The sequence below is a fragment of the Sus scrofa genome, chromosome 14 (genome assembly GCF_000003025.6).
Source record: "Sus scrofa isolate TJ Tabasco breed Duroc chromosome 14, Sscrofa11.1, whole genome shotgun sequence".
Classification (NCBI taxonomy): domain Eukaryota; kingdom Metazoa; phylum Chordata; class Mammalia; order Artiodactyla; family Suidae; genus Sus; species Sus scrofa.
In genome coordinates, this window is record NC_010456.5 from 44,228,685 (window position 1) to 44,300,427 (window position 71,743).

Here is a 71,743-nt window from a genome sequence, read left to right on the forward strand (position 1 = left end):
CTAGAGACAGTTGGAGAAAGACAGATGCCTGTTAATGTGGTTTTGAGCCTGGATGCAGCTGTTCCTGAAACCATGATAGCCTGGACTTGTTTCTGCCACTTGAGACTTAAAGGTCCTAAAGAAGAATGATCAATAGAATTATACTTCTTGTGATTTTCAATCCTCAGGACCTGGGACAGTGTGTCTGGCACTCAGCAGGGCTTTCCTTGACCTCAGAGATGAGTTGGGTCACTAGTATACATTCCCATCAGCTCCCTGTACTTCCTCCCTGATGGCCCTGCTCACAGTGACTTCTGCTGTCTCCCTGACTAGGCTGTGAGCTCCAAGGACATAGGGGGCTTGTGTTGTTCACCCTCATATGCTAGACTGGCATGTAGCTTCTCAAACTGGGGAGACCTTGGATATGTTGAACACAGGGCGGGCACTGCTGGTTGGGATTGGGCAGTGGTGGGTGAGGAGACTATGTCTGATCCACTGTCCCCACGGGTGTCCCCTTGACACTCACCATGCCCACACACCAGCAACTTCTTGCCGCAGCCCCTGTGCCTCCCTGCTGACGGCCAAGGGCATGTGTTTGGTCTGTGCCCAAGGTGGCCTGGAGGTGGCTGGGGTTGATGCACGGGGAGCATCCTTCAACTGTGACACGCAAAAGTTGGTGGGTTAAGTACCCTGGCTTCTTGGACCTTAGGTGGGACTCCGGTGAGTCCTGGTTGGTCTCCCAAAGGACCTCAGCAGGACTGGGTCCTGGTTTCTGCAACAACGTGCTTCCTGTCATAGACTGCATGATGTCTCTTCAAAGTCATAGGGTGAATTGAACATGACCCCGATGTGACTGTATATTGGTGATAGGACATTTACAGAGGTCTTAAAGATTAAATGAGGTCAGTGAGTGGGGCCCTAGTCCGACAGCATTGGGGTTTTTATGAGATGAAAAGAGACACCCGGGGTGTCCACCTGGGAGAAGATGACTGTCTGCAGGCCCAGGAAAGAGGCTGCAGGAGAAACCAGCCCTGCTGGCACCTTGATCTTGGACTTTCAGCCTCCAGGACTGTGGGGAAGTAAATTCCTATTGCTGAAGCCCCCTGATTTGTGGCACTCGGTTACGGCAGCCTGAGCAGAGCTGTGCATTCATCAACCCACATGATCTGGCTTTTTTCTCTTCCTAGTCTCGCTTCTTTACTCCACTATCAGTGCTTCCTAGGATCAGCTCCCAAGTAGACCAAGTGCATTTGAATCCTTGTCTCAGAGTCTCTATCTCAGATAACCTAGGCTCTTAGGGTCCACACCTCATCCAGCGGGACTGCTGGCCTTTGCACATGAAAGCAGCCGCCACTAGTTGAGGGATAGCACTAAGACTGGAAAACACTGAAATCTGCTCCTCTGCGGGAGTGGTTCTGATCCAGCGATGTCCTTCCTGAATTGAGGCAGAGATTAACCACTGCCATGCCCATCCGGGGCAGGGGGGTGAATGGACCCCAAAGTGCCCCCAGCAAGGTGGTGGGGTCCAGCTGGCTGTGGGCCGGTGCATCCTTTTTCAGGGAAGGGTTGAGTGAACCTGAAGGCAGATGGCTTTTTCAGACATTCTGAGTGCAGCTTTCTGAAACAGCACGGGGTCTGAATCTCAGCTTCAGCATTTTCTAAGCTGGCTGACCTTGGGTAAGTCACTCCCCCTCTCTGAGCCTCACTCTCCTTATCAGATGGAGATGATATTGATATGTCCTCAGAGGGTGCTGGGAGTGGGGAATGTGGGTACAGCGTTGAGTAAGTGGGCCAGGGGTTCCGTTGTGATGACGGGGGGTTGGGGGGGTAGGGGGGATGGGATGGTGCTCTGGGAGGTTGCAGGGAAATGTTGAAAGGCCACACCAAATACAGCTCTCCTCTGCTCTACAAGCCCCTTCCTCTGAATTTAGGGAAACACCCCAGAGAGGATAGCTGCTCTAATGAATCAAAGTGAAGTTTCTATCTGAGTGAGACTGGGAGCTGCTCAGGGAACAGCTGTCAGAGGGAAGCTCCCTTGAGGCTCTGATAGATGCACGCAGGCTCCGTTAATAGCATGACTGGAGGACAGGTGAAGCCTAGCTTCTCCCGGAGCCCTTCCTTGGAGGGCCTGGCAGGTGTGGCCAGAGCAGGGAAGGGGGCGGGGTCTGTGTGACTAGTTTAGGAAACAAGGTGAAGAAGCCCTCCTTGCCACCTCTCCATGATGCCCTGACCTGGCACGCAGTGGGTGGGTATAAGGGAAAAGGGGCACAGAGAGGCATGTACCCCAAAGGCCTGGAAAATGGGACTCAGACAAATCCCTGTTCACGGCAGTGTGATCCACAGACACCAGAAGGTGGCAACAACCCACACGTCCATCAGAGGATGGATGGACACACAGATCATGCTGTATCCATATGGTGGAATACAATTCAGCCAGAACAAGGAACACAGTGCTGGGATGTGTGACAATAAACCTCCAAAACATTATGTTGGGTGAGAAAAGCCAGAACTACAAGAACACTTGTATGCTTCCATTATATGAAAGTATGCTTCCAGTATATGAAATAACCAGAATAGTCCAACCCATAAGAGACAGTAGATTCATGGCTGCCAGGGGCTGGGGGAGGGGAGAATGGGGAATAAGTCCTTAAGGGATGTGGGGTATTATCTGTAGGCAATGAACATGTTTTGGTTCTAGATAGGTGGGGGCTGCCCAACACTGGGCATGTGCTAAATGCCACTGAATCACTCGCTGTAAAGTTGTTGGTTTATATGATGTGGAACCCATCTAAAATTTTTTTAAAAGGAGGCATGGTGGGGTGAGTCATCAGAGTTGTAATTGGACCTCTGGCCATGGCATTTCTCCAGGAGCTGCTCTAGGGATAAAGAGAAACCAGAGTCCCCCCTCCTGGACATGTTACCAGTGTCAGAATTCCCTTGGACATCTTGGGCTGTGGTACCATGAGCCAAAGACTACTTAGCTTGCTGCGCCTCAGGGGAAGTAGGTGAGGTAATTACCTCGTCCAGCTTACAGGAGGAAACTAAATTCAGAAGGGGATGTCCAGGATGATGGCACCTCCTCCTGTTGCCGGGGCAACTGGCACTCCATTGTAAGCAGCTCAAGCCACTTTCAAGAGAAGCAGAAGAGAGGATGTTGATGCTTCTCTTTGGGCTTCCATCTGGTGCTCTTATCTGCTTGTGGGCTCCCTGCGGCCCCGGCTAGCCCTGTAAATGTCACCTGGAAGATGGGGTTTTTGGCAAGTTGTGGCGAGGATGAGATTTACCATCTTGGGGGTGTGCCCTGCCATGTCCTGGGTTTACCTGGGGGATAGGGTGAGGGTTAGAGACAAGAATGCCAGCCCTCACTGTCAGACCAGACCTGGATCCCAGAGGAGGTGGCGGTAATGCCTGGAGCATAAAGGAGATGAAAGAGGACACTGTGGTTCTTGGTTCCCTATGCTTCCCAAGAAGAAGGAGGATTAGAGGGAAGATTTTTTCTTTTTTAGGGCCGCGCCCGCAGCATATGGAGGTTCCCAGGCTAGGGGTCGAATCAGAGCTACAGCTGCTGGCCTAAGCCAGAGCCACAGCAATGCCAGATCCAAGCTGCATCTTCAACCTACACCACAGCTCATGGCAATGCTGGATCCTCAACCCACTGTGCGAGGCCAGGTATTAAACCCGCAACCTCATGGTTCCTAGTTGGATTAGTTTCCACTGCACCACAACAGGAACTCCAAGATTTTTTTTTTTTTTTAAATGGCTATACCCAGGGCATGTGGAATTTCCTGGGCCAGGGACTGAATCCAAGCTGAAGCTGCTGCAACTCCAGATACTTTAACCCACTGCTCTGGGCTGGGGATTGAACCTGAATCTCTGCAGTGACCTGAGCCACTGCAGTTAGATTCATTTTTTTTTTTTTTTACCCTTTGGTCTTTATTTTATAGATGGAGAACATGAGACCCAGAGTTATCACTTTCTGAGGGTCACAGTGCTAGTAAGAGTAGTGTGGAGATCTGCTCCCAGGCCAAGGTGACTGGCTGGGAAAATAAAAATTGTTTATTTATTTAGGCTCCACCTGTGGCATTTATAAGTTCCTAGGCCAGGGATTGAATCGAGCCCAAGCTACAGCAATGCTGGATCCTTTAATCTACTGCACTGGTCTGGGGATTGAACCCATGCCTCTGAAGTGATCCAAGCCACTGCAGACAGATTTTTAACCCCTGCACCATAGTGGGAACTCTGGGGGAAGGTTGTGTTCACCACAAAAGCATGCAGCAGATGGACAGAGAAAATGCAAGGGGCCAACAGACTCCCTCAGGAGAGCTGGTCTGAGCTACTGTGATAAAGAAATTAGAGAACCAGGGACAGTGGGAAGCAGGCAGGATCACACCTTGCTGGCTTTGGTATCTGCTGGACATGGGGTCTGCCTTCGACCTGCATCACCCTCACGCTGAATCCATTTGAGTTAGACTTGGTGTCTTCCCAGCAAGCCCACACTAGTTTCTGACAATGATTTCTTTTGGTCCCTTCTTCCTTCTGCTGCTCTCCTTGAAGATATATCCCTAGAACCAAAGATGCTTGGAGACAGGATCATGGGCTCATTATTGTTCATTGTTTGAGAAACCCTAGCAAACAGGAGAAGCATTGAAAATTTGGGAGTGGCAAGTGCCTTGATTTTTTTCCCAAACAGGTATTGGAAATGATGGGCTGATCTTCAGGAGAATTTGGGAACAGATTCTGAAAGAGGTGGCTTGGCAATACGTAAAAAAGACAGGAGTGCCACTCCTGCTGTGGTGCAACGGGATTGGCAGTATCTCTGGAACGCTGGGCTGCAGGTTTGATTCCCAGCTGGGCTTAGTGGGTTAAAGATCCAGCATTGCTGCAGCTTTGGTGTAGATTGCAACTGTGGCTCAGATCTCATCCCTGGCCTGGGAATGCCATATACTGCTGGGTGGTCAAAGAAGAAGAAGAAGAAAAAACAGGAGTGATCCCTCTGCATCCCCTGTGTTCATTTAGGACGTGTCAGGCTGAACCCCATTTCCTCTTTTGCTTGTGGTCTGATGGTGCAAGGGGAAAGCATAGATCTGTAATGCCAACAGTTTGGCTGTGGACTCTGGACAGTGCTGTGACTGGACCCTATCTTGCCTTTTCTCTAACTGTTCCATGTGGGTCTTACTTCTCTGGCAGGACTGCCAGCTATGCTGGGGTGGAGGTAATCTCTGGGACCTCCTTGTGACCCACTGTTCCTGCCACAGCCTTGGGCTATGCATACTGGAGATGTGCTATAGGTTTGTTGAATTGGGTGTGGATTTTCTGAAGATCAAGGCCAGGGGTCCTAGCAAGAGCTGTGTAGTATAAAGAAGGGTTAGTGCACTTGGAACCTGAAATGGTGGGTTCAGATCCCACCTGGTTCCCTTACCAGGCACCTGGGCAGCTCTTGTTGCCTCTCTGAGCTTTACTGTCCTTTTCTGACTAATAGAGATGTTAAATGATATACACAGGGGTGTGAAAATGAAAGGAGGTGGGTCATAGGAATAAAAATGTGTTTTGAGCCCTTCTCTACCCAGTATTCTGTGATAATCTGTGTGGGAAAAGATTCTGAGAGAGAATGGATATATGTATATGTATGACTGGGTCACTTTGTTGTACAGCAGAAATTATCACCACCTTGTAAATTAACTATACTTCAGTAAAACTTTAAAAAATATATTTGAGCCCTTAACAGTGCCAGGCACTGTGCTAAGCACCCCTCCTCCCATTCCTGCACTTAACCAGCACAACCCTATGAGACAGAGTCTGTTGTTATTTCTACTTTACAGACTAGAAAACTGGATCTCAGAAAGGGAGTGAAGCTTGCATCATCGCTAAGAGCTATGGACAGAGCTGAGATTTAAATCCAGAAGAGCCTGCTTGTAGAGGCGACTGGAATGGTCTAGCACAGTGGTTCTCAAGCACTGGAATCCCCTGGAGGGCTTGTTAAAACACAGATCTCAGCAGGGCCCCTACACCAGAGTTTTCAACCCACTAGCTCTGGGAGAGGCCTGAATATCTGCATTCCTAACAAGTTTCCAAGTGATGTAATGCCACTTGCAGGACTTGGTCTAGAATGACTGCTGTAGGACCATTTTCTAACCTTACTGTTCTAGAAAAAATAGTAGGTACAGAGGAGAGGGCGGTTAAAAAAAAAAAAAAAAGACCACACCTTGAGTTGGTAGGCCAAGTAGTGTAGTCGCATGAACGTGCCCACGATGTCTCAGGTTTGCGTTCTGATCTTGACTTCACGTGCGTGCGGAGTTAATTGAGAAGCATAGACCCAAGGGGAACTGCTTAAGCACCTGGTACTCTTCACTCTCCGATGCCCGGGTCCAGACTTCTGCTCCCTGGGTCCGCCCTCGTGCTGCCAGGGCATGCCTCTCCATCCCTGCTCTCTCGAGGTCCAGTCCAGCCCGGCAAGCGTTGCCATGGCAGCGCCACCGCCAGGGATGTGGGAGGCAGAGCGCGCTCGCCCCTTTGTGCCTCTGGGGTGGAGGTGCACTCCCCCCACACCCGGCCGCGCTCCACCTCCCAGGCCCCGACCTCGGGGTAGGGTGGGGGATTGCAGGGACGTGGGGAGGTGAGGGGAGGGCAGAGGGTAGGGCCGGGGGTGGGGCGCCTTCGCCTGCCAGCCGCTCCCGCATTAAAATTTCATGGGCGCTGCAGCAGCTACAAAGACGACGACGCGCTCGGGGGACCAGAGGGAGGGAGGCTGCGGACGAGTGCGGGGAGGAGTTTGCGATGGGAGGCGCTTGCAGGGGCTCCCCCAGTTCTGCACTGTGAGCCCGGGCACAAAGAGCCCTCTGCACTGGCGCCGCAGGACCGAGGACCAGGACCCGAGGTAAGCCGCCGCCCTATCCTAACAGCCCACCCTCCCTGAGCATCCTGGTCTGCACGCTGGTAAGAGCCTAATTCTCCGAAGCTGGTGTCGAAGGTAGGTCCCAGGGTCCCAGGCAGGGTTCAGGGGTGGCACACGCTGCCTGAAGTGCCCCTCATTTGTTGGGTGAAGAGCCTCTGGAGCCCGCAGTTGTCAAAGGCAGCCAAGACTCCCGCCTGGGTGGGGCGTGGGGAAGAAATAGGGGAGTTTGCAATGGGTCTAGTGCCATGGGGGTCTTGCAGTCATGATCTGAGGGGGAACAAAGACCTTCCCCACCTCCGCTACCAGACGGTCAGGTGGGGCCTCGCACCTTTTCCATCTACCAGAAGTGGCCAAGCCTTGGAGGGACACTCAGTGGTCTCAGAACTGGAGGTGGGGGATGGGATGGTGGAGCAGGGCTCTTGAGCCCCCCCCCGTTGTTTCTTACTAAGCCCCCCCCCCCCAACCAGCACCTGCCAGTGTTCCACTTCTGGGACTCAAATTCTAGATGTCCAGCATCCAAAGGGATGGAAGGGATCAGAAAACCTCTTCGCTGAGAATAATAGTATCGCTAATGATAATAATACATCGGTTTATGGAGAGCTTACTCTGTGCCAGCAACGTGCTTAGTGCTTCACATGCATTATCACAGCAATCCCAGGAGGTGGTAAGAACCCCATTTTATAGATGAAGAGATTGTGCTCCGAGTGGGTCAGGTACACGGCCAAGGTCACATAGCCAGTGATTCTGAGTCCAGATATGTCTACCTCTAAAGTCCATGTAACACCCTTAAATGGGTCTGGGGAGATCCCAGAACCCCTTTCCACCTAGTGCTCTCCCATACACTCTCTAGAGAGGCAGGGAATTTGGGAGGGAGGGAACCAGATTTCTCCTCTCCCTCAGCGGAGGATGCTTGGCTGGAGAAATTGCTCCTTGGACTCTGCAGGGGAAGGTCTGGAGACCTGGATTCTTCACCTCCTCCCAAGCTCTAGATCAGTGGCTGCCCTGCGCCGGTTCGCTGGTGCGCACACACCCCACTGCAGTGCTGGGCGGGGAAACCGCCCCCACCTGCTGCTGGGGGAAGTGGGGTGGGAGGTGGCAGTGCGGTGAAGGATGGGTGAGATGACGTGCGGGAAGCGGTTTTGTTTTTCTAGGTACCAGCCTCCAAGTGGGTGAAGCCCAGAGCTCATTCTGGTTCCGGTGCTTTACCTCTGAAGGGCAGTCCCATTTGGGAGCGCCTGGGAGCCTGACGATTGTCTGGGCTGGTGGGGGAGGGGAGGGATGAGTAACTCCACTTGACAGACTGGGAAACCTGAGGACAGCGGTTCTCAGACTTGAGGGGCGCGGCTTCACATACGCAGATGTCCTGGCCACGTGGCCAGGGGATGAGTCAGCAGGACTGGGTGGGGCCGGGCTTCTGAGTGTTTCTTCAGACCCCCTCCAACCCTTCATCATGCAGATGGTCAGACCCTGTGTTGAGGGAATGGTGCCCAGACCTCTCCCCTCACCCCAGCCCAGAATCATGTAGCTCTCTGGGCCAAAATGTTTCCTCTGGGACACTTTTGGAGCAGTCAGCTTTGGGTGGCATTGAACTTAATCTCATACGGAGTTTGATTAATTTCATGCTGAAAGACTATTATGGGTAACATCCCGCAGGTGCCTCCTGCCCATCTGTTTTATTAGTTAATGACCCTTGGCATTGAGAAAGTTTCTGAAATCCACTCTACATCCGCCTTGCTGCAGTCTTAGCCTGTCTCTCCATTCCTTCAGGGAGAAGGAAGGTGACATCTTCAGAGGTCCCTAAAGGAACCATAACTTCTTACCATGAGTTTTAGAAGCACCATTCTCTATGTCAGATTCAAAACAAATTCAAATGACATTAAAAAATGTAATTTGGGTGCTTTTTAAACATGTAATAGAATGCATGATAATTGCAAATTTGGAAAAGATTGGGGACAAAAAAGGTGAAAACTCCATAGTCTCATCACCCCAGAACAACTGTTGTATTTACCATTTTCACATATTTCCCTGGGGTATATTTTCTATTCTTGAAAATACTAATTGAAATTGAGCTTTACATTTAGTGCTTTAGAAAAGTTACTGCAGCAGTAACTTTTCTCCATGTTTTTATGCCCTTGGCAGAAATCATCGTAAGAGAGTTGGTGTTTCATGGCGTAGATGGACACACTCTGCTCAGTTCCTTATCAATTGGTCCTGCATTGTTTTTAACATCTTTATTTTTAAGCTCCTTTCTCTGGACCTGCTTCTGCTCAAGGCAGGATTCTGCTCTTTGAATTTACCCCTCTTCGATGCAGTGTGGTGTGGTAGAAAGAGGGGGCGCCGAGTTGCAGGATCTGTGTGCTCATCCTCCTCCCCATCTACGCTCCATGTCACCTTCAGGAAGGAAGGCATTTCCTTTCTCTGAGCCTCAGTCTCCTCATCTGTAAAGTGGGAATCATAATCCCTGCTTTAAAAGGCCATTGTGAGGCTCTGACCCGGAATGTGTAAAGGGCTCGGCACCCAGTAGCGGTTTAGTAAAGACACTTGCTGCTTTAGTAGACCCACTGTGTGCTGGCTGCGGTCATTCTCACGGCCCCTGAATCCTGTACAGACACTCAGTTGTTTGTGTTGGGCCATTGGCTCCTCTCCTGGGCGAACCTCTGGCAATCTGAGCAGCGGTGTTTCTGGGGCATTGAGGCCATTGTGCAGGTTCAATGGGCTGGTGAATAACTTAAAAGCCAGCCCTTTGTTTGGAAAGGATCCTTCCTCTTGTCTCTGAGGCTCATCTGTCAGCTGCAGTCCACGGAACAACAGGCAGACAGACTCAGGGGCAGAGGCAAAGGCCAGCTGAGCGTGACATCTGTCTCCTCCTCCCTCTCCAGACTGATGGGATCAGATGAAGCAGGTGTCCCTTGCTCCCCTGTGGTGCCTGGTGGGCCCCTCTGGGGTCTGCTGGGCCAGGGATGGAGGGGAAGGAGGGACCAAACTAACTATCCTGTCCTCAGGGCCTCGGAGCAGCTGATTAACGGTAATTGGGAGTTCCCGTCGTGGCGCAGTGGTTAACGAATCCGACTAGGACCATGAGGTTGCAGGTTCGGTCCCTGCCCTTGCTCAGTGGGTTAACGATCCGGCGTTGCCGTGAGCTGTGGTGTAGGTTGCAGACGCGGCTCGGATCCTGCCTTGCTGTGGCTCTGGCGTAGGCCAGTGGCTCCAGCTCTGATTCGACCCCTAGCCTGGGAACCTCCATATGCCGCGGGAGCGGCCCAAAGAAATAGCAAAAAAAGACAAAAAAAGACAAAAAAAAAAAAAAAAAAAACCAAAAAAATTGACTCTGGCTACCATTTATTAACTCTTTACCAAGGTTCTTGCCGGGTGTTGCATATTCTCATGATAAGGCTGGGAATTGGGCATTACAGATGGGAAACTGAGGCTCAGAGGAGGGAAGTGACTAGCTTAGAGTCACATAGCATGTAGGTTGTAGAATCGGGATTGCACCTAGAACTAGTCTGGCTCTGAAATGTGTCTTGGTAACTACTACACTACACCACTTCCTCTCCTAAAAGTTAACTTAATCAGTTGCCTCAAGACCATGGAAGCAACTGGAATAAACCGACCCAGATGGTCTAGCAATCACCTCCAGTTGCCTCGCAGTAACAGTAAGGCTGAGGACCTCAGTGTTTGCATTTTCTACATCCCTTTTCTCCTTTATCCCCATCTCTATATTTGAGCATAAGCCTTCTGTCCCTTGGGGGTTCAACAGGACTGTTTATTATTATAATTATTATTTTTTGCTTCTTTTAGGGCCACACCCGTGGCCTATGGAGGTTCCCAGGCTAGGGGTCGAATCAGAGCTGTAGCTGCCAGCCTACACCACAGCCACAGCAATGTGGGATCCGAGCCGTGTCTGCGACCTACACCACAGCTCACAGCAATGCAGGATCCTTAACTCACTGAGCGAGGCCAGGGATCAAACCTTCAGCCTCATGGTTCCTGGTCAGATTCGTTTAGCTGCGCCACCACGGGAACTCTGTTTAGACTGTTTAGAATCCAGTTGCACCATTTTATAGCTGGGTCATCTGGGATAAGGCACCCTACTTGGAACCTGTTTCCTTATCTGTAAAATGAGAATAAAAAGCCCAATGCATTGTTTTTTCAGGTAAAGGTGTTTCTCCCCACCCCCACCCCCCCACAGCTCAGGGGTTCCATCGTTTGAGGGAGATTTGAGTATAGAAGCTCCTCTGTTGTGTAGGTTGTGTTTGAATTCGTCCAGAAACGGTGCTTTCTGCGCATGTGCAGAAGCCTCATTTTTTTTGCCCCCTCCGCGTGTCTCCAGCAAGGCGCCCTGCACATCCCGTTATTCCCAGGAGCTTCCGTCATCTCTCAGCACTCACTCATCCAAAGCAATTTAGGCCAACATCTCTCGTATGCCTCAGCTCTCTGTGCAGCTATTTTATTCCAGAGTCACGGGGGGGGGGGGGGGAGAGAAACCCAGAAGGATCCTAAAATGCAACCAAATGCATGTTTCCCTGGCAGCTGTTCTTTCCATTCCCAGGAACAGCACAGAGTTTAGGGGAAAAAACTGAGTATGCATGGGTGATGTTAATGAGCAGTATAGGCCATGGCAGTCATAATAATGAAAGAAAACAAGAGAATGCAAGCTGATAGCTAATAGTTATCATATCATGTAACCCTCACAACAGCCTTGTGGGGTGGGTGCCATCGTTATCCCAATTTCATGGATAAGAAGACCAGCCATTTGCTTGAAGTGGTAGAGCAGGATGAGAGGCCATATGTAAAGCCCATAAACTTTCCAAGGTGTTTGGGTGTTCTGGTTGGCACTGGCCCCGCCAAGGTACCTCCTGGTTTTCCGTTTCGCTTCTGATCTACATCCAAGGAGATCAGTTTTGGCAGACACTGTGATTTCAGAACAGGACTCTGGCATCTATTCTCCAGTGTGCTCATGGCTACATCTTTATCCTGCATCCCTTTCTTTCTCTCTCAATGACAGCTGGAGGTATGTTCCCGCCTACCCATGTCATTCCAGACATGTTCACCTGGCCGCCATGACCCTAACGGCATCAAAGGAGCAACCAAGGTGACCCTTCCTCTCCTTCTGTGTACCCCTGGGGGTGGTGGAGACCAGTCTCATGCTATGTCGTCAGATCCACAGGAAATCCCTATGTGCAGAGACCTTGTGAATTTCAGAGGTAGGAGGGAACTTGAGGATCCCCTGGGGTCCAATCCCTCAATCAAAGCTGCCCTAATGGGGTCCCTGACCTTGGCTTGAAGTAGGGGTTGGGTGAGGTCTGTGCGGGAGCTGAGATGTTGGGACCTGGGAGCCCACCTCCAGGTCTCTGTGTGGCCTCTGATCTGATCCTTCTTGGTTTTTGTCCTCTGTCATCACATCTGAGTTTTGAAAAGCAAACTTGGAGTTCCTGTTGTGGCTCAGTGGTTTATAAACCTGACTAATATCCAGAAGGATGCGGGTTTGATCCCTGGCCTTCTCAGTGAGTTAAGGATCTGGTGTTGCCGTGAACTGTGGTGTAGGTCACAGACTCGGCTTGGATTCTGCATTGCTGTGGCTGTGGCATAGGCCAGCAGGTACAGCTCCAATCCAACCCCTAGCCTGGGAATCTCCATATGCCACGGGTGTGGCCCTAAAAAGACGAAAGATGAAAAGCAAACTCTATCGAGGAATAATTTGCATGCAATAAAATGCACCCGTTTAAAACACACATTTTAATGTCTTTTGATAAATACATACACCTGTGTAACTACCACAATCAAGATCTAGAATGTTGTCATCACCCTAAAATGTTCCCCTGTCAATCCCTCCCAGCCCTAGCAAATCACTGACCAGCTTTCCATGCCTACAGATTAGATGTTTTTCCTAAAGTTCCATTACTAGGGAAAGTGTCGTACATGGCTTTTTTTGTAGCTCAGCATAATGTTTTTGAGGTTCGTCCTCATTGTGCGTGTCAGTAATTCAGCCCTTTTTTGTCTAACCTCATGGAGGCATATCATAAACTCATCGATTTCAGGTGCACAATTCAAGGGTTTTGCATCCATTTACCGTGTTCTGCATCCATCACTACAAATCAGTTTTCAAACATTTCCAGTGCCCAGTAAGATCCCTTAGCTCCACTTACCATTAATCCTCAGCCTGCTCCTAATCCCTGGCAGCCACTAATCTACCTTCTGACTGTATAGGTTTGTCTTTCCTGGACATTTCCCATAAATGGAATCATACAGCATATGGTCTCTAGTGCCTGGCTTCTTTCACCCCGTATAACATTTTTGAAGTTCATCCTTGTCATAGCATGTATCGATAGTTTGTTCCTTCTTGTTGCTGAGTAGATTTCATTATATGAGTGTCATACAGTTTACTCAGCCATTCACCAAGACAGGGGATTTAGATTTGATTGGTGCTTTCTAAGTGGGGTATACATCCCCCCCAAGAGGGGCATCTAATCCTGTGGGATAAATATGGCCCTTATTTCTGGGGCATCAGTGTTACACAAGATTTACTAAAAATTTAAATCATTAACTGGGGAAAATAATTTTTGGAACACCTGATATGTGCCAGGTGCTGGCTAAGCCTTTGAGAATAATTAATTTTGAGTCACACATTGGGTATGTGGGGTTTTGGAGGCCATAATCTCACCCATGTTTATATGACCTCAGTGTCCTTTGTACCCTCTAGACAGCTGCCAGCTTGATGCAGGAGCTAGTTTCCTTTGAAATCTCCATTGCCTTATTCCTATCAGGGATTCTGGGTTCCCAGGGCCAGGGGAAAGGGTCGTTGTGTTCAAACAATGCTTCTCTGAGCAGAGCAGGGTCTATTTACAGAGTTCAGCAAGTTCCTGGGACAGAAGAGAAAGAAGGGAGTTTCTGGCATCTTGGAGATGCTCACCATTGCACTGGAAAGGAGCCTTGCAGATAAGTATTCAAACTTACCAGCCCATAGCCTACCAGCCTGCCCTCTGCTGGTCTGTGCAGGAAAGTACAATATCCCAGAATTCTCAAGGGGAAGAGAAATCCATGCAGCAGCTCATTCACTTTCCCACCTCTACGCCACAAACAAAGCTTGTCCCTGATTTACGGGGCCCCCAGAAATAATTTTCCTACCCCTTTTGGCATCAAGGTTAGTATTCTATAAACTCCACCATCAGGAGCTTCTGAGCTGAGTTTAATGACCTTACCTTGAGCACCTGTAGATGTGGAGTCAGAAGACTCCTTGAGATGGGCTGGCCCTTTCCTCCTGAGTTCTGATCCTCTATCATCATATTGATACAGCTTGGCTAGGGCTCTTTTGCCTGGCAGTCAAGCAGGGACTTCAGCACTGTGGCCCCAGGGCACATACTTCACAGGGTGAGGGTCCAAGTACATCTCTAGCCCTGGACCCATGCCTCAAGCTGAGGTACTGGCAGCAAGCTCAGAAAACATACTGAGAGGGCCCCTGACTCTCCTGGCCCAGGTCTGCCAGTTGATGGCCATCACGAAAAGCAAAACCTGGGAGATGGTCTTTGGTTAGGATTCGTGGGCATTCTCTGGGCTTCTCCAGACTTGTGACATGGGGACTGCCTGCCATCGGGTCCCCAAGCTTTTCCTGATGCCTCAGAAGAGAAAGTGGAAGAGGAGGGCGGGTGCGGGAAGATACCTGAGGTTGGGCAGAAGGGCCCCTTCTACGTCCCATCCACTGCCTCCAGCTACAGGTTATGACTGTACGCTTTGGGTGGAAGTCTGGACTGGAAAGGCCCTGCCTCCCAGAGAGACTTCCCACGGCAGCACGGGAGGCAGAGCTGGGATTGGACTCTGGGTCCCCAGCTCTTGTCTGATGCTCTCGTTCAAGCTGTCATCCAGCTGAGTTTGCCTTGCTGTCTCTTGGGTGGGTCACGTTCTACCATCGATGGGGACAGGGAACCAAGGATGTTCTGGGGCAGGAGGAAGGGTGGTGGGGGCAGAGTGCCTGGGCCCACCCTCCCTTGCTCCCAGGCCTTCCTGTTAGTAGAAAGTTCTGGCCTGGGCTGGGTGGGGAGGGGGCCTGGGTATGGTTTTCTCCTGCGCTGTGTTTGGATCCTTTGTCTTCCAGGATGGGCCTCTGGGGTCTGCGTAGGGTAGGAGCCTGGGCTGCCAGCATTTTGGCTGGGTGCTGTCAGGTAAGCCTGGATAGGTGTGGGGGAGGGGGGTTTCACTGAACTCAGGTCCCCAGGCCTCAGCCAAATGCTGGAGCCAGGGGCTGGAAGGCTTACTGTGTGTGGTCTTGGTGGAGGTGATGGGACTGAACCAAGGCCACCGCAGGTGGGGCCATGGCGGAGACTTCAGCATGTTCCTTCATTCAGCACAAGTATGGACCACGTGACTTCTCCAGGATGATGCTGAGGAACCAGAGGTCAAGACGAGGTGTGGTCCCGCCCTCTCAGATCTTCATGTAAGAACATGCTTCATCACAGCTTCAGTGAGGGAATGAGCTCCCCATCCTGGGAGATGTAGGGGTGTGTGCGCGCGCGTGCGCGTGTGCGTGCATGCCTTGGGGGGGGGTGGTACAGAGGTATCCTTTCCAGGAATGTCATAAAGGGAAGCCAAGCTTCCCAAAGACGCTGAGGGCCCTTTCTGCCCACCTGGGCCCTTCCCCTGATGCCTGTGGGGCTGGCTCTGGGCTCCTTTTATTGCTTGTACACCCCCTGTGCAGCCCTGTCAGGGAGGGGCGTCCTCTCTGTGTATTATTAGCATGCAAACCCTCACCTCAACCTAAGTACTGGTGGCACGGGGAGGAGGCTGCAGGGGAGGGGGTGTCTTTGAAGGTCCCCCCCCTTAGATGTGGGCTTAGGCTGTAGGGAGTGGGAATGGAGGCTAGGCCCTCACCCTCATCTCCTATGCCCCCAGGCTTCTTGGCCCCGCAGCATCTCCAGGACACCCAGTCTGGTCTTCTGGAGAGCCTGGGTGACCCTGGGCACAGTGACACAGGGAGCAGCCGCCGGTGGTTTTCTGGATAAGACCTCACCTTTCCTGACTCCTGGGATGGAGAATCTCCTGGACAAAGGCCCCTCCTGGTTGGTGCCCAGCCAAAGACAGGACCCAGCTCTGGAGGACAGCTCAAGGGGTGGGAGGAGGGCTGGCAGCTGGCCGCCCCCTCTGCTTCTCTCTGGCCCCATCTGCCAGGCCCTCCTCCCCAGGCCTGGAGGCCCCTCCTGACCCCCCGTGGACTTGGTTTCTCCTTGCAGCCCTGCCAGCCATCAGGCAGAGCTCCGCCTGGGCCAGGACAGGGGCAGGAACGTGGGATGGGAGTCGGGTAGGAGCTGCAAGTGGGAGGCAGGTCGATGCAGCCCTGGGGTGCCGTTGGCTGGAGTCTGTCTTGCGCTGTGTGAGTGATTCTCATTTTTGTGGGGGATTCTTGGATGGGGCCTTTTGGTGCTTCTTTTCTACCTGACAGTCAAAGGGAGAAGGCAGGATGGGCCTGGGGGTGGGGGGTGGCTGGACCTCTTGCTGGGGTGTGGAGCTCTGGGAGGGGCAGTGATCCTGAAAGGAGAGCAGTTCTGAGAGATGAGAGACCCTGCCTGGGGGAGGGTCTTGCAGAAGGAGCCAGACACTGGGCCTTGGTCCTGCCATCCAAAGGGAATGTTCTGGAATTGGCCTCACCTCAAGGCTTGAGAGGTCACCCCAGCTCCATCTCAGACCCCTGCTCCTTGTCACAATCCTGTCCTTGGGGAGCAGAGACAGTTAGGGCGGGCTCCACACGCAGGCAGCTTCCCCTGTCACAGAGCTACACCCTCGCTTCCGTGCCCCATCCCCATTCTCGCCTCTTCCAGCCCCTCAAGGGTGGCCCGTCCCAGGACTTGCAGGACAACAGGCTTCCTCAGGCAAACTTAAGAGCCTGATGTCCTTTTCCCAGGGTGGTGAGGGACCTGTATTAGTCTGCCTGGGCTGCTGTAACAGAATACTGTGATTCAGTGGCTAGAACAGCAGAAATGTATTTTCTCAGGTTCTAGAGGCTGCAAGTCCCAGATCAGGGTGCTAGAGATGGTTTGTCCTGAGGCCTCTCTCCTTGGCTTGCAGATAGAAACTTCTTGCTCTGTTCGCACATGGCCTTTTCTCTGTGCATACACAGGGTGAGAAGGCGAGAGAGAAAGAGAGGGAGAGAGAGAGAGAAAGAGAGGGAGAAAGCAAGGGTGAAGGAGAAAGCGAGGGTAAGAGAGAAAGGGAGAGAGAGAGAAATAAGGGAGGGAGGAGGAGAAATAGATGACTGAAGTCTCTTCCATTTCCTATAAGGGCACCAGTCCTGTGGGGTTAGGGCCTCATTCTTATGACCTCATTTAGCTGTAATGACCTATGTTAAAGCCTATCTCCAAATACAGTCACCTTAGGGGTTACAGCTTCAGCCTATGAATTTGAAGCCCGGTGGGGGGACACAGTTCAGCCCATTGCAGGTGGTCAGAGCAGACATGGAAAGCTGAAAGGCTCCCCTTCAGAACTCCCGCCCCCTAATAGGGAGGGGAAGGAGGGGCAGAGGCAGGGGAAGGGCTCTGCTAGGCTGGCCCAGGAGTCTTGGGGAGACAGCAAATGAACGGGCCCTCGCCCAGAGCAGCGAGGAGGAGCCCCAGGAGAGGGATGCCTTGGGGAAGGGCATGGGCTTTGGAGCCCGAGGGTGCGCCCTCTGCTGCACAGCCTTAGGCAAGTCGCCTCACCCCTGGGAGTCCGATGTTCACTCTGAAACAGGATTGCTCCCCTGGGGGGCACAGGGAGAAGTCAGTGAAATCATGCGCCTGGCTCTTAGTAGGTTTCAGTAAACACTCCCATCTGTCGGGGAGTTCAGATGTGGGCTTACCTCTTTTTGGTACTCTGGACTGTAAACTCAGCATCTTCGGCCCAGAGGCGTTCCTAGCCTGTTTTTCCATTTGTGTGTTCTTAATATTCCTCTCTAAGCAGATCGAGCAATCAGCTGCATTGGCCTGGCCTCCACAGTAACTCCCAATGCCTCCTTTAATATCTACTCCTCTCATTGGAAGTAAGCGCCTGCTCTGAGCCCTTCCCCGAGCTGCTTACTTGAGGGGAATGTAAATGAAGACGTGCTTATGACTCCAGCCTTCAGGGTTTCACAGCCATTGGAAGATGGGGCAGAAAGCAGTCTACTGAGGCACAGGTTCCCAGCGCTTGGGTGGGTGGGAGCAAGACCTCAGGGTAGGCTGGAAGGGCTTCCCAGCAAGGCTGAATCAGTCAGGACCTTGGAGGATGAGAAGGATGTGGCTTAGTTGAGTTTCTAGGGGGACAGAGCACAGACTCCCAAAGTAGGTTCTAGGAGATGTTATTGCTCTTTTAAAAAAATAAAAGTTCAAATTCAGTAGGTTTCTATAGTGCAGGACTTATCAGAGCCTTTAAAAATGCTGCTAGGAATTGTGAATACTCCAGGACAGAGGATTAAGTGTTTTTCCCCAAACTTTGCTGGCAACAGAACCCTCTCCTTATGGAGCATCATTTAGAACTCTGGAGAGTCTAGGCTAGGGTTTCTGGGGGAAAACTGCAATTGTGATAGGAGGTGACAAAACTAGGGCATACTCAGGTGCTTTGTAGCATCGGCTGGAAAGGCACTACTTTCCCTGGGATTGGGGAATCTGAATCTGGTTCCAGGGGTCAGGCAAGCTCTGCGCTGTCTTGGGGTGAGGGGAGGCCAGTAGTTGGAGGAGTCAGAGGCCAGGCAGTCTGGGACAGAGGAGCTGTCCACTGGGCATGGTGGCTCTGGGGCATCAGATCCTTCGTGGGAAGATGCCAGTGTGTGCGTGTGCGTGTGCGTGTGTGTGTGTGTGGCTGAGTGTGACAGAATCTAGCCTTCCGGGAATGGGTTGGCCAGAACCAGGCAGGGGGGTTCCCGCCAGAACAAGCAGGGTCCATTTTCAGGGGAACTGAAGTGTCTGGGGGAGGCTCACAGCAGAGAAGTAGGGAAGCACAACTTCTTTGTAGGGTCTGCGTGGATAGTCTTGATTCTGGTGGGGCTGAGGGGCTTGGAGGCAGACCCCCTGCCCTGGTCAGGCCCAGCTCCCTGGCTGATTGGGGGGCGGGAGGCCTCTGGCGCTGCAGCCGGGCAGTGTTGCATGGTGTGATTAACCTACTAACCCAGGGCTCGGCCGGGACGCTGTGGCGTGTGATGAGGTGCCTGGCCTTCTGCCAACCGACTAACCCACTAACCAGGCCCGAGCATGCCCTACTAACCCCCCGCAGCCAGACCATACTAACCTTGCAGCTCGTGGGCCTTCTCAGGGGCTGGGATGTGGGGGCAGACGAGGCTTCGGAAGGCCCTGCCCTTGGCCTGGGATCTCTGTGCAGACCCGCATTCCAGGATGGGGCGTGCGAGTAGGACTTGCCCACTCTGCCACTTCCTGCTGGGTGACTGTGAGCAAGTCACCTCCCCTCTCTGAACCCCAGTTTCCTCAACAGTAGGATGGAAGGCCTACTCCCCACCTCACAGGTGGCAGTAAGAATTCCCAGGACTATAAAGCTCTTGACACCTGGCAGATACTTAATATAGATGCATATGTATCAGAGGGTGGGGTGGGAGGGACAGAAAACCTGACCCATCATGTGCCCTGGTGGGCCCTGGTCCCTCTGGGTGGTCTGCACACCGACCCCTCTGCCTGGGGCCAGACACTTGCTTTGAACCCCTAACCGTCTCTTCCCCACACTCTTTCTCCTCGTCTTCAGCTTTCTTCCCATAGGCAGCTCTTATGTTCACTTACTAACCTGTCTAACCCCAGGGGGCCCTCAACTGCACCCCGATCACCCCTTAACCAACTAACGGACCCGCGTGTGTTCTTCCTTTTCTCCTAGTGACTCCGTGTGTGTCTGCTGAGGTGCCCCCGTCCGCTGGTGCTGTGCTCTGACTTACTAACCCAGCCCCTACTAACCCTGTTTTCTCTTCTTACTAACCCCAGCCCTGCCGAGCTCTGGGCCTCCCTGGGGGCTGGTCCCCCCTCCTTTTGGCAAGCAGATGTCCAGGGGCTGGCCCTGTAGACAGGTACCCCACTTTGCTGCCCCCATTGGCTGTGAGTTCAGCATCCACCGGGCCAGCTCTGAGGCAGGGGATGGCCCTAGCTATCACACCAGCGGTCCAGTGGAAGAGGTGGTCCTGCCGGTGTGGGAGGGAGGCCGGTCTCCGAGCAGAGCATCTCTCTGCTGCTCAAAAGTCTGGTTGCCAGCGGGAGTGGGCGGGAGCAGGGAAGCCTCTGGGGCCTGCAGGTCTAGCTTGTGGCACACTGGGCTTTTCCCAGCCAAGGGAGCAGAGAGAAGGCGCCTGTGTGTCCTTCTTTGGAGAGAAGCGAGGGTAGAATTTTCTCCATTGGAAAGTGGCCTGTAGAGGTGCCCTGCAATCAATGGAGGTCACGTCCCACATGGGCATCAGAAAGGGGGCGTGTCCAAAGTCATTCAGGGGAGACTTCCCCATGTTGGAAGGCCCTGTAAAGGTCTTAGCCACATAGGGAATCACTGAGTGGAGCATTTAGTACAGGAGATCAGCCAGAGGGGGCATTTCCCATATATGAAGGATGGGAAGAGGGGCATTTCTTACACCAGAGGCCAGTGAGAGGAGAATTTCTGCCTTATCACAAGGCACTGAGAAGGAATGGCCAAAAGATCTTTCCCATCCCTGGAGCCAGGAGATCCGGGTTTCCCACCATCTACCAGAAGTAGATGCGGGCCATTTTTCCCACCAGAAGTCATTGAGAAGAATGGTCCACACCAGGACATTTGAGAAGGCTGGAAAGAAACCAGATCTTGAGTTCAGGGTTTGCAGGAGGAGGAAGTGGGAAGAAACAAATGAACCCCAGGGGTCCACAGGGTCCTGCGGCCCCTCAGACCAGCCAGATAGTCATCCCTGGCTCCCTGTCCTGTTCACACCCCTGTCCTTACCCCAGCCTGCCATCCCCAGAGCCCGCCAGCTGCTAAGCCAGGGCCACACCTGGGGGTGATTTTATGCCTCACCTCCAGTAGGCACCTCGGTTTCTTTGGGCTAATCTTTGGCTCCTTTGCACTAACTCTTGCTCTCACCCAGCTAATCCCTGCCTCGCCCTGGCTGCCCCTGGGGGCTGACCTCTAACAGCCAGCCCTGCCCAGGTGGGGGCTCCAGGCTCCCGGCCTGGCTCTGATCTGCTCTTAATTAACCTCTCCTTCACCCGACTAACTCCTGCCCTACTGATCTGTTCCTTTCAGCAGAAACTAACGGCTTGTGGATTTCTTTCTGACTAACAACAGGTCTAACACTCCTGGTTACTATTAACAGCTTGGATGTCGGCATGGCTGGGACGGGGCTAACACACAGAGAGCTGGAGCTAGTCGTGTTGGATGTGGTGACTGCTCTGGGAAGAGCTATCTGAGTCAGGAAAGATCTCAGTATTCAAAAGGAGGTACCAGGGCTGGGATATGGCTCAGGCCTAATGGAGGAGCGGTGTCTACTGAGGTGGGTCAGAAGTGTTGTCAGCCTTCCAAAGTTTTGGCCACTGGACATATCCTATTGACCCCATATAATCTACATTTGAGTTATGGGTCTTTGAAACAATAGCTTGAGAGTTTCAATGGTCCATACGAGTGGATGCAGCTTTTATAGTCCTAAGAGTGCCTATGTGGTATGTACAGAGGATGTGCCATTGTGTATGGAATTGTCAGTCACCAGGCCAGGACCTAGAGTCCTTGATTTGGGGACTTTGGAGTTTTGGAAGCCCTAGGGCATAAAACTTTAGATTGGAATTGTTAGGAGGGTTATAAATCCAACACCCATTGACACTTTAGTTCTAAATAGTTCAGCTTTCTCTTCTAACTTCTGTTCAATTTAGCTGCCCTGAGGTCATGAGAATTTGGCTGGAAGAAAGTTTGGTTGTCTTTGGGGCTGAGAGAGGAGAGAGAAGCCACAGGGTCAGGGTTCCTGGCGGGGGGTGGGAAACCAGGCTTCAGGTCGTCGAAGGCTTGGGAAGAGGGGCCGGTTTTGCTGGCTCAGTCTGGTGGTCAGGCAAGGACACTCACGGCAAGGACTAGAGAATTGGAAGCTCAGGGATGGGCTCAGAGGCCTGCCCCAAGGCCTTGCAGGAAGGTTGCTTGGGTCACTGAATACTACTCTGGGGGTGAGAGCCTCTCTGACAGCCAAGGACTCAGAGCTAATCTAGTGGCGCTAGCAGTGAGGCCTGAAGGGCGACCCAGAGGACTGAAATGCAGAGAGAAGAAGCGCGGGGGAGGCGGGGGGAATGCATTAGGAAGCGGCTTCTGACAGTGGCTCAGCTGCTGGCGGGGCCCCGGGAAGGGGTGGAGCCTGAGCTGGGGAGGCGCGTGTCTGCTGCCCTCTAGTGGCCGCTTTTCCCCATGTCACTGGAAGCCTTTCCCATTTCAGGGAACTCTTTATTCAACTACAAAGATGCTGCTGCTGAGGACCTACTATGTGCCCAGCACTGCTCTGGGGCTGGGACCCACACACACGGGCTTTCCCATCACAGTGCTTCTCTAGCTCAGTGGGGGAGGTGGAGAAATACAGGTGACGCAGTGGGATGGGTGCCATGACAGGGATGGTGGGGGCGGTGGAAACATACCCCCCCCCCCAGCCAGATGAGGATGATAGGCACCCTCTGCATGCAGGGCGCAGTACTAGGCACTGGGGATGAGTGGTGATTAAACATCATTATCACCTTCAGGAACTTTAATGCCAGTGTGTGGAGTGGGTGTGGGGTAGAGTGGGGTGTGGACAGGCAGGGTAGATCTTCTGAAAAGGAAGACATCTAAGCCAAGCCCTGGCTGGCTGGGCAGAGTCCAGTGGGGATGAGTTCCGGGCAGAGGGAATGGTGGGCACAAAGTTCCAGGGGTCAGAGAGAATCGAAGGAGTTCTGGGAGGATGGGGCGGGGAGGGGAGTGGAGCAGAAGACGACAGAAAATGGACAAGTACCAGATTATGTCGCCAGGGAATTTATCCTAAGGGCAGTGGCAGGCCATGGATGTGATCTGGGGGGCGGGGGGGAGATGGCAGAGGTGAGACTTAGGCTGACAGTTTGGCTATTTCAGCCCAGGTGGAGTTCTGAGGAACTTACAGTGAATTTTGGCCACATTTTAGAAAACTGGTTAGAACTTTTTTTTTTTTTTTTCCATTTTTCTTTGGTTAGAATTTCTTGAAAGGAGGACTCTCAGGTCCACCTTAAGATAAATGGGATCTATGAGCACTCGCCCCAGGTGGAGGTAGTCTTGCACTGACTGTTCCTGGAAGTGTGCAGGAGGGCCTCCTCAACTTTGGGACAGGGAGTGCATTGGCCCTGTGTGGCTGTGAGGGGGGACATGCAGGCCTGGAGTTTCCTTCTGAAAGGCTGGTCTCAGGGAGGGAGAAATGTGTCTCAGTGGGTAACAAACCTTCTGGAGGCAGAAGGAATGGGCTGGGCTACTTTTGAGATGAGACGGACGATGGTGGGGGGAGGGTTTTAGGATTCTGACTGAGTGTGCAAGTGTGTGTGTGTGTGTCTTTGACTTAATACCAGAGGAAGCCGACTCTGTTCTCCACCTCTCACCCCGGCCTGCTGGTGCTCACTCTGGCCCCACAGAACCTGAAGCTTGTTAGGAGCAGGACCTCCCGAGCTGGCTTCTCAGTCCCAAGAGGTGGCTTAATCCTTTAGTAGGTGGCGTGAAGGGAGGCAGCCACAGTGGTCCCTGCCTGGGGCTGTGCTGGTATATGGAGCTGGAGGGCTGGTTCCATTCCAACAAAAGACCCCAGGAGCCCTTTTGAGAGTCCATCTGGGGTCCCACTGTTTTCCTTCACTAGACCAGAGAAGACACTTTCCATGTCACTGCCTCCTGGGATGCTAGGTGTGGGGACAGAAGTTCCACTGATTAAAAAGAACATTTTTACATGGATCCAGCAATGGTGTGTGAACCTACCCTTTTGTTTTCAGCCATGAATGTAGCTTCTTTTGTTTAAAATTTTAAGATTAATAAACCAATTCACATCCAAAGGATGGCTGTGGCTTAGGAGGCAGAGGGATGTGCGATTTGGGGGGTGGAGACCCAGTGGCATTTTCAAGGAACAGGGGTGGGCTCTGCCAGCCTTTTCTCAAGACCATGGTGTTAATAGTCAATGCAATAGGTTATTTATTTTCATTTGCTATTGTGCGAAAACACACAGAACCAAACTGACCATCTTAACCATTTTAAAGTATATAATTCAGTGGTATGAAGTAAGTTCACATCGTTGTGCAACTATCACCACTCTTGCTAATTTTTTTTTTTTTTTTTTTTTGCTTTTTAGAGCTGCACCCATGGCATATGGAGGTTTCCAGGCTAGGGGTCCAATCAGAGCTGTAGCCACCGGCCTATACCACAGCCACCACAACACGGGATCGGAGACGTGTCTGTGACCTACATTACAGCTCACGGCAATAACAGATCCTTAACCCACTGAGCAAGGCCAGGGATCAAACCTGCATCCTTCTGGATACTAGTTGGGTTTGTTAACCACTGAGCCATGATGGGAACTCTTTTTTTTTTTTTTTTTTTCCCAATAGCACTACTTTGTGCCTAGGACACTGTGGCAGAGAAAAGCCATGTCTCTTCTCAGCTTCTCTCTCCTGCCTCCTTCCTTCTCTTCCTCCATCCACGTAGAAATGGTTTACCCAGCATTGCCCTCCTCTCTGGGACCTGCCTTTCTGTTCCCCTAATGCAGCCATCTCATTCTCTCCTAAGGACCTTTGCACTGGCTGTTCCCTTTGCCTGGAACATATGTCGCTAGGCTTTTTGCGTGGCTGACTTTTCTGTGACCCTCAGCTCTCAGCTGAATGCCACCTCCTCAGAGATGTCTCCCCTGATCACCATTAAAGTGTTTGTCGCTTTAATTCTCAAACATTTTGGTCCTGGACCCCTTTATACTCTTACCATGTAATAAACAATCATCCCTGAGTCCGCCTGGGCACTGCCCGCTTGCAAGGTTCAACTGACTCCCCATTTCATTCACCAAAATCTCCTATCCCTGTACTCTGCATGAAGCATTGTGTTGGGGGCCCAAGGCACAGCCAGAAGCTGCTTTTGTGAGGCTCACAGTCCAGGGCAGGTAGCTGTACTAAGCTAAGGACAGGGACCTCACAGGGAGAAAAACTAAGAGGGAGGAATCAGCACAGAGTGAGTCTCCCTTGTTAGACATTAGAACTGAGATGTTTTAGAAAGATGCGTTTATCAATTCATTACCATATTAGAAATGAAAACTGAAGCTTTTAAAAAGACTTGTATTATTCATTCATTGAAAAAAATGACAATATTGCATGCCAACATAAATAATTATTTATGAAAAGTAATAGTTTCCAAAACAAATTTAGTGAGAAAACTGCATATGATTTTTTTTGGGGGGGTGAATTTCTTTAATGTCTGGCTTAATAGACAACAGAGTCTGTTGGATTCCAGTATCTACTTCTGCATTCAGTCTCTTGCGATATCTCGTCTCTGTCATCTCTGAAAAACTCTGTGTGCTTGCTAGGGGATGAGCTGAAACCTACAAGTTAATTTCCCTCTAGGTCCCCAGATCTCAGGAATGTACCATGAGAACTGCTGCTCTATTCCCCAAACCAGAGTATTTTTTGATTAAAAGTTGTGCCCATCTGAAATTACTGTGCGTGCCAGTCTGCTTCCTTGTTTCCTGTCTGTCTCTGGTTTTGTTTATTGCATGTTTCTTGAAAGACCGGGTCCCTGAGCCAGTTGCCCGCACTCCGAGGCGCCCGGGGTGGGGTGGGGGGCAGAGCTGCAGTTCTCATATATGGCCAGCAGATGGCGGCATTAGACCAAGACTACTTACTTCTCTGTTCTTGGAACCAGGGTTCTTCTAGAGACATTTGGGGGAGGCTCCATGGGGATACTCTTTGGATTCCAGAGTTTTAGGGCACTGGGTGGGCCTGGGATGGTTGGGGGAAGGGAAGAAGCTGGGGAGAATGCAGTTTTGGTCGGAAGCTTTGGAAAACTCATGCTTATTTCTGCCAAGGGCTTCTGTTCTTTCTTTTTTTTTTTTCCCCACTGTACAGCAAGGGGATCAAGTTATCCTTACATGTATACATTACAATTACATTTTTTCCCCACCCTTTGTTCTGTTGCAACATGAGTATCTAGACAAAGTTCTCACTGCTACTCAGCAGGATCTGCTTGTAAATCTATTCTAAGTTGTGTCTGATAAGGGCTTCTGTTCTTAACAGAAGACAAGCCTAGTGACTTCCCCTCTTGAAGCCTCAGTGTTCTTCCTCATAAGACAGATGGGCAAGCTCTGATTTTTCTTCCACTTCACTATGATTCTCTCATCAAGGGTCACTTTATTTTGATGACACAGGTGTTTCTGGCAATCTGGGGTTGTGCCGGCAAGACCACTTCTCCTCAATCCACCTCCAAACCCCTTGCTTTAGCCCACTTGGGTTGACATAAAATGGCTGTTGTAGTAGGCTCTGGGCTACATGATTCATCCATGTTGGTTCCTGGAGCAATCCAATATTTGAGAGGTGGGCTTCCCAATCCTCATTTTACAGGAGGGGGCCACCAAGGCTCAGAGCGGTGTAGAGACTTGCCCAAAAAGGCACAGCTGGAGGGTGGGAATCTTGGGTCCAAGATGGTTACCATGGTCACAATGGGGGTGCAGCATCCCCAAAGGCTGAGTCCATTAGCAAGAATGAGCCCAGTCACTCTCTCCACACCAATGTCTCTCTCCCATCACTCCTCCCTGTGAGGTGTTCTCTGTCCTTGGAGAACAGCACACAGTGTGAGATTTCATATTCATTTCGCTCATGTGCTGCCTTCTCTGGTCTGTGAGTTCCGTAAGATGCCTGCCTGCTCCATGGCAGTACCCTGGGTGCCCAGCATCATGCCTGGCACAGAGTCAGGGTCCAGAAGATTTTGTTGAATGAATGAAACAGGGAGCCAGGGGAAGCTTGTGAGTGGGTGGTGCCCAAGCACACTCAGGATCAGCCAGATCTGCCCCTCACTAGCTGTGTGACCTACAGTGAGTGATCACCTCTTGTTGAGCCTCAGTTTCTTCATCCATAAAATGGGGATAACATGGTGTTTAAGAGGTTGCGAGGACTCAATAAGAGGGAGATGCAAAGTATCAGCACTTTCCCAATGGATTCCAATCCCTCTTTCACACCCATGGTTTCTCCTGGCCCCGGGGAAGGTAAGGCCAACAACCAAGAACAGAGGTAAAACAGCCTGAAGAGGAGACAGGGAACAACTGGACCAAGCCTCTGAGCAGGTTGACAGGCAGCCCAGCTGGGTCTCAGGCCACCTGAATTTTGGGCACCCAGGAGACACCTCTATCTCCTGAGCCCACCTGAATTTTGGGCACCCAGGAGACACAGTCCTGGCGGCCAACTCCCCATGGCCAGTTCTCACATATAAATAGGTTCTCTGTTGCAAAATGGTGACAACAGGGCCAGAGTCACACAGCCAGGAAGACAGAGACCCCTGTGGGGAGCTGTTGCTTTTCTGCCTGAAAACACAAGAGTCCTCTCCTGTGGGAAGGAGCCCTCCTCCCAGAGAAAAGCCCTGGAATGTAAGGAATGCTCCGGAGCCTTCGGCCTGGGCCCCAGGACTGGGGTGCCATGGGGGCACTTTCCCAGCGACAATCTCGGGCCCCTGGGCCACAGGGGAGCTCATACCAGACATCACCTTTTGGTGCTGGGGTCAGGTCTCAACCGCCTCGAAGCTTTCCCAGGTTCTCAGGCTGGGAGTGACAGAGTTCCTGCTGGCTTCACACAACTTTGATTTCAGCCTCTCACCCAGCACCGGCACCCCGGGGTCTGAGGCCAGGCTCTATGCGTACAGAAAAATCAGGCTGATCTCTGCCTGGGGGTGGGAAAGATTCAGTTTCAAATTTGAACTCAGATACTATGTCACCTGGGGCAAGTCACTTGTCCAGGCCTGTGTGTCCCCATGTGTAAGATGGGGTTAATCATGGGACCTTCTTCTTGGGATTATCATGGGGTAAAATGACCCCATGCAGATGAAGTTCCTGGTACAGAGTAAGTGTGCAGCAACAATTTGTTATTGTCACTGTGGTTGGTTATATTTTCCACCAATGGCTGTGACAATCTTTCCCACCCCACATGTTCTTCTTATGTGACTTTGGCCCTCCTCCCATCCCCTTGAACCTCAGTGGGTTTGTGACTATGGCAGAAGGGAGGGAATGTGACTTCTAAGGCTGAGTCATGCTGACTTGCAACCCAGCCACCATACTGTGAGGAAGCCCAAGCAGCTGTGAAGAGACATGTCAAGAACTGAGCCCCCAAACCACTTTTCTCATCCACGGTCCTGGCTGAACTCCAGGCCCCAGCTGAGATCAACTGAGCCATCACAAAGGTGGGTCCTTCAGCTCTAATTGGGCTGTCCTCACTGATGCTCCATGAAGCAGAGACAAACTGCAGGTTCTGAAGCCAAAGAAATGATGCCAGTTTTAAGCCACTAGGTCTTGGAGTGGTTTCTTAGGAAGAAACAAACAATAGATACAGTTCTTTTTTTTTCAGCTGTGCCCACAGCATGTAGAAATTGCAAGTTCTGGCACTAGGGATTGAACCCATGCCACAGCAGTGAGAATGCTGGATCCTTAATTGCTAGGCGCTGGGGAACTCCTACAGTTCCTTTTAAGAGATATCTTTGCTTCTGTTTCCCCCTCATCCTGGTCCTCTGCCAGCATCCTTCATCTCAGTGAAGAGCCCCACCATTTCAGCTCTGGTTGCCCAAAGATGACATCTGGGAGAAATCATAGATCTCTCTCGATTCTATCTGTTTTTCTCCATCCCTCTGCTATTCCCCTAGTCCAAGCCTCTAGCACTCTGTCTTAGGCAGCTGTGGCAGCTTCCTCTCCAGCCCCCAGTTTTCTTACATAGAACAAGAACCTTGATACATAAGTGATGTGCAGAACAGGTAAATCGTAGTCTTGCAATTTCATCGTCTGGAGTGCTGGGTCTTGGCTTACAACCTTCATTTGTCTCTTCCTAGTCTGTCTTCTTTGCTCCGTCCTGTGTGTGCACAGCACCCTCCGAGGCCAGTGGGGGACATGGAAGTGGTAACTGACATGATAGGGACTTCCCGCCACTGTTCGTTGCCTTGGAAGAAGTCAAGGAGAGCAATGATACAGTGCAGCCAGGGGGTGCATGAGGCCAGGTGGTGGGAGGAAGTGGCCTTGAGCTGCTGGGAAGGAGTCAGCCATGGGACATCAGGAGGAAGGGAGTGTCAGGCTGGGGGATCAGCAAGGGCAAAGGCCCTGTGGTTGGAATGAGTTTGTGTGTTGGAGGGAGAGAGACAAAATGGGGGTACAAGAGGCTGGGGATCTGGGCATGAGGGTGGAGGGGCTTGGAAGAGAGGAGGAAATTCTAAGTTATTTAGACACTTGTTTTCCCAAACAGGTTCTACCCCCTTGAAGGGCCGAGACAGATTCTGATTGTATCCCTGGTGGGGACTGCCCGCCACACCACTGGTGTCCATTAAAAGTGATTCTGCTCTTCAGGCTCAAGGCCAGGGTCACCTCCGTGAATACTCCTGTGTTCAGCTGACCTTCCTTTCCTCATGTCCCGCTGGACTCTTGACCAGCTTCCAGCCAGGCATCCAGAACTCTGACTTTATTTCCTCATGCGGATTTAAAAATTTTATTTTTTATTTTTTAGAATGGCACCACAACACATGAAAGTTCCCAGGCTAGGGGTCCAATTGGAGCTACTGCTGCCAGCCTACACCACAGCCCCAGCAACTTGGGATCCGGGCTGCACCTGCACCCTACACCACAGCTCATGGCAACGCTGGATCCCCGACCCACTGAGCGAGGCCAGGGATCGAACCCGCATCCTCATGGATACTAGTTGGATTTGTCTCTGCTGCGTTACAATGGGAACTCCTCCTCATGTGGATCTTTGTATCCGATCAAGCCACTGGCCATCTTGTCTCAGAGTGAGGTTTCCCCCACTGCCTTGGAATTTCTGAAGCTGGGTGGGCTCCTTAAACATGCAGGCCTCTCTGAATCAGCACCTCGGGAGTGGGCTCAAGAATCTGCCTTTCTAACAAGCTGCCTGCCAAACAATTCTCATGCTCCCAGATGTTTTAGAAGGAACGCATCACAGAATGAGGTCCTGAGTAGAGGGTCTGTCCCAGATATGGTGCCACGTCCCCAAGCTCCCTGCACAAAGCTCATGCCCACTAAATGTGCCTTGAGTGAAGGAATGAGGTTTTAGCAGGGTGTGGGGAGAGTAACGATTCCTCTTAAGGGCCTCCCTTCTCTCACTCATAGTTCCTAAGTAAGCAGGAGATCTCATCACATTTTTCTGCCCCGGGGAAACTTCTCCAGTAAGAACTCCTCTACCCCCCACTGTATAATCTACTCATTAATACACAGTATTGTAAAAGTGATCTATAATTAGATGCTAACCGAGTTTGCCGTAAAATTGGGTGGGCGAGGTCAGCAAGGTAAGCCGGGAGCCAGCTGATTGTTATGATCAATCAATAACCTATTTATTTCCCAACATTTCTATTAACCTCTGCCAGCCAATCACAGTTTCAATTTGAAAGGCCTGGGTCCGCTTTGCTGACTGGACAAGTCTGATTGAAAGCGGGACCCTGACATGACCCCAAGGGCAAAATCCAATTAAAATCATTTTCACTTGTAGATTAATATTTTTAGCATGTTCTACATCCTGGGATTCATCACTCCTGGCAATGACTAATGTCTTGTGACATGAGCAGGTGGATTGGCACTGCCATAAATAATAATTGTGATTAATTAGCTCATCATGTCCCAGGATGGTTTTGGGGCGGGGTCGGTGCAGCTTCTGGGAACTTCTCCCACGCTCCCTGGTTACCTGGTTCTCTGAATCCTATCACTGTGATGGCCTTTTCTAAGTAGGAATGGAGTTTGTCCCTGGTTCTCTCTCTCTCTTGAAACTGGGCTCTTTGAGGCCAGGTATCTTGTCTTGTTCATCTCTGCAAGTCACTCATCCTTTGACATATCCTTTCTCTGGAGATGGTCTCCTACTCTTTCCATCTTCATCGGTACAGCAAGAATTACCATGTTTGTGCAACATGGCCCCACCCCGGGATGCAGTCGATTGGCTCAGGAGAAGGGCCTGCCCCAAGGTGGGCCAATGAATGCCTTCCAGCTCCACCACTTGATGCTACTGACTGACTCAGAGGTAGGGCCCAACCCCATCTGTATCAGTGAGCGCCATCACACCAGGGTGCTGCTGATTGGCTCAGGGGTAGGGCCCAACCCAAACAGGGCCAATGAATGCCTCACTCATGGTTCCATCTAGGGGGGCAGATGATTGGTTCAGGGGTAAGGCTGGACCTAAGCTGGGCCAATGAGTACCTCACAGCTCTACTCCTAGGTGCTGTTGATTGGCTCAGGAGGAGTGCTTGACCCTAACTGGGCCAATGAAAACCTCCCGGCTCTTTCCCCTTGGTGCTGCTGATTTGCTGAGTGTTAAGGGCCAATACCATCTGGACCAATGAAGTCTTGGACGTTTGGAAGTAGGGTTTAAGGGAAGTGGTCCCTTGGCTCATTGTGGGTATTCAGGGGAGTGTTGACAGGATTATCTGACCTATGGGCTGGGAAGTAGTTACAAATGAAAGCAATACCGAGAGAGAAGAAAGGATGAAGTCAGAGAGATGTCTTAGATTTCTTAGCACATCCTAATCCCTACTACCAGCCCTTTCCCAAGAACTCGCTGCATTCCAGCTCAGGTTCTATGAGTCATAGCTGTATTTTTATAATAATTATTCTTTCTCCCTACATCCCCTGATTAATTGGAATGTCTCTTCCTTTCCAACAAAAGTACCCCCTCTCCAGGGTTCAAGAAATGCCCAATGTCACACACAGCTCGTGGCAAAATTATCCTTTCTCCTGACTCTAATGAAAAGCCCTTTGGGGGAAGGAAGGAGGAAGGAATAACTCACATTTATTGAGGATCTACTGTCTGCTGGTGCTTTGCAATAGTATCTATTTAATCTCTCCCATCTTCGGAGGCAGATCTTATTCTATTTTGTTTGCAGGTGAGGAGCTTGAGGGTTGGAAATGAACACCTTGTCCAAAGAAGAACTGAGGATTTATTTTGACCAATTCTGTGACTGTCCAGTATCCTATGCTGCCTTTTAAAAAAGATTTGCTGTTTTGCAGTCATTACCAGGGAAAAGTAGTTAGCCAATGGGAACCCCCAGGGGAAACTGGCCAAAAGAGTCAAGGTCAGCCCTTTGAAATCCTAGAGAAGAGCAACAGGGCCAAGATTTCAGACATGACCAAGACTTCCTAACTTTAAACACTATCTCCTAATACCCACTCACTGCTCTGATTGCTTCAGGACCCCCTCAGAGGTTGCTCAGATAGCTCCACCTCCAGCCTCGAGACATCTCATTGGTGGCCACTGAGATCACTCCAGGAACTGCATTTGTGTTTTAGGAAAAGTGCAAAACCAGGTCTTCCCAAAGAGACTCGGCCAAGGGGAAATCTCAGAGGACCAAGGTGCAGGACCGGTTCCGAGGCTCTCAGAGATTTGTCTGACACTGGGCTAGGACCAGACTCCCTTTACTGTGCACATTGGGATGGTACTGGGATTCTCACAGCAGATTTCCTAATGGGGAATGGATGGCAACAGGGAAATAAGCACAGCTAGAACCACATATACTGAAGAGGGCTTCAGCAGAAACCAACAGATGTAGTCAAGTGTTTAAGAAGATGGGGAATTCCTGCAGTTCCTGTCATAGGCAGCTTAGGCTGCTATAACAAAGTACCATGGGCTGGGTGGTGTATTAAGTGGAAATTTCTCATAGTTCTAGAGGCTGGAAATTCATATCAGGGTGTGTGGTGGGGATGCTGGCACGTTCTGGGTTGCAGACTCCTATCTTCACAAGTGAGCTAGCTTTTTCCTATAAAGGCATTAACCCTGATGACCACCCTCATGACATAATAACCTCCCAAAGCTCTCACATCCCAATACCATCCCAGTAGTATAGATTTCAACATTTGAATTTTGGGAAAGATGAATATTCAGTCCCTAAGAGTCCCAAATTCTAATCTCCAAATCATTTTGGCCAACCATAAAATGCACACACACTAAATAGAAACACAACTTGGAGGCCTTGGAACGGCATTTCCTTTGCCTCACTTCTGGGGGATTCCATAGGTCTAGTACATTTGTCCTTCTGAGATGCTTCCCAGAGGACTCTGACCATCAGCCAGGTTTGGAGAGTCTCAGGGCACGTGCTTACATTAAAGGCACTGAGAAGTCCTGCAATAAAGCCACCTGTTAACTTTACTGCACCCAGTTTACCAAAGTTACTGTACATATATCCATTCATATATTTATTGCATAACACCTGTTTGTACAAGGTCCACTACTCAGAGTCTACCAACATTTTCCCTTAATAATCCTCTATGTACATCTGAACTCCAGTGATTCTCTCATGCTTTTCCTACACTTTCAATCAAGTGTTAACAGTCAATCAATTGGACTGTTCTCTAAGGGCAAAGATTAATATCTGCAGGGCCCTCCCAGGTAAAAACTTCCTTCGCCTGTTCCTTGTTGGTAGAAAAATTATAGTGTCCCAGGCCTCCCCAAAGTCACAAAACAGCAGGTTCAAACAGCTAATCATTAGGACACTAGAGTCACACAATCTTTAGTTCCTCCCTGAAGGACATAGATAACAGTGTCTGATGCCCACTCGGGAGTTGTCTTGCAGATATTATAACCACCATCAGCTGGAAAAAGCTAACTGCATGATGACCAGACTGTAGCCATGACATAAGCTGCTCCATCTTGCGTAATTCTAAGAACTAGCCTCAAGGAAGTGGAGACCAAGCAACGTTGGTGGGAATGTATATTGGTGCAATCACTATGGAAAGCAGTATGGAGGGTCCTCAAAAAACTAAAAATAGAACTACCATATGATTCAGCAATCCCACCCCTGGGCATATATTCAGAGAAAACCATGATTTGAAAAGATACATGCACTCCAATGTTCACTGCAGCATTATTTACAATAGCAAGACATGGAAACAACCTAAATGTCCATCAACAGAGGAATGGATAAAGAAGACATGGCACACATGGCACATATACACAATGGAATATTACTCAGGCATAAAAAGAATGAAATAATGCCATTTGCAGCAACATGGACATAGAAGCTATCACACTGAAGTTAGACAGTGAAAGACAAATATACGATATCACCTATGTGGAATCTAAAAAAAAAAGATGCAAATGAACTTATTACCAGAACAGAAATAGACTCACAGACTTTGAAAAACTTATAGTTACCAGTGGGGGTGGGTGGGAAGGATATGTGTATATCTGTGACTGGGCCGCTTTGTTGTACACCAGAAATTATCACAGCCTTGCAAATTAACTACACTTCAATAAAATTTAAGATTAACGGGGCTTAAAACAATCAAGATGGCTCTGACCAGGTGACTGCATGACCAGTTTCAAGATGATTCAAGGAGCTGACCATGCTATTCTGTACAAAGCCCCCGCCCACACACCCTTGAAGGTTACATTTAAAAGCTCTCACCTCCTGATCAGCAAATGAGGAGGTAGTTTTGGGGACCCTAGTCCACCATCTCCCCAGGTTGCCGGGTGCCTAAATCAAGCATCTTTACCCACCAACCTCTGTCTCTCCAATATTGACTTGAGTGATGAGAAGCCAAACCTGAGTTCAGTTCTAGCTCCAGCTGGTAACAAAATCCCCCCAAACAGAGCCTGAGTAAATGAAAGTCTCTTAGAATCATCTCTGAACAGGAGACATGACCCCCTACCCTCTTCCCACCATGGGCAACACAGATCCTGGATAGGAGGAGACATTTACACTTTTGAGGCAGAGATTTCCCCTCTATCCTCCCAGATTCGGATCTGGGTTCATCCCACAGGTGGTCATAGCTGGAAGCCTAGAGAACTGCTTTTGGTTTTCATTGGTGGTGTTAGGTGCTGGCTGCCCACCTCCTCCTCCTCCAAGCTGTGCTCCCACTGCTCCGGTATTTGACTCTTAACTGGTTCTCAGGTGTGAGCCCCCTACCCCACCCCCAGAGAGCTGGATAAGACAAGAGGTTCCCCATTGCTCCCCTTGCTCTGGTTTCAGCCACCTGGGGATTGAAGAGAGCAGTGCTGAGGCTATTGAAACTGGCGTCTCTGCGGAGGGAGCTCTTGTGTTGGAAACTGGGTTAAATTCAGCATGCATAAACCATTCACAATGGCTCTTTACACCCCAGGAGCACCAAGATCCCACTAATCTTCAGTCAAAATAATTAGACCATGAAGGGTGGCATGTTTATCCCACAGGCACTTGGGCGTCTGGAAGTTAGGAAGAGGCTGGACCACCCACATTTGGAATGTGGACTTTTGAGGGGTGTGATGATGGGGCAGGACACCAGAGACCCCGTGGATTCTGCTGGGGGTTGTGGAAAGGGGGCCTGGTCGGATCAAGTCCACACAGTCCATCCATCTCTCCCTCAGTATAGGGAATGCCCAGCATGTGTGTGTTTGAAATGCACTGTGGGCAGCAGCCCACAGGCCTGCAAGTCTTGCTGCCCAGCTTCAAGACGGAAGAGCGAGCCCAGAGCTGGCGATGGAGGTGTCATCGGCTTGTTGGATGGGGAGCGTACATGGCAGCAGGCTTGGCTACCTGGGGAGAAGGGGCTGCCTTTTATGGGAGAATCGATATCAGGTGGGCTCATCAATTACCAGGGAAACAGCAGCCCCTCCCAGCTCCTCAGGTTCATGACCATCATAAGGGCAGATCTTTCCCTTTAATAAACTAGCAGGTGGAACCGTTCTGGCCTAAGGATTAGAACAATTACTCGCTGGGCACAAGGCAGGCCTGTTCATGTGGGGGATGTAGTTGGAATAGGGCTGGTGGAGCAGGGGCTGGATGGAGCGAGAGGACAACCACCTTGAGTGGCCTGACCGCACCCTCCAGCCCCACATCCCCTGCACAACCCTGACTGTCTGGGTCTGTCCCTCTCCCTCGATACCCCTGGAGTCAGGGAGAGGCGCCCTGCACCCAAACAGCACAGGTGCAACCCAGACACCAGCCGCTCCGGAGGATCCAGAGTGAGCCAGGCGCTTATCCAGTCAGATGGTCACGGAGGAGGAAGCCGGCCTCCGCCTTAGACCCAGCAATCAGACCCTTTTCACAGCGAGGGCGCTGCGGCCGCCTGTCCACGCACAGATTCCCTCCCCCGAGACGAGGGTTGACGTGTAAGGTGTTCACCAGGCACAACGCAGGGAAGGTCGTGACCATGACGCGAAATACAAATAGTAACAGCACAGATGACACTGCTCCTCGGCCATGTCCTGGCAGGACCATTGCCCAGCCACTGCGGTCCCCACAGCCAGGCAGAGTACCCAAGAGATGGTTCAACCACCAGCCACGGGGATCATACAAGGGGCCTTTCTCCAGGAGGGGCCTGGGTCAGACCTCAGCAGCCCCAGGTGGGGCCGGGAGCAGACAGTGGAATCCGGGTGCCCCTCCTACCCTCTTCCCCGCGAGGTGGCAAACCCAAGCCACCTGGGACCTACCTGCCGGCCTCTGGGCTGTGTTGCCATGTGTTCTCTGGGCATAGGTCCCTCTCCAGGGCAACAGCGAGGTGTCGTCCTGACCGGTGTCCACTGCTGGATTCGGAGGGTGCTGACTAGTTGCCCCTGGTTGACCCAGTGCAGGCGCTGACGACCAATCCCGGGGGTCCGGTCACAGCTCGTAGGGCCTGCGTGAGCTCCTGTCCATGTGCTGAGGGCGGTTCCGTCTCAGTTGCTTATGTTGCCCCCTCATAGCCCTGCAGCAGCGGTGCAAGGCAGGTGGAAAAGCCAGCGTACGGCTTCCACTGGCCCTCCCAGACTGCTCGATCCTTGGTCGCTACCCACATCCGCGTGGTCCTGTCCGTCACACAGGGCTGTCAGACCCCGCATAGTGGTTGTGAGGCTCAAAGCCTCCTCCTGGCCTTTTGTAACGTCCCCACATGTTGTGACATCGTAGATGGTGCAGATCTGCTCCAGTCCCGCAAGGTCACTGCGCTGCCCCTTCTCACAGCCGCCACCAGAAGCCCAAGGACACTCTGGTCATTCTGCCACTGCCCCAGGTCCCCACCAAACCCCTCTGGGTAACTGGCCACGTCCAAGTCACAAACCTGTCCCTGAGTCCATATCCCTAAAGCCGGTGTCGGTAGTGCTTCAGGGGTGGAAGTCGGGGAGGTAACACCGAGCATCGGAGAGATGGGTCCTCGCAATTCGTCCCTATTCACCAGCAGCCCCGAGCAGTCACATGAACTGCAGTCTCAGGGCTGCTTTTAAACTGGAAAGAGCCTCCTCGGTCCTCGTCTTAATAGAAGAGACAGACACTTCAGGGTGGTCGCCTGCAGCAGGGCCCCGCAGGCCAGCGGACGGCCATCTGGGGATCACCCCGCGGCTTTCTGTCCCATCACGTCCCAACTTCTCGGCACTCAAGGGAGTTTGCTTGGCCTCCTGGCTGCTGGGCTCGGGGTTGGGCTGCACCCTGCAGTCCTCTGAGTCCTGTGGTTGCCCAGCCTTTGAGCCCAGAGGCAAGAGACATCAATGGTTACTGGACAGGGGATCTTACACATGCAAAACAAAAGCTCTCGGGGTGACACCCCACCATGCGCAACCCACAAAGAGCAGGACACAGCCGCCATCTTTACTCCTGGGCGGGGAGAAGGAGGCTGCCTTTTATAGGGGAACTGACGTCACGCTGGCTCCTCAGTTACCAGGGGAACCAGCAGCCCCGCCCAGCCCCTCAGGTTAATGACCTGCACCAGGGCAGATGTTTCCCTTTAATAATCTAGCAGGTGGAGCCATTCTGGCCTGAGGATTAGAATAGTCACCAGCTGGGCATGAGGCAGGCCATTCACATGAAGGGGGCATATGTGGAATGGGGCTGGTGGAACAGGGGCTGCACAGAGCCAGAGGACAGCCACCTTGGTTGACCTGACCATCTCATTGCATCCTGGCAATAGCTATATTACTATTATCTCCCACTACAGGTGAGGAAACCAAGGCACAGAGGAGTTAAATAATGCATCCTTCGGAGCCCCTCAGCAAAGAGATGGCACACTCATATTAGCCTAGTTTCATAGAGGTACCATTCACAGAAGTGAGGGCAGAGTATTCTTTTCTACTGCTGCATAACAAAGAGCCCAAACACTGTGGCTTTAAGCAGCAACATCTCTTAGCTCACTGTTCTTTAAGTCACTAGTCCAGGCATGGTGTAGTGAGACTTTTGTTCAGGGTCTCTCAAAGTTGAAATCAAGGTGTCACTGGGGCTGTGATGTCATCTGAGGCTCAGGGTTCTCTTTCAAGTTCATTCAGGATGTCAGCAGAATTCAGTTCCTTGCAGTTGCAGGACTGAAGTCCTGATTTTTTTGCTGCTTGCTGAGGATGACTCTGGGCTCCTAGAGACCACTCTCAGATGCGTTCATGTGTTCCCCTCCATGTCTGGCTGAGAGATATGGCTCACGGTAGGGAGGTTTGCCAGCAGGAGTCACTCTCTCACACTTCCAATCTCTCTGAGTTCGTTTAAGGATCACCTGATTAGGCCAGGCCCATTCGGGATAATTTTCCTCTTGATGAGCTCTGAGTCCATGGACTAGTAATTGAGTCACTGTGTGACATCTCATCCTATTCACAAGTCCAGCCCCTACTCAAGGGGAGGGGATTATACAGAGTGCTCAGTAGGAGGCAGGAATCTGGGGGGGGGTGCATCTTTGTATTCTGCCCCTATGAGGCAGGATGTCAGAAACTACCTGGGGACAGCAGTGGAAGGACTTGGTGACTGTCCCTGGTCATGAGTAGATTAGGAAAGGGGTGGTTACAGAACTAGGGGACACAAAGGGCAGTGTAGAGAGGCCTACCTAGCAGAAGCTGGATCTCTGACTGAGGGACATGGCTCATCCATGGAGACCTAAGTATGGGCTTATGGTTTCAGAAAAATCAGGACATAAAAGGAATAAAGGACTTCAGCCAGTGGAAGGAAATCTAGACAGGAGCTCATTTCACCTCAGTGTGCATGCAATTGTGTGTTTTATGGTTTATACTATTTTAATTTTGATTTACATTTACATCTGCTCTTGCCCATAAATGGAAGGGGCTGGGGAAGGGACTCGGAGAACACCTCATCTCACTGCTCTGGGATGGATAACAGCATCCTTTTTATCAGAAGGAGGAAAATGGGAGGGAGGGTGCTCCTGACCCTTTTAGGCTGTCTGTGCGGTGCTTAAGAACATGGTTTTGGGGTCAGGAGGCCTGATTTTTTTTTTCTTTTTAGGGTCACAGTTCCCAGGATAGCGGTCAAGTCAGAGCTATAGCCACTGGCCACAGCTACAGCAAGAAGGGATCCGAGCAGTCTCTGCGACCTACAGCACAGCTCACAGAATCCTTAACCCACTGAATGAGGCCGGAGATGGAACCCATGTCCTCATGGATCCTAGTCGGCTTTGTTACCACTGAGCCACAATGGGAACTCTGTCAGGCGGCATGAATTTGAGTCTTAGTTCTGTCACTTACCACTTCTGGGATCTTGGGCATGTCATTCTGAACTTCTGTTTCCTCATCTGCAAAATGGGAATGATAATACCAGCTTGCTGAGCCATTGTGAGGACCACTAAGGCAGATGCACTTAGCAAACCCTGTAAAAAGGTGGACATTCATCCGTTCCTTATTTATTAGATGTCTGCTATGCGCCAAGTTCCATGAGAGGCCCTGGGGAGGCAGAGGTGACCAGGACAAACTAGGTCCTTGTTCCCATGGAGTATATTTTCATAAACAAACAAATGAGTCAGGTGGTGGTAAGGGTTACAAAGGAAAAAAAAATCTGGGCAACGGGGTGGAAAGTAATGGTGGGGCAGGTTCTATATTAAAAGGTATATTGATCCCAGTTTTCTGAAGAAACAGAACCAATAGGATATATACACAGATGGATCTATTTTTTTTTTTTTTTTAAGGCCATACCTGCAGCATATGGAGGTTCCCAGGCTAGGGGTCAAATCAGAGATACAGCTGCCGGCCTATGCCATAGCCACAGCAACACAGGATCCGAGCCATGTCTGCAACCTACACGACAGCTCAAGGCAATGCCAGATCCTTAACCCACTGAGCAAGGCCAGGGATTGAACCCGCACCCTCATGGATATTAGTTGGGTTCCTTAACACTGAGCCATGATGGGAACTCCCAATGAATTTATTTATGATAAGGAATTGGCTCATGTGATTGTGGAGGCCGAAGAGTCTCAGGATCTGCTATTTGCAAGTCAGAGACCCAGGCAAGCTGAGGATGTAGTTCTAGTCTGAGAATGAGAAGAACTGGTGGTGTAAGTTCTAGTCCAAGTCCAAAGCCTGAGAACTGGAAAGCCCATGGTATAAATTCCCGTCTGAGTCTGGAGGCCTGAAAACCAGGGGCACGGAAGGAGTCCTAGTCACACGGGCCTCTCTAACGTGGCTGCTTTCTTCACTGAAGCCAGCAGAGTCTCCTGTAAAGATGGGTGTTACAGTTTTATGTAACGTGATCATGAACCTGGTGGGAACATTTCCCATCATCTTCACTGTATTCTCTTTGACTGGATGCCCTTCCTGTCCCTCCTCCTCTTCATCACACCTACTTGTCCTTTGAATTTCAGCACCAGCTCCACTTCTTAAGGGATTAGGTCAAATTCTCATTATCAGCTCTGAGGATCTCTCCTTTGTAGACTAGATCTTTGCTTTCGTGATTGGATAAGCAACTGTCTCCCCTTGCGGAGGTCCCTGATGTGCCTGTTTGTCCTCCATTGCAGCCCCAGTGCCTTGCCCAGTTCCTGGAGAAGAATGGATATTAAGGAAATCAAGGTCAAATGGTGAAGGAGTCTTTGTGGTCTTGAAGTCAGGGCCTGGGCACATCACAGGTACAGAATAACCGGTTGCATTTGTGCTAAACAAATGAATGGGTGGTCCGTGGTCTAATGGATCCCATCCCTGCTTCTGTATGGTAGGTGGACAGACCAGAGTCTAAATGCAGTCTCTTCTACTTTCCAGCAGTGACCTTGGGCAAGTCTCTTCCTTCTCGGAGCCCATTTCTTGGTCTATCAACTGGTGGTCTGCACTGGGACCCACAGAGAGGATTTAGCGGCTGATGGCTTCAAAGCCCTCTGTTAACCAAAGCTGTTTGCAAAAGCCCTAGGAGAAATACCACCTCCCCCAACCTCCTCCCACAGAGATCAGTGGTTCAGACCCTGGTGGGTGAACCCAATGCTGGGTGGGTCCCCAGATGCAAGGCTGTACCTCTCATGTCTCCTCCTTCGCCAACATCTGAGGTGAGGTGCTTGATAAACAGTAGCACTGGCTACTGGGGAGCGTGGTCACAAATTTGAACATCCCAGATGTAATTCCTGAGTCTGGTCACCTGTGTCTTGCAGGCGGGAGGAAGGTGGACAGATTTAGTGGTGGGATGTGTGCCAGCTGCTTGGGATCCTGTCATCTTGCTTTATGGGTGGGAGGTATGAGGCCTGGTCCCATGCATCCAGCGCCTTTCTCCCCACTGTGCTTCAGATGAGTTCCCCCCTTGGACCCCCAACTAATTTATCTTTATTGTTTTTGTTTCTTAATTAGAACAGAATGCAAGATTATTATTAAAAAAATTTTTCCGGCAGTAGAAAATGATGGTTTTTCCTGCTCAAATCCCATATTCTAGGGTAACAAATTCACAATGTGGTGTGGGTACCACCAGCCCCCTTCTCTATGACACTCTGAAAACCTGCATGTGAAATGCTGGAGAGGATGTGGAGAAAAAGGAACCCTCCTACGCTGTTGGTGGGAATGAAAATTGGTGCAGCCACTGCGGAGAACAGTATGGAAGTTCCTCCAAAAACTAAAAATAGAGTTGCCTTGTGATCCAGCAATCCCACTCTTGGGCATGTATCTAGATAAAAGTGTAATTCAAAAAGATACAGGCAACCCTGTGTTCACAGCAGCACTATGCACAATAGTCAAGACATAGAAGCAACCTAAACATCCATCAACAGATGGCTGGATAAAGATATAATATATATAATATATAGACACACACATATGCATACATACAATGGAATACTACTCAGTGATAAAAAAGAATGCAGTAATGCAATTTGCAGCTACATCTAGAGATGGACCTAGAGATTATCATATTAAGTGAAGTAAGCCAGAAAGAGAAAGACAAATACCATATTATATCATTTATATGTGGAATCTAAAATATGGCACAAATGAACAAAACAGAAACAGACTCATGGACAAGGAGAACAGACCTGCGGTTGCCAAGTGGGTAACAGGAGAAGGTTGGAGTGGGAGTTTGGGATTAACAGACACAAAATTTTTTAAGAATTTTATTTTTTCTATTATAGTTGATTTACAATGTTCTGTCAATTTCTGTTGTACAGCAAATTAACCCAGTCTATATATACATATATATTCTTTTTCTCACATTATTCTCCATCATGTTCTATCACAAGTGACTAGATATAGTTCCCTGTGCTATACAGCAGGATCTCATTTCTTATCCACTCCCAATGCAATAGTTTGCATCTATTAACCCTAAACTCCCAGTCCATCCCACTCCCTCCCCCTCCCTCTTGGCAAATTATTATATATAGGATGGATAAACAAGGTTCTACTGTAGAGCAGAGGGAACTATATTCAATATCCTGTGATAAACCATAATGGAAAATAATGTATACATATATATGCACAACTGAATCACTTTGCTGTACACCAGAAACCAACTTGCTATTGTTTCAGTGCTGTACACTAGAAACCAACACAGCGTTGTAAATCAACTATACTTCAATTAAATAACAATAAAATCAGTATGTGATAGCAACAATTATTAACTACAGAGTGCTGTGGGATAGGCATTATGCTCGAAGTTGCTCAAATAGGTTGATTTAAAGCTGGTAGAATAGTTGTACCCATTTTACAAATGGGGAAACTGAGGCCCAATGATTTTAAGTATCTTGTCCAAAATCACTTGTACAGATAGCAAGCAAGAGAGTCAGATTTGAAACCTCCACATGTGTGTTTCTAAAATGCAATATATATGCATGTGTACACTTAGTACATAGATTTTTTTTCCACAAAAAATGAATTACATCGTATTTTTGGTTCTGAAATTATTCTTCACTTAATAATACATTGCAGGTGTCTCTTTAGGTCAGTGTAAATAAGTGCACATTTAGTTTTTCAAGTATTTTAATGTTGAAGCATATTCCAAAGTATAAATAGGCTGAAATGAATACAAGCCAGCCCCAAGGGAGAAATGCTTAAGTCATTTTAAAATTTTTGCTGGAAAAATCTTGCTACCATGACCACTTCTTCACAGATGCCTAAAAAACATTTTAAAAATTATTTTATGCACATGGTAAACATTCAAATAGTCTTCCAGGCTGGGCAGTGCCTATGTGTCTCCTGGTCCCCTTGACAAGAGAAACCATTGTTGGCAGTTCCTTCTGGAATCTTCCAGAGAGAGAGTACTTTCAAGTATGTGTACACACACACACACACACAATGTATACACAGACACACATAAACACACATATGCAAACACAATGCATATATACACACATAAACATACACACATATACACAATACACACATATACAAACACATTTTTGGCACACAAGTTATACTATCACACTGCTCTAGAAACTTGTTTTCCATTTAACAGTATATCTGGGAAATTGTTACACCTTAGTCCATATAGGTGTCCTGCATTCATATTTATTTATTTAATTTTAAAGAGGTAATATATTCACTGTTAAAATATCTATATTAAATATATTTAATATCAATATTAAATATATTTGAAGGAAGGAAGTGAGAGTCTCCCTCTTGATTCTATGCTACTCCTCCTTAACAAATAACTATGATGCTTAGTTTTTTATATTTTCCTATCTATCTACCTATCTATCTCTATGGATAGATATATATATCTCTTCTTACTTCTCTTTTTAAGAGTAATTTGCTACATATGTGTATTTTGTAGGTATTTCCATTTTAGGCATAAGCAACTTCCTCATTCTTTCCTTTCTTTTTTAAAAAGAGCTGCATGTAGGAGTTCCTGTCCTGTTGCAGTGGAAACAAATCCGACTAGGAACCATGAGGTTGTGGGTTTGATCCCTGGCCTCGCTCAGTAGGTTAAGGATCTGGCGTTGCCTTGAGCTGTGGTGTAGGTCACAGACGCAGCTTGGATCCTGAGTTGCTTTGGCGGCTGCACCTCTGATTCGACCCCTAGCCTGGGAATCTCCGTATGCTGCGAGTGTGGCCCTAAAAAAACAAAAACAAACAAACAAAAAACAGCTGCATATAGAACAGCATTCCACTCTATGAATAAATGAAAATGTGTACTATTTCTTTAGAAACTATTATTTTAATTAATGTAATAATACGAGCATACATAGGAAACTCAAAAAGTACAGAGGGGTTGCCAGAGCGAAGTCAGTTTCTCCCACTTCATCTCCAGTTCCCTTGGTTCCTCTGTCTGGGAGCAACCACGGTTCCCAGGGCCACACTCCTTTCCTTGAGATTCACTGTGTATTACGTGGTGCACACGCAGTCTATATACACAGATACATTCTGTTTTTCTTTTTCAGTCTCAAACAGAGGCAGGGATTAGCCTGCACAGACACCTCCGTTCTTAGGTATGGATGGATCTAGATGCATCATTGCTGAGTTCAAGGCCAAGGGCATGGCCAATTTTGATGGCTGTTGCCAAGTTTCCTTCCCAGGAATTTCTATATACATCTCTCTGTGGATCCCTCAATGCCCAGGGTCTCAGCTACTCAGAAGGGCTGGGAAGCCAAGGGGAGGCCTGCCTTCAAGCCTATGCTCAGCCTTCCCCTCTGTGTCCCTCTGTGCACAACTTACAATCAGCCTTTTCTGGGCAGTGTGCTCTCTCCTCTGTCCCCAGTTTGATGGGCCTCTTGTATTACCAAGTCCTTATATTCCAAAGGGTCTTCCTGTAGATAAACAGGTAGAAGGGAACAAATTTACTCCCCTAGTCAAATACATCTGAGCAATGCTGGGTGAAACTACATGAGAGCAGATGTCTTTCCTGCACAAATTTTCAGTGCCTTTAATATGCTAACATCCTTTGGGCTATCTAACAGGTCTTAGTGTGTAAACTGCTTTGACAACACAATTTCAGAAATGCTGACATACTTTCACTCCTTCATTGTACTGAAGGTGAGTCTGAAGCCCAGAGAGGGACTGCTACTTGTCCAAGGTCACACAGCAATGGTGAAAATGACTGCCAGCCTTTCTGTGGCAGTGACAACAATGAAGAGCTCTATGCCTTTTCTCTGCACTTGGCAATTCTAAATGTGGAGCACTGGGGTGTCCTGGCACCCTTCAGGGACACCAAGACATATAGATTCATTACACTTAAAATAATTGCCTATGATCCTTTGAAATATTAAGATCACAAAAACAAGGGAAGACGAGAAACTGTCACAGTTTGGAGGAGACTTTACGAAATATGATAACCAAATGCAACACGCAGTCCTGAGGTGGATCCACTTTAGTGAAAAAACTGGTAAATTTCAGATAAAATCTGTACTATAATTAATAGTAAGGCACCAGTGTCAGGTTCTTGGTTTTGATCAATATACTACGGTTACACAGGATATAAACATGGGTGAGTGTGTGTGTGAGGGGCACCTTTGCAGCTCTTCTATAAATCTAAAATTATTTCAAAGTAGAAAGTTAAAAATGCATATATTATTTAAGCCAAATCAAACACCACTATGTATTGGATTCAGCCATCGAAAAACAGAAGCAAGCCCAAAATAGGTTAGAATGCTGTGTGAAAATCTCTTTGGAAAAATACACAAACATGCTGATCCTTTTGGTTACTTGCAAGGGGGACCGCTGTGTGGCTAGTGTCAAAAGAGGAAGAATTTTCATTGTTCATTTTTGATAGCATTTGGATTTTGAACTATGTAAATGGATTCTTTTCAACAATCAAGTCTTAAAAATAACCAAAGGGGAAAAATCCTAATGGAAAAATGTTAATTTGGACTTCTTTGGGGGGCCAGCAGAATGCAGGAGAGAGTGACAATATGCCTTTTGCCACTAGTGTTTACCAGAGTTCCTAGAATGTGCCGGGCACAACAGGGAATAACTCACTGAATCCCCTCGACAAGGCAGGAACACTGTTTTACAGAAAAGGATCCATTTGCTCAAGTTGTCATGTAGAAAGCGAGACAGCTCTGACTTGAGATCAAGTTTGCCTCACTCCATCACCTAAGCTTTGAATCATTCTACTACCATGGGATATATAGGCATGCAGGAGGCAATGGGAACTAGAGGGGGCGTGCCGAAGATGCTGCCGCAGCCCTGCCCATCATCCCTTGCCCTGCATTTCTTTCTGGTGGGTGTGGGAAGCTCTCCCTTGCCATGGGACCTGCGCTGCCCATGTTCTGGTCAGCTAAAGGGACTGGTGAATTACACCCCTGACCCATGCCTAATAGAAGTTGAATACCCCAGCTCCCTCCCCTCTTGGTGATGGTTACACCCACCCTGTGTCCTTTAGGTGACAAGATTGCACTTGATTGCCCACGGTGGGAACCTGCTTGATAACACATCTTTCATGGCTGCCTTCCTTTCCCTGTCTCGCTTCCCCTTTCTCTTACTAAATAAATCACCTGCATGTAAATATTCCTCTCTGGGTCTGCTTCTGGGAGCTTCCAGGCTCAGATGAGATCCTAATCTAGTCTGGGGAGGTAGAGAAGACTGCCAAAAGTAAGTGAATTTTATTTATTTTTACATCTTTAAAAATATGAGGTACATAAGATCTATTTTATGTTCAGTGAAATGCTTGATCTTTAAGTATACAGTTAGGTCAATTTGATAAAGGTATACACTTGTGTAACCTACTTCCCTATCCAGAGAGAGCATGTCCACCACCCCAGAAAATGCCTTTGTGCTCTTCCCAGGCAAGCCCTCCATCCCCAGAAGCAACACTGTGTCTGATTTTGAACCACAGGTTTCTGGAACTAACCATAAATTGGCTTATTCTAGGACATGTAAATGGAATCATGCAGGAAGTGCCTTTTTGTATCTGGCTTCCTTCACTCAGCAGAATGCTTTTGGGGTGTATCCATGATCTAGCATGTGTCAATAGCTCATTTTTTTTTCTATTGGCCATAGACTATGAGTATACCACAGTGTATTTATTCATTCTCCTGTTGATAGACATCGGAGGCATTTCTGGGTTTTGCCTATCAGGAACCCAGCTGCTATGAGTGTTCTTGCACAACACTTTTTTTTTTTTTTTTTTTTTTTTTTTGGTACACAAGGCTTTTTGAGAATCTGTGTTTTCATTTCTTTTAGTTACCTTGGGACAGGATAAATTGGTCACGTGACCGATATACATTCAACTTTTCAGGAACCTGCTGCGTGGTTTCCAAAGTGACTATACCATTTTGAACCCTCCCCCCCATGAGCGTTCCAGTTCCTCCACATCTCTGTCAACATTTAACATCGGTGGTCTTGCTCATATTATTCATTCAGCTGGGCATGTAAGGGCAAACTGGACTTTGAAGGGTGGGGGAACGCAGGCCCCAGAGTGCCAGGCATTAACCCAAATGGCATTACAGTTGCCAAAGATGGGTGATTTCTTTGACAGTTTCAGCAGACAGGGAAGTGCCCCTGTGGAGAACCAACTCTGAACACCTTTTCTCACTTCCCCACTCTGTGCTGGCTCAGCCCAAGAAGTCGATCTCTGAATTCTTTTAGGTGTGAACAGGTAAATTTTTTTTGGCTTAAAAATTTTTTTTCTTGGAGTTCTCTCTTATGGTTCCAGCACAGATCCAGCACAGCCACTGCTGTTATTGAGTTGCTGCTGTGGCATGGGTTTGATTCCTGACCTGGAACTTCCATATGCTGTGGGTATAGCTTAAAAAAAAATTTTTTTTTTCCTGATTCGTTGGATCAGGGGAACCAGATTATTTACAGAATGAAGGTGATTTTATGAGAAGTTGAAAAGCAAATTCATCTGTGCTAAGCTACAGCCTGCTTATAGGGGTCAGAGCTTTGCAGTTACGAATCCAGTGAACAGCAGAATGAGGTGTCAGCACCAATAGTGACAGATCTTGCATTCTGATTTTCCAGCCAGGTTGCCCTGTCTTTTTTTTTTTTTTTTTTTGGTGTGTGTGTGTGTGTGTGTGTGTGTGTCTGTGTGTGTGTGTGTTTAGAGCTATATCCATGGCATATGGAAGTTCCCAGGCTAGGGGTCGAATCAGAGCTGCAGCTGCGGCCCTTATCACAGCCACAGCAATGCCAGATCCAAGCCACATCTGCGACCTACACCATGGCTCACGAAAACACTGGATCCTTAACCCACTGAGTGAGGCCAGGGATCAAACCTGTGTCCTCAAGGGTACTAGTCAGGTTCATTACCACTGAGCCACAACAGGAACTCTTCATATCACACTATCTGAGACTGCTTTTAAAAAGCTCATTGCTCTGCTTGAATACTTTCATTGGCTCCCATCACAAAAGGCTAAAAAATACCCTCCATAAACCCTGGAGTGGAGGGTACTCTCTGTCTACTTCCTTTCTGTTCCAGTTCTACAGACTCTGTTGGGTGCTCTGAATACACCAAACTCACTCCAGCCCCAGGGCCTTTGCACGTGGGCCATCCACTTTGCCTGGAATACTCTTCTTCCTGCTCTTAATGGATGGACTTCCTAAACCTGGGTCTCAGCTTTTCAGCATTTTGCCACCTTTTCAGAGATGACCTTCCCCAATCACCAAATCAAAATCATTTCTTTATAGAAATCAATTCCTAGTTTTTGTTGTTGTTGTTGTTCAAGATAAAGAATCTATGAGAGTTAGAGGCCTTCCCCTCCATCAATCTTGAGGGAGAACAGAAAAGTGCCAATGACCTGCCCCTGGTTTGTTCTTCTGTTGGGAACACAGAGATGCCCATGGTAACATCATTCCCCAGGCAGCCTGTTATCAGGTAAGACAGTCAATCCACAGGCCATGATTCTCTTGGGAATAATTTTTACCGGGTGCGGCAAGTTCGAAAGTCTTAAGATTTTCCCAAGACCCTTTTGCTTTCCATGTACTTTCAAGACAAGTTGTTAACAGTTATAAATATTCACACAAGCCTCCACATGGCACTGAATAAGGAGACTGCATGCTCCAAACACTGTTCTCAAATCTTAGCAAATGGAGCTCTCTGAGCTTTGTTTTCTTTTTCTTTCTTTCTTTCTTTCTTTTTTTTTTTTTTTGTGTGTGTGTGTGTGTGTGTATTTAGGGCTGCCCCTGTGGCATATGGAGGTTCCCAGGCTAGGGGTCTAATTGGAGCTATAGCTGCTGGCCTACGCCAGAGCCACAGCAACATGGGATCTGAGTCGCGTCTGTGACCTACACCACAGCTCATGGCAATGCCGGATCCTTAACCCATTGAGCAACACCAGGGATTGAATCTGCAACCTCATGATTCCTAGTCGGATTCATTTCTGCTGTGCCACGACGGGAAGTCCTGAGCTTTGTTTTCTAATGCAGGAAGAGATCAGTGCCTTGGTCGCTGCAGGGGAGAAGAGCTTTTCCTTTTGTATTCTTCTGGGAACACTTAGTAGGAACTTAGATGTGAGTGCAATGGTTGCATGGGAGCACAGTGCTGAAAGCTAAGCTGAAGCCCAAGGGCACAGGGGCTGCAACTGTTCTTGCTGGAACAAGAGCCCTCCCCTCTGTGGATTCCCCGCTGGGTGCAGACACCACAGCCTCCGAGTGCAGACTGAGGTACCTTCATGGGCAGAACAGGAGAGCAGGTAGGCATAGACCATGGGTGGATGGAAGCCAAGGGGCAGAAGGGCTCAGAGAGGGAGCTTCAGCCTCAGCTCGGACCTCAACTATTGCCCCACCCATGGGAGCAGACCATTGTCACCTTGAGTCACAAGCTCTAAGATGTAGCCATCTTGGGTACTGATGGGGACTCTGCAGGAGATTCTGGGGCTATGAAAACCCTCTCTCCTGCTTCAAAGTGCTTTCTTTGCCCTTCGGAGGGTGCATTCTGAACACTCACCTCTGCATGGAATTTCTCATGGTGTCCCAGCTGAGAAGCTGGTGATGTCGGGCCTCTGCCCATGGAGATGCCCCACTAGGGGGCTGATGATATGGGGACCAGTAATGCAGGTGAGTTCCTGGGCCATGGCCTGGGCTCCCCAAGTGAGCAAGAGTGACCCCTGGCCCAGGAGGGTGGATTCATACCTTGGAGGATGGGTAGAGCTACCCACAGGATTTCTTGGCTTGTGGAAGTCAGGTTGTCACTGAAGTTCTGGCAAAAATTCAAGAGTTAAAAAGGAAAGATAGAAGTCTTTCCCCCTATACTTCTCTGAGTGGGGAAAAGGTCTTGGCCAAAGTTCTTATTTTCTGGGCTGAGGAATACAACTGGAGAGAATGAGAGACAGTCCCTTTCTCATAAAATCTCCCAGACTTTGTCTTGGCTTAGCCAGCTCTTGTTCTCCTTCTTCTTCTTTTCTTCTCCTCTTCCTGTTCTCTATTTCCTTTTTTTTTTTTTTTGTCTTGTTAGGGCCATGCCTGTGGTATATGGAAGTTCCTGGGGTAGGGGTTGAATCAGAGCTGCAGCTGCTGGCCTGCACCACAGCCATGGCAACACGCAGCAGCTCACAGCAATGCCAGATCCTTAACCCACTGAGTGAGGCCAGGGATCGAATGCCCATCCTCACAAGGACAATGGTCCTTAACCTGCTGAGTCACAAGGGAAATCCAGTTCTGCTTCTTACATTTTCTTGCTTTTAAGGTAGATGAAGTGCTGTCTCAGTCTGAGTTCTCCCCAAAGCAGAGTCTGAGATGAGGCTTTGGGTGCTGAGGTCTGTCAGAAGGAAGGGTGGAAAGCTGGAGGGAGGGGCTTGGGAGCTGGGGAAGGCAGGGGAGCCAGCAGTGGGCTGTAGGGAGCTGGAATCTCTCTGGGCAACGGGGCTCCACCTTGTGAGGCATCCTCTGAGGAGCTGCAGGGAGAATGCCTGAGAAATGATGGGAGCGGCATTCATTCCCCAACTCCTGTCCCCCAAGCGGAGGAGGAACTCCCCCACTTCTGTCCACACCTTCTGAAGAATTAAGCTGTTCCTGCATCTTTGCAGAAGACATCAAGGCAGAAAAGTGGAGCAACTCCTTGGCTTGTCTTTGCGATAGGACATGGCCATCGTGCATGGAACTGTCTGTCACAGAGACGTTGAGGGGACATGATACAGGCACAGTCACCCTTTAGGTGTGGATGCTAAGGATGACAACTGAGTTAGTCTAGAAGCTGAGTCAGGAAGCTGGGCTCCGTAGCCAGACTGTCTGGGCTGGAATTCCAGTGCCACTCAATGGCAGTGGGGCAGTTCCTTAGCCTCTGTGAGCCTCAGTTTCCTACTCTGTACAATGGGAACAACCCCAGCACCTCAGTCCTTGAGTGAATGTTGGCTGGACTAAGACACAAGAGGCTCTTAGCTCCACCACAGGCACAGAGGAAGCTCCCAGTAAGCACTCACTGTTGTCTATATTGTCCTGAACTGGGCCTTGAATTCTAAGCCATGGTGGGAGGAGGTGGCGGCCGTCAATATTTTTTTAGAGTGCTCTGCGAGGCCGGACAAGCTTGGGGAAAAAAGGGCAGAAGATGAAAGGCAGTTTGGGCCACACCAAACAGCCCCAGGAGGGGTTTTTGCCGTTTCAAGCGCTCGTTCCTGGCTTGTGTTCCCGTCTGCCTCCCAGAGCATCGGTGATTCACTGGGAGCATCGCGCACTCCCGCTCTGGCCCCTCCCCCTCGTCCCCCAGTGCTCACCCATCTTTTGGCCCCAGCCCCTCAGCCCAGTCTCCCCGTTAACCATAAACACAAATCCTGTTATCTCCCTTCTCTCGAAGCACTTGCCCCTTGATTTAAGCTGCCTCCTCTTCCCCTTTCATCAGCCCTGGGCCCCTCCTGTCGTATTTCTTCCCGTTTATCTACTTCCCTGCGGTCGGCAGCCTTGCGCGCGATCGATTCGTGGCGGGGGAGATGGCAAGCCGCCTGCCTGGCCTCCTGAGCCCTCTGTTCTTCTCGGGAGCCCGGGCCAGTATTTCTTGTTAAGCTTCTGTCTGGCCATGTTCGGTTTCTCATTAGGTTTCTGCCCGGCTAGTAGTATTTCTTGTTTCTCTGTGGCACGGCCTGGAGATCCCTAGTAATTCTTAAACGGTGAGATGGAGAGGCGCACCTTTACAGCACTCTAGGAACCACCTGGCCCGTGGCGTGAAGCGACACGTGGGGGGCTTGTGGGCAGAGAGATGGTGGTGGGGGGGCTCCCGTGATGGGGACTTGGTGGATCCTGTGATGGGGACTTGGTGGGTTGCTTCTTTGCCTCCTGGGGCCACCTACGCCTTGCATCTCTGGTCTCTGAGTCATCACACAGGAATGGGAAGGGTTCCCTGGTGCCAGCCTCATCCCATGCCATCCCTGGAAAGATCCCAGCAGCTCTGCTGACAACCCAGATGTGCAAGTCCTTTGGATTCCTTACTCAGTTTCCTCACTTGTGAGATTAGTTGGTTCTCTTTTTGTTCCTTTATTTATTTATTTAACAAAGGCGAAACCTGCAAAGAGTGTTCTGATGTCCCAGGTAGTATTGTAACTATTTTACAAATATTAACAGGTTGAGATTCTCCTAGCCACCCCATGACAAAGTTTTACAGACGACAAACCGTGGCACAGAGAGGCTGAGCAACTTGCCCAAGGCCACACAGCTAGCAAGTGGCAGAGCTGGGATTCAAACCCAGGCACTGGCTGTAGTGCATGTACTTTCTCCTGATAGTCTTGTGGTCTCCATCCAGTTCCAAAATGCTGCTGGAATTGATTCTTGTTATTCAAGCTAGGTATGTTTTATAAAGTAGCCGCAAACACTGACCCGATGAATATTAAACCATTGTTCCTAGGGGACCTACAGGGTTAGGTTCCTGAAAGCCTCTGGTCACAACATTTTCATCAACTGATCAATACATAACCTTATTTTCTGTGTGCTTCTGTTTAAAGACACCTGAGTTAATATATATTGTTGATTCATTAACATTGAACTCACAGCCAACAGTGCTATTGCTCATGACTGAATAAAGGCTCTCCCACGCCTGTATTTTCTCCATAAGGCACTTTGCAGCCTTCTTGCACTAGATAACACTTCAGCACTACTCTTGGGGGCTGTTTTCAACAGCAAAATCAAATGAACAAGGAAACAAACAAGAGTAGCCTAATCACCAATGAGAAACATACAAAGGCCAAAAAAAAAAAAAGGGGGGCACTGTTTAGACCACAAAAGGATACTTGTTCATATTGATACTTATTTCAGTTCATATAGTGTGAGAGCTGAAACAGAAAGGCAGAGTGTCACCTCACTTGGTCCCAGCTGGGAACTTTCATGACAGGCAAATCAAATTTTTTGCTGCTCTGCACGTGATCACAAGTGACTGTGAAAATTGACTGGGAGGTCAAAAGTACCTTTTATTTTATTATTATTTTCTAGCTGTGCCCATGGCATGCATAAGTGCCCAGGCTAGGGACTGAACCCATGCCACAGTGGCAACTCAGCCACAGCAGTGACAATGCCAGGTCCCTAACCTGCTGAGCCACCAGGAAACTCCAAAAGTACATTTTAGCAAGTAGGCGAGTTTTCAAATATAGAATTTCTGAATAATAAGGATCTTGTGTTACTCCCCTGCTCAAATACCTTCTAAGGCTCCCTACTATCTACTATATCAAATAATCAAATAGAAACCCACCCGCCTGCCTTTCAAGGGTTTAAAAAATCTGGCCCCATTCCATCCATTAAAATGTATGTCCCTTTACTCCTGGTGGCATCTCCTTTCTCCCTGGGCCTGGCTGCTCTTCCCACCTATTCTGCCACATCACACACTCACTCACAAAGAGCCTGCATATGGGGCATTTCCCACAGACCACTGTTGGATGACACTCTGAGAATAAGAGGTAGCCAAGTTACACTGACCAGATTTGGGCTTGGATAGTCAGGATGTTTCAGTTACAAACGTAGAAGCAGTGATACATTGTACTCACCACTGAGACCTGGCTGGAGGGATGTTTTAATTCTTCAGAAATACCCATCCAGGAGTTCCCATTGTGGCTCAGGGGTAATGAACCTGACTAGTATCCATGAGGATTCAGGTTTGATTCCTGGCCCCACTCAGTGGGTTAAGGATCGAGTGTTGCCATGAGCTGTGGGTCACAGATGCGGCTCTGATTCCACCCCAGCCTGGAAACTTACATATGCTGCAGATGCAGCCCTAAAAAGACAAAAAAAAAAAAAAAAAAAAAAAAAGAAAGAAGGAAGGAAAGAAGGAAAGAAAGAAAGACCCATTCGTCTCCTTTCATAATGGAGAACAGTAAGCCAAGAATAATTAGACGATCAAAGGGGTCTCACTGAGAGTTGACCTGTTCAGAGAGATAGGCCTTGGGTGAGCTGGCCACATGTGCAAGGGCAGGGGGGGTTTCAGAGATCTCTACTTGGATGGGGGCTCAGCACCGCATGGGACTCAGCTTAACCCTGATGATGCGTGTTCCCCTCTCACCTTCCTTGGAACAAGTAACTGGAAACAGAGCCCAGAACAGCTGGTCCAAATCATAGTCATACATAACTTGACTGTTTTCCCATGTCTTCACCCTGAAGGGAGAGACCCTCCCAACCCCAGTGCCCTGTTCAGGGACACAGATGAAGGGACAGGCGAGATGGGCAGTGGAAGCCTCCTCCTTCCCCACCCATTGCATACACCTTCCTTTTCTTCTTCAAGTGCTCGTTGTCAACAGTGTTCAGTTAGATTGAAACTTGCCCCTGGACCAAGCTGGATTTGGTGGAACTAGTCTTGAATTGCGACTGCAAACTGACCATGTGCAGAATGTCAGAACTAGGAGGAAACAAAGTCGGGGTGGGTGTCAAGTCCAGCTCCTTCTTCTTGCGCCTGAAAAGAAACTGAAGTCCAGCTCATCGAAGTTTGTACAGCTAATTCATGTCATGGAGCCCCTCAGAAGTCCGACTGTCCTTCAAAAGTCCCATTTCTGTCCCCACTTCTTTGGACGTTTCCCCTTAGGCTTAAAGGAGGTGTTATTCCTCAAGCTTAGGTGTTAGTAGGTGTGACTGGAAAGTAAGATGATTTAGGCACTAGGGCAGAGATCTGTAACCCATTGGCTGTGTGACCTTGAGCAAGTCACCCTCTCTGAGTCTTGCTTCCTCATTTGCAAATATGAAGCTGGTGATGCCCATCTCATTGCCCGGTTGTGAGGAATAAGTGATATGGTCTATGTAGTATTAAACTAACATTTACTGAGTTCTCCTAATGAAAAGCATGCAATAGGTGCTCCAGAAACTTTAGTTCTTTCCTCCTTTCCTTTAATGTGCCCCTGTGTCCAGGTAATTTACACCCATTCTCTGTGTTCCATTGAGGGGCATGTGTTAGGCTTTGTACAAAAGTGATTCTTTTGTGTGGTTTCAGACTGGGGGGTATGTGTGGGGGGTGCACTTTGAGAGACTCTCCTGTTAATTCTGAGCCCTCCATGGGAGCTGGACTGACCTTGGCTTCTGCACTGTTTTCGTTCTGGCCACGGATGTTTTGAAATGGGGCCCCAACCTGGTGATCTGGCAGGCTTGTGCCCCCTTGTGCCCCACCCCCTCCTTTTTCTGGCTCAGATGGATGATCTGGCTACAAAGGATTTTCCTTATGGTCACAAGAGGATGAAAAACCACACACTCAGACACTTCTCTGAAGGGTGACATTTTCACAGCCCCTCTCTCTTCTCTGAAGTGGGGGCAGTGGGGAGAGGTACGGGGATTGGGTGCTGTCTTCCTGGATTCTCCAGCCTCAGTGCTGGCTCTTGCTGTGTGACTTTGGGCAGGATGCTCTGTCTCCAAGCTTATTTATCAGGTAGGGGTAACAGTTATTGCCATCTCAGACGGTTGCTAGAGGATTAAGCGATGGGAGCCAAGGGTCCAGCAGCCAGTAAGAACTCACTAAATATTAGCCATGACTAGAAACGAAGAAGGCAGAATTCCAGTTGTGGAATCAAATTCCAGAAGGTTGGACTGTCCCTTTCCCTCTCTGGGCCTTAGTGTCCCCATCTGAAAAATGGGGATGGGAGGGATGGAACCAGAGGGCAGGTGTTCACAGACAGTGTGAGGGGTCCAGGCAGCTCAGTGCCACCTGTGCCACCTGTAAGACTCTCCCCTCCAGCCATCAGGAGCCCTGTTTCCCTCCCTCTCCAGTGTTGCTTTGGCACCAGCACATGGCGTCTGGCAGCGGACAGACACTGGACAAATGCATGTTGAATGGATGGAGGAGCCCTGCCTTGGTTTGTTTTATCTACTGGGTTTTTGCATATGATTTTGTTTGAACAAAGAATCACGTGGTTCATCAGTCAGGGCCCCGGCAGGAAACACATGGCACATATAAATTGGGCTAATTCCAGGAGAGTTGAATAAAGAAATTGCTTGCAAAGATGTGGGAGGGGCGTAGGGAAGCCACACAGGGTAGTGCAGTCTCTGAGGTCTGGTAGCAGAGGGCGCCAGCATCACTCCCAGACCGGAAGGAGGGACCAGGGAGGGTTGAGGGCTATGTGGTCTCCTGGCAGGGGCTGTGACATTCTGTGAAGGAAGGCCACCCCTCAGAGACTCTGGTGTGTGGGAGCAGAGGGGATAACTACCCTGACCTCCTTTCCCCCCTCCTCTCTCACTTCCTTCTGGACCTCGCACTGGCAGAGCCCAACCAGAGGGCAGAAGACAAGGCAGTCTGTTGCAGTCTACTCGTGTATCAGCCTCTGGGACAGAGAGTCAGCGGAGAAGGGTCGAGAGGGCATGCAGGCAGTGCAAAAGGAAGAAGGAAGATGCCCGTAGCCAACCCCCCTCACCACCCCCACCTGGTCCTGTCACACACAACGCAGGATTAGCCCCCAGATTGCCATTTTTTAAGGGTCCTTCCAGGTCTGTGGTGAACAGATTCTTCAACATCTGCAGCCTGATCAAGCTCCTATTGTAGCAGTTCTGGGTGGATGGGGCTGGTCTGGTACCAATGGCATGATTTTGATGCATTAGGTCAAATAATTCCCATGATCAGATGTCAGGCTTTTGGGTCATGGGGTCTCTCCTCTTCCTCCCTCCCTTCTGTCCTCTCCCTCTTCTCTTGCCCACCCTTCTCCCTCCTTCTCTCTCCCTCCCTTTTCTCTCTCTCTCTGTATTTTCTACACCCGCACAGACATTCCTCCTGCCGCTCTCAGATGCTGACAGTGGGAGCAGATATACAGCATTTCTGCCATGATATAAGGGTTGCTGCAGTGCACAGCTGTCTCCTAAGAAGGCGCTGCCTGGGTGTAAAACTGCACTTCCTTGTCAGCACTGGTCTTCATGGGTGTCTACTGACTCTTCCAGAAATTCTTGCAGAGCAGAGTTTCTTAAACAAGTGAGGTTTTGTGCTCACTCCCTTCTGCCAGGAGACTTGTGGCAGTGTCTGGAGACCTTTTGGTTGCCATAACTAGGAGTTTGTTACTGGCATCTGGGGAGTGGAGGCCAGGTATGCTGCTCGACATCTTCCAATGCACAACCCCTCCCCCTGCCCCTGCCCATAGAATTAGCCAGTCCAAAATGTCATGGTGGTACCTCTTCATTCAGCTTTGGTCTTGGAGTCTCCCCTTTTCTGAATTCCCTCTGCTACCTTCTTGCTATGAGATCACCCGGACTCTTGGATACCTCCAGCAACGGGGAGCTCACTATGTGTTTTGAAGCCAGTGGAGCTTGGGCTTGATCCTAGGTTTTTCTCTGGCAGCCATGGGACCCTGGCCTCCTCCACAGGTGGGAGAGGCTCCACCACTCCAGGCCTAAATTTCCTCCAGGACCATAGGATCAGCAGCAGCCCTGAGGTTGCGCGAGGATCAGATGAAATGATGCTCATAAGTTGGCCAGCTCAGCACATGGCACAGGGTAAGAGGGCTCAGTAGACATTTGCCACTATAAGTGCCCTGCCCTTGCTGGTTTCACCACCTGGGTTGTGGTGGATCAAGAGCAAATGAACTGCAGGGTCTCTTCTGCCTGGGAAATTTCAGAAATCTAGGCAAGTGTAGCACTGAATGAGGAAGAAAATATAGGGTCAGAGTTCCCTTGTGGCACAGTGGGTTAAGGATCTGACATTGTCCCTGTAGTGGCTCTGGTTACTGCTTTGCCGCAGGTTCGATACCTGGCTGGGGAACATTCATAAACTGCAAGTGTGGCCAAAAAAAAAAAATAAAATAAAGTGAAGCTTGATTTCAAAAAAAAAAAAAAAAAAGGAAGAAAATATAGACTCTTGGGGGATCTTTCCCTTTGGGGTTTTTTCTGTTTAGAGAGGGGTGGTGTCTGGGTATTCAGAGGAGACCTGATAGCAAGTTTTTATTTTTTAATTTTAATTTTTTTTTGGTCTTTTCTAGGGCCGCTCCTATGGAACATGGAGGTTCCCAGGCTAGGGGTCTAATCAGCGCTGTAGCTGCCGGCCTACACCAGAGCCATAGTAACGCCGGATCCTTAACCCACTGAGTGGAGCCAGGAATCGAACCTGCAACCTCATGGTTCCTAGTCGGATTTGTTAACCACTGAGCCATGACGGGAACTCCGATAGCAAGGTTTTATGATCATCTGTGCAGGAGAATCAGAATTGCTAATGAAGTACGTGGTGGGCACCAGGTAAGTTGGGAAGTGGATTGTTCTGCCCACCATTCATTCCATTTCACTGAGGGTCATCTCTGCAGGGTTCGGGGCTCTGTAGGGCCCCCCAAAGATGGGTACCAGCAGCACCTAGACAGAGAGCATCAAAGGTGGTGGCATGGAGAAGGAGGATGGGAAGAAGAGGATGATGCAGGTGAGCCCAAACATCTTAGTCCAGAGACCTTTGCACCATGTGGACACCAGTTAGCCCTATCCCTCTGCTCGTCCCAGGGCCTGACTTTGGAGGGATACATAGGGCTTGGGGAGAAGGTATGCATGGGGCTCAGGCCCAGATGTCTGTTCTCTGAGAGAGAACCTCTCCCACTTTCATTCTAATAATTGCTAACAGGTATAAAGCTCTCATCCTGTGCTGGTTCCATGATAATTCTCTCACTTGGTCCTCACAACATCCTTCAGAGTGAGGGTCCATCATGACCCCATGGAGCAGACAGGGAGCTTGAGGCTAAAACAAGGGAAGACCCCTACCTGAGGCAACACAGGTGAGAAAGGACACAGGCAGGACCCATTTTGAGCAGCTGGGCTCTAGAGCCTGCATTTGACTCTCCTGCTCAGTCCTCTCCCAAAGAGCTCCCACCCACCTCCGTCCACTTCCCTTTGGCCCAGGAGCCTCTAATCTATGCAAGAAACCAATAGTTGGCGACATTTAATCTCCCTTGTAGCCTGATGGTGATAATTTGCAGCCTTGCCAAGGTGGGGAGATCATATATATTATTCAAAGCGAATATAAAGTAAGGGATGCAGTGAGGAAGGCAGTGTGAACACAGATGTGGAGCCTGTAGGGCTGGAGCTCAGATTCATGAAAAGGAGATACTCATCATTGCTCACCCCCTGCCCGCCCCACCACCACCCCCATGGCCCCCTAGACCAGGGTCTGGTCTATGGTCACACAAGCACACAAAACTTCAATGAATGAGTTGCAAAGAGTCAGTCCCTGCCAAGTCCTTTATTGGAAAGAACTCACGGCTCACAGATATGTTTTTTGTTTTTGTCTTTTCAGGGTCCCACCCTTGGCATATGGAGGTTCCCAGGCTAGGGGTTGAATCAGAGCTGTAGCTGCCAGCCTACACCACGGCCACAGCAACACAAGATCCGAGCCATGTCTGCGACATACATCATAGCTCACAGCAATGCCCGATCCTTAACCCACCTAACGAGGCCAGGGATCGAACCTGTGGTCCTCATGGATACTAGTCAGATTTGTTATCACCCCCCATGACCGGAACTCCATGGTTACGGTTTCTTACAGGAAAGGATGTAGATTAAAATCAGCAAAGGAAAAAGGTGCACAAGGCAGCGTCCAAGAGAGACCAGGAGTTTGCTGTTGCTCTCTCCCAGTGGCGTCATAGGGACAGTGCCTTGTTCTTCCAGCAACAGTGTGTGACAGCATGTGCAGAGTGTTGCCAACCAGGGGAGCTCAGTTGAGCCTTGGTATCCAGGATTTTTATTGGGCATCTGTCGCATAGGTATGGAGCACCTACAAACTGACCTTAAATACTTGGTGTCCAGCCCCTCCAGAGGTGAAATTATAGGCAGGGTTCAAAACCACCTCCATAAATCACATTGTTAGCATAGACTATCTGGACAGATGTGTCTCCGTGTCCCAGGTAGACAAAGACACTCCCAGTCGTGAGAATACCTTCAGGGCTTAGAGGTAATCTCCCAAGAGCCAGTCAAATCCTTTCTTTGGAATGTTCAGGGTTGAACACGCTAAACCTACTGAGTTCACACTTTAATGCACAACAGGAGTCCACAGGTGAGAACAGCAAGGGCTTTTCAATCTTGGGAAGTTGGAAATGGTGTCAGTGATCATTATACGAGCAGGTTATTGCTTTTCTCAGCACTGTGTTCCTACCATTAGACTTAACAGCTGTTTATAATTATTTTGTTTATTGGCTTACTTGCTTCTGTCTGCCTTGTTTGCTAAACCAGGGGCTCTGTGAGGGTAATGCATGGGTGTGTCCAGTTTCTGTTATTTTCCTTAATACTCAATATGCTTTACATGCTGCTCTGCAGAGCCAGGACTAGGTGAAGCAAGCAAGACACTCTCTGGAATGCAACATTTAAGAGTGGTGGATGCACAGAATAATCCTCAAGACAAATACATAATGTTTTAATGCAATATTTTAAGAAAAAAGTAATGCAAAAATTTATGAGAAATAAAGTATTAAAATTTCAAACCAAGACAAGGTCTGTGCCATCACTGATTTTTGTCTTTGGCCTCCAGCTCTGCTATGGCTTGGTATTGTTTACAGATCTTGTCTTTGTGTACAATTTTGATATTTTGTTCATTATGAGTTTCTGGCATTCCTTTTGATTTAAAAAACTATTGCATCAAGAAGTTACCTATCTTAAGGCTGTCTTGGTGCCCCCTTAAATTTTGTGCTCAGTGAGATGGCCCACTTGTCTCACCCTCATTCTGACCCTACTGCTCCCCACATAGCTGGCCCTCAACAAATATTTATTGTATGAATGAAGCACCCAGCTGTGAGAAGGATATTCATATATCTGTTTTTAAAATGAGGAAAGGTGGTGTTCCTGCTGTGGCGCAGTGGGTTAAGAATCCAGCAGGAGTTCCTGTTCTGGCTCAGTGGGTTAAGAACCTGACATAGTGTCCATGAGGATGCCAGTTTGATCCCTGGCCTTGCTCAGTGAGTTAAGGATCCGGCTTTGCTGCAAGCTGTGGTGTAGGTCACAGATGTGGCTTGGGTCTCTGTTTCTGTGGCTGTGTTATAGCCTGGCAGCTGTAGCTCTGATTCACCCCCTAGGACAGGAACTTTCTTATCATATGCCACAGATGGGGCCCTACAAAGAAAAACGAACAAACCAAAACACCCAAGAACCCGACTGCAGTGGCTCAGGTCACTGCAGAGGTGCAGATTCATCCCTGGCCTGGTGCAGTGAGTAAAAGGATCCGGTGTTGCTGCAGCTGCAGGTAATAGGTCACAGCTGCAGTTTGGATTCAACCTCTGGCCCAGGAACTTCCATATGCTATGGGGACAGCCATAAAATGAAAAATAAAACAAAACAAAATAAGGAAAGGGAATCTCAGGGAGGTGAAGCAAATTGCTCAAGACCCAGGAGAGGGACTGGGGTTCTTTTCTCAAATGTCTTTCTCCAAAGCTTGGGCTTTTATCCAGTTGGTCCAGCTGTCTCCCCTCCTCCCTGCCTCTGAGCATCCTATCCTGAGGTAGGCCCTCCAGGTCCCCTGGTGGACAAATCTCCTGGGAAAGGAGGAGAGGCAAGAGGAAGGTTGGGAATTGGAGAGGGCATAACACATGTTCAAGGCATCTGGATGGCGAAACAGGATCAACACATTCCAGGAGTGACAACCCCCCTGCCTTTGTCACTCACTGTAAATTGTCCCCCAATCACTGGGCTGACAGAGATGGATTCCCAGGGCTCACGGCACAATTAAGCTTTCCCGGGCGTCTCAAGGGGGAAGGCAGCAGTTGGTTTACTTGTGAATTTTCTAATGTCCCTTCCACCATCACAGAGGCTTTGCTCCAATCTCTTATCATATGTAATTCCTAATGATTTCTCTGTTATGTCCTGTTTTATTAAAGCGTCATTGAACTATACCCTATTGATTTAGATTTCACAGACAATTGAAATTTAAATTGACTCCAAATTGAATGTCTCCATGTAATCTCTGTTCTGCAATAAAGATAGATAAAATGCTTCTATTTTTGATAACAAGTTATACTGGAGGCACATTTTAATTTTGGGAGGGAAGAAAAAAATGTGACAGAGTCTTGACTTTCTTTGAAAAGCAGCTGACAGTTCAGGCCCTGGGAGGTTGTTGTGTTTTTTGTTTGTTTGTTTTTCTTTTTTCCTCTGGGGCACGAGGCTGGAATTACAGAATTTTGCAATGTCTGGGCTGGTTTGCCCATGGGAGTGGGAGGTGATCTTGTCTGATCTATAAGTAAATGAATAAGGTGATCCATTCACGAACCCATTCATTTGTCCAGTGAGGCCAGCGTGTTGGAGTGCTGGGGGCTGGGGGTGTTGGGAAAGAATGAGATGACTCCCGCCATGATGGTTCGAATGATTCCATTGAAGGCTGGTCCTGAAAATCACCTTAAAAAAGGAAGGCGATTGGTCACTACAGCTGTCATTCAATATCTATCCCCACCAAGCCAGACCTTTCATGGTGATGATCACTCTCAAAGGTTCTTTCCCTTTGGGCATGGGACGGATGAGTGGAGGAGGAAAGACCATATCACCCCAGGGGTTTCTAGAATATCTAGAAAGGGGAGAATCAACCCAGTGCCTTTCAGAACCTGGAGAGAAGTTGAAATAGTCAGATGCCCAAGATCATTCCAGGGCAGTTCTAAGGGTGAGTAGTCACTGTCTCCAGAGGGTTCTAGGACCACCATCAGAGTCCCAGCATTCAGAAGACAGAGGTTCAATGGTGGGAGGTGCATCCATTTCCTATGACTGCTGCAATGAATTACTGCAAACTTACTGGCTCAACACAATCCAAATTTATTATCATATAGTTCTTGAGGTCAGAAGTCCAAAATAGGTCTTACAAAGCTGTGATTTCCGGAGATTCTAGGAGTGACTCAATTTCCTCTCCTTTTCCACAGCTTCTAGAGGCTGGTCACCGGCATTTCCTGGCTTGTGGCCCCTTCCTCCATTTTCAAAGCCAGTAAGCTAGCATCTTTAAACTTCTCTCTGATCTCTGCTTCCATCCTCACTTCTCTTTCTCTGACCATGTCTGTCTCTCCTCTCTCTTGGGGTGACACTGGACTCAGTTCCCCATCCCAAGATGCTCAGTTTAATCATATCTGCAAGAGTCCCTTTTGTCACATCAGGTAATGTGCTCACAGGTTCTGGGGATTAGGACATGGATATTTTTGGAGGGGCCATTTTTCTGTTTACCACAAAGGAAATGGAAACGACCGTGTGTAAGCCATAATCCTACCGACTGTGGGTAAAATTTTCGTACAGCAAAATCCACTGGAGTTGTCCAAAGATGGCAGGCTATTATGGAGATGAGAACAGAGGGTGAAACTCAGGACTCCTGTACCCCTCCTGGCTTTCTGCAATCAAGTTGTCTCTGTGCTTCCAGTGTGGGAGCTGGGTCAGAGGAAGCTTGGAGCTTTGCAAATATAACTGAAAAGCTGATTTGAGGAGGTTTTTTGGTTTGGTTTTTTTGGTTTTTGTTTGTTTGTTTTTTGCTTTTTAGAGCTGCACCCGTGGCATACGAAGGTTCCCAGGCTAGGGGTCCAATCAGAGCTATAGCTGCCGGCCTACACCACAGCCATAGCAACGCCAGATCTGAGCCTTGTCTGTGATCTACACCACAACTCATGGCAACACCAGATCCTTAACCCACTGAGGCTGGGGATGGAACCTGCATCCTCATGGATACTAATTGGGTCTGCTACCGCTGAGCAACAACAGGAAATGCTTATTTGAGTTTCTTCAGGTTTCACTGCTCCCATCAAAGAGGAATGGCCGCACAATAAGGAAAAAGTGGAGAAATCCTTATTTTTATGGAGGATCCCAGGGCCTGTCAAATAAAAAAAATGAGACTGAACAAAGGATAAAGATTTGACTCATCCATTCAACAAAACTGATGTCACAGTGAAATTCGCAGCCTCGTGCGGTAGCTAGGCGTGCAAAAGGCAATCACTCTCCAGTGTGGATAGAGGGGGAGTACCTGGCCCTCACTAAGGGCCTTGAGCTTGCCTCTGGAAGTAACCTTGAAATTGACACCTATTTGGATCAGGAGGAGCCAGCCAAGGGAGGGGGCCATGGAGTGGAAGAATTCCAGGCAAAGAGCGTAGCATGTACAAAGGCCCTGAGGTGAGAGTGCACTCATTCTGGGAACTGTAGGAAGCCCAATATGGTAGTGGCAGTGAGTCTGACTTGAAAACTAGTTGTAATTATAAGGTTATTTATGGCCTTCTCAATGCCATGTTTGTTTCTCCCACTAAAGTGTGAGCTTGTAAAGTGGTAGTTGCATCTGCTGGGTATTTGTTTGACCTGCCATTGGGATTCCCCGGGGGGTTGGACCCCAAGTCCACCCTGAACCCCAGAAGATACTGTGCCTTCTCTCTGTCCCACATTGCCAGCCTTTCCCAGGCCATATCCTGCTTGCCCTTGAGTCTCCTGGGCATCAAGAGTGGTAAGCACCTGGCAGGTAATTGCAGCTTAATAAGTGAATCAATCCTCATTAAGACTTGATTGGCCATTAGCCTCATTATCCTGAGAGCAGAGGGCTGGGGAAATTTTAGAATGCCAAAGGAGGGAGAGATCAGTGGGGGCCTGTCCAGCCCCCATTTGTGGGCAGGATTACACCCAAAAAGAAGGCCATCTGACCAGGATTCTTTATCTTTGGATGTACTTTAGGTCCACGGGGAAGCCTTGAAAACACTGATGCCCACGCCCCACCTGGGGCTATGGATGGCAACCTCTAAGGGGGAGGCGCAGCCATTACTGCTTTAACAAAGCCTTCCAGGTGAGTTTAATGTGCTGCCAGGGAGGCCTGAAATGTTTATTTTTTATATTTTTGCCATGCCTGCAGCTTGCAGAAGCTCCCGGGCCAGGGATCCAACCTGCACCACCGTAGTGACAATGCTGGATCCTTAACTGCGAGGCTACCAGGGAACTCCTGAAATGTTATTTTTAGTCTCTTGAGTGAAGGCAAGTCCAGTGTTTGACCATCAAAGCTTTGCCACATGGAAATGCTTGGCAAAAAACAAGTTCCCTGAGATCTTGGACTTTCTGGTATCATCAGCTTGGCCTTGAAACAGTCTCATCACCACCTAGGTCACACCAGTAGGCACTGCATCTCCTACGGTCCTTTCAAGCACCGAATGGTGGCTGTATTTGTACCGTCTTATGCTTCTTTGTTTAATGTCTTCCTTCAGATTGCATTTTAACCCACTCCTCTTATTGCTTCCTTAGTCTGTTCTAAATTAATCTCAGGAGAGTGTGGGTTTGATATTCTACTGTATTTTTTTTTCTCACACACAGAAACATAAACACATAACGATGAAACATCAAAAACAGGTTCATGTTTCTACTCCCTAAAATCACTGCCAAAGACTAGCTGTGCTTATCCCACTCTTTGGAAAATACTATTAGAGTTTCCAATTTTTTTTCACCAATAAAAAGATGAATGTGAGCAGTTTTAAAAAACTGTCCATCTCTGTCTGTAAATAAGACATTGTTATTCTTTCATTACGCTCTTCTGACAACCTTTGCTATATTAAAAATAGCACTGTTTCTAATTAATTAAAATAGAGCCTCCTTGGTGTCTGTCTTTTTTTGCTTTTTTAAAGTATTTGCTTTAGGTCAGAAATCAGTTTCACTACTGAAACTTCATTTAAGTAGAAACCAGATTTCTCATTAAAGTTTTTAAAAATATTAATACCCTTAGACCCAATCATTGCATTCTGGGACATTTAGAAGAAGGAAATACGTCAGAATAGAGATAGCAGTTTATATACAGAAATGTTCGGAGTTCTCGTCATGGCGCAGTGGAAACGAATCCAACTAGGAACCATGAGGTTGCAGATTGCTCCCTGGCCTCGCTCAGTGGGTTAAGGATCTGGTGTTGCCGTGAGCTGTGGTATAGGTCTCAGACATGGCTCAGATCCTGTGTTGCTGTGGCTGTGGTGTAGGCTGGCAGCTGTAGCTCTGATTGGAACCTCCATATGCTGTGGTGTGGCCCTCAAAAAAAAAAAGAAAGAAATCTCCAAGGCAGTGTTCTATACAAATACAAGCCACTTTAATCTACTCAAATCTCCAATATCAGAATGACTAATTATATATTATATATATACTATACATATATATATTCAGTTTAATAAAAGGTGTTGTATATAAGGTCAGGAACTCTAGAAGATTCTAATGTTTATGGATTCTAATTTTTACATCTCTACCACTTAGCACAGTGGTTGGCATAAATTAGACCCTCAAAAATACTTGTTAGAGGTTGAGTGATTTATTAAAATGATAGTTACAGAATTTATAATGATATGAAAAACCACTTTTTAGTAAGTGAAAAAACCAGGGTGCCACACTAAACACAACACTGGGTGTGATGTATTGTCACATCTCTATTAAAATATGCATGGGCCTAGTACATGCAAAAATAAAGGGTGGATTAGTGAAAATGTATACTCAGGCTATAGACATTCTGCAGCTACTAAATGATGTCGCAAATAACATTCATGACATGAGAAACTGGTTACGATAAAGATGTAAAAGCCATGTGCAGGGAGTTCCTGCTGTGGCACAGTGGAAAGGAATCCGACTAGTATCCATGAAGATGCTATTGAATCGGTGGATTAAGGATCCTGTGTTGCAGTGAGCTGAGTGTAGGCCTGAAGCTGCTCTGATTGGATCCCTAGGCTGGGAATTTCCATATTCCCCCCCATGTGGCCTTAAAAAAAAAAAGGACAAAAAAAGCCACATGCAGAATAATTCCAATTTGCGTATGTATGCATATAATTATAACCTTATGTATTAAGTTAATTGCAATTCTGTGTAATACTATAACGTAAATAATACTATTTATAAAATAAGAGCATATTATATTTATACCTTATTACATAAATTTAATATCAAATATGTATTTATTTTATAGGTATTTGTACTGTATGTTTTATTTTATTTGTATGTTTGTATGTGCGTGTGTGTGTACACACAGTCACAAGACTGAACACAACCCCAAATATTAACAGTCCTTTTAGGTGGTGAAATTAGGATGTTTTTCTTCTTTCCTCCATCTCATGTTTTCCAATTTTCCAAACATCCTCCTACAATGAGCATGTGTTACTTTTATCATCAAGAGGGAAGAATAACCTCCAGGTATGTTTTAGACACAAAGAGGTTGGGAGAGCGGGGGAGTGGCGCGCAGCCCTGAGGGACGCTGCGGGAGGGAGGTCTGGGAACCGGTCACATCTCATCAGCTGGTGTGACTGATTCTGCCCAAGTCCGGGTCCGCAGGCCTCTCTTGGCGGGAACTCACGCCACGCCGGCGGGCGGATGTGCACTGACAGCGCCCTGGCCTGTCTCCTGGCGGGGATGCTTTCATGGACCCATAGCCCAGGGGCTCGGCTGAACTCTTCCGGAGGAATGCCGCCTTCCCCTCATTTGCCGGGTCCCTCCAGTTGCGAAGAATGATGGACAGTAATTAAAACTAAGCTAATAACCTCCTCACTCTTGACATTTCTATGGGGTTTTGTTCACCATTATCTACATATAGATTAAAAATTGTAATTGGACTGGCGATCGGGTTAGGAAAATCAACCACCTTCCAACTCGTCGTTTGCGGGAGACTGACACTTTGAAATTTTATTTAATCTGAGAAAATTGAGTTGAACTCTGGCACCTTGGGAGGTGGGGGTAGGGATGGGGGGATGATAAGGCAGCATTTATCTTTAAGGACTGATGCTAGCTAAGAAAATATTCATGCTCTGGGTCAGAAGGAGTGGGTCAGAGGTCAGAAGGATTGGGGGCGGGGAGCAGACAGTGTGTAGGGTGGGAGCCTCCCGGGAGGCAGCTGTGGGAGGGTGACCAGATGCCCCAGTATGAAGGAGGTTTAGGGAGACCAAGATTGCCTTCTCCGGAGGATTTCTGTGTCATTTCACAGGGCCGGGGCGCATAACCCTGCCTGTGCTGGCCAAGAGTGATGTTATTGGTTTAGAATTCTATGACACCAGGCCTCTGCAATGCTGTGATTCTAGGGGTCCACCTTACATCCCTCTTTATCTGAAAGACTGGGGTGCCATGAGTCCCTTCCTGAGGTCTAAGAGGCACGGTTTCTTTTCTCTGAGCTTCTGGAGTGTGAAGATTCTAAAAGTCAGGGATTATAATATTGACTTCAGGGAGATCCCGTCATGGCACAGTGGAAACGAATCCAACTAGGAATCACAAGGTTGTGGGTTTGATCCCTGTGGCCTCTCTCAGTGGGTTAAGGATCCGGCGTTGCCATGAGCTGTGGTGTAGGTCGCAGACTCGGCTTGGATCTGGCATTGCTGTGGCTCTGGTGTAGGCAGGCAGCAACAGCTACAATTCCACCCCTAGCCTGGGAACCTCCATATGCTGCAGGCACAGCCCTAAAAAGACGAAAGACAAAAAAACCCCAAAAAACAAAAAAAACCATTGACGTCAAAAGGTGGAACATTGTCAGGTCTGCCCAGCTGCCCTTCCCATGGAGTCATGAATTAATCTAAACTGAAACCCTTAAACTGATATTCATAATAGCTTGTATCTCCCAGGGATGGGCCAGCTGAAGCATTCTTTGTAATATGCAATGTGGCCATGTCCGTGCTCCTGCTTACTAGACTTCAGTGGGCTCTTGAAGCCCCATTTGGATCAAGTCCAGTCTCCTTGGGGTGGCTTCAGGGACATTCTGGGTTAGCTGTGTGCCTCAGTCTCTCCAGAGTCAGCCTCCTGAATCCTCACAAAAATTCCCCTCTCCCACCACCGTGCGTGTGATCTCTCTCCCTTTCCAGTTGCAAAAGGTGCCTCCAGATCTTCGCATCACTCTTCCCTCTCCCCTTTAACTTTGCCTCCTTCACTCACTTAATTTCTATCAATCTATCACATACCTTGGGCTTTACCTTCTCCAGCAAGCGTTAAGCTGTCTTCCCCAATGGTGTCCTCTGCTCCCTCCGGACCCCCGCTCCCATGCTCACTTTGTGCCAGTTCTGTGTGTGATTCTCTGCCATCTCCCATCCAACCAGGATCTCCTTGGAACTCCCTGGTGGCTCAGTGGGTTAAGGATCTGGTGTTGTCACTGCTATGGCTTGGGTCACAGCTGTGGCGTGGATTCAATCTCTGGCCTGGAAACTTGTACATGCTGCGGGTGTGGCAAACCCCCAAACCCCCACCTCCCCAGCAAAACAACAACAACAAAAAACTCCAGACACATGCACACTACTACATATAGGGAAGATATCTAACAGGGACCTACTGTATAGCACAGGGGAGTTCTACTCAATGTTCCGTAATAATCTATATGGAAAAAAAAAGTAGATACATATACTTGTATAAACGGATTCACTTTGTTGTAAACCTGAAGCTAATACAACATTGTAAATCAACCATACCCCAATCAAAATTTTTTAAAAAGAAGTCTAAAATTAGGAAGCAGAAGCAAAAATAAGCCAGAATCTCCTTGAAGTCAACAAGACTTTCTTGTTTATTGTTATATCTCCCAACCCATGATGCAGTATTGCCAGAATGAAAGAATGAATGTACGTAAAGGCAGGGGAGTCATGACTTCTTTTCCCTTGGAAAAATAGATACTCATTTATATTTTCATTCCTGAGACATTTGTTGACGGTCTGCTTTGCACCTTGTGCTGTGCTCAGCAGTGGGGATGTCCTGTGAGCAAGGCAAATAAGTCTCTATTTTCTATGGCACTTATGGGAGAAAATAGATTGGAAAGATGGATTGGGGTTAAGAAGTTAGGGGAAGAACATTCTAGGCAGAGGAAACACGTGCAAGATCTTGAGGAAGGAAGGGGAGAGACAGGTGTGAAACAGAAGCCCAGTGTGACTGGGGCACTGTGAGAGAGGAGGGGTCCAAAATGAGCCCAGAGATGTGGGCAGGACCCGGATCATGAGGTCCTTTCAGGGTTTCCAACGTGGAGCTATGGGATCAGTTTTACACTGTGGAAAGATGGTTTGTTAAATGAATTAAGTCTGTGTGTAAGATATGGACAAACCTGTCCCTTTATTCTGAGAATATTATTCTCATCTGCCATGCTTGTTGCTTTAATCTTTCCAGTACATGGTCCCCTCCTGGAGAGGATGGATGAATTTTATCTGCCTGGAAATCTTTCCCAAGTCCCTTCCTCTAGAAACAGATTCTGCTCACACTGGCTGCAGAAGTGGGCCTGTGACCCATGCCTGACCAATCACAGCATCTGATCCCTCTGGTGACAGTGACTGGGGCAAGAGACAAGCACATGACCCAAGCAGGGCCAATCAGAGCCCTTCCATGGGATCAGTGTATGGACCAGATGGGAGGAAGCTTCTCCTCCACTTAAGTTTGTAGGGCAGGTACCAGCCAAACGAAGAAGGTGGAAGGTGTGTGTTGGGAAGGAGAGTGAAGCCACCCTCATGAAATGAGGAAAAAGAGAGAACTGAGAGCTTTTCGTTCAAATGTTTGAACTACTCAAGTATCCAAACTAATTTTAGGAACCAATGAATCTCCTCTTTCTCCATTAAGCTAGTTTACAATGGATGTCTATCACTTACATCCAAATGAGTCCAAACTTGCTCATGTGGTGCCTGATTCCCACACCTCTCTAGGATGCAGTCAAGGAAGGCACCTTATCCTAATTTTATAGAGGAGGAACTTGGGGCTCAGAACATTGCCCAAGCTCATGCATAGTTAGGGCAGAGCTGGAATCAATTGATCCACCCCTCCCTCCTTCTATCAACCAGGTGATATTGTCAAGCTCTTATTCTGAGAGTGATGTCCTGAGGATTTCCTGAATCAGCTCCAATTTCAGATACTCTGTTCCAGTATCCTCACAGACCACCTGAATGGCCCACTAATTTGAAGTAACAAACCACTTTTTCTTAAATGCTCTTCCATGTCCAGAAATAATTTTTAAAAATCCATTATAACCATAGTTCTTGATTTTTAATTTGGAAGGCACTACGATGACTCAGTGGTGTTCTGAACATGTTTAACATTTAACATGTGTGGTTCTGATGAGACTCTCCATAAATATTTTTGTTTACATTAATGAGTAAGACAAAAACAAAACAACAAACATGTATTGGACTTCACTTGTTCATCGGTGTTGTGGGCAACTTCTTTCTGAATTGAATAATGGTTTTTAAATACTGGAAGAATATTTCCTCAGTTGTTTGTACTTCCACAATAGAAAGACTATGAACACATCCTATCTTTAAGTTTAATCTGCTTTACTAACATTTTTTTTTACATTGCTTTCTAGAGAATCAACTAGACAATAACAACTCAAATTCTGGCTTGAAGCATGTACTAATATCTGTAAATATTCCCACTGGGCCTGATTTCAAGCTACCAACATGATGTCATTGAAAGTGAAGCTGGGGCGATGCACAGATACCATTATGTGTATTTCCACCAGATAGATACAATGGATGTAAATAACTCTAAGAGCACA

General features: G+C 48.7%; 1 long non-coding RNA gene across 3 annotated transcripts; it reads left to right on the top strand.

The window, feature by feature from the left end:
- On the top strand, positions 4,879-25,467 carry LOC102160252. 3 transcript variants are annotated; one of them, XR_001300895.2, is made up of 6 exons: positions 4,879-6,561; positions 6,679-6,853; positions 11,877-11,963; positions 13,718-15,027; positions 15,211-15,299; positions 15,755-25,467. It is a non-coding gene; the product is annotated as an uncharacterized LOC102160252 (long non-coding RNA). The 3 variants fall into 3 exon arrangements; XR_002338431.1 differs by lacking the exon at positions 4,879-6,561 and having other exon boundaries at positions 6,617-6,853; positions 15,170-15,299; XR_307478.3 differs by lacking the exon at positions 4,879-6,561 and having other exon boundaries at positions 6,620-6,853.